The sequence below is a fragment of the Metopolophium dirhodum genome, chromosome 1 (assembly GCF_019925205.1).
Source record: "Metopolophium dirhodum isolate CAU chromosome 1, ASM1992520v1, whole genome shotgun sequence".
Lineage (NCBI taxonomy): Eukaryota > Metazoa > Arthropoda > Insecta > Hemiptera > Aphididae > Metopolophium > Metopolophium dirhodum.
In genome coordinates, this window is record NC_083560.1 from 41,557,563 (window position 1) to 41,629,651 (window position 72,089).

The following is a 72,089-nucleotide window of genomic DNA, read 5'->3' on the forward strand; positions in this document are numbered from 1 at the left end:
TGCACAGATTTTTCCAAATTTTTAGCATTAAATTCCTTAGGCTTTTGTTACTTTTTAAAAGAAATTTTTTGTATCATTAACGCTTTATTTAAATAACTGCCTAATCCATCACAGAATCAAGCAGTAGCTGCCAGTTTCATCTTAAAGATATCATTAGTTATTTGCGTCTTTTTAGTTTTTTGATAGGTTCCCCAAATTAATATTATGGTAACAAAAGTCGTGCCAGTATACTGCGTACAGTTTGTATCAATACCTATAAAAAAATTATTCCCTTCACTTGCATCTCAACTTACTTACAATAAAAACAAACAAATTATTTCAAAGCAGCCACATTTTTTAATTAACTGACTTCTACAATTTATTATTTATTAATATTATTCTCATGACATTAAAGTCACTGGATACATTGCATTTCATTGAATAAACCATTATATTATAATATAATGTTTAAAAAAAATTTTATTCAGAAATTACAATTATAAAAATAAAAGTAAAAAAAAATAGACAAGTGGATGTTGCTCTGCTGTACAGTAGGTTACAAGTGGGTCACTATAATGTATGGCGTTAAATTTGAATTCAATAATATAATATCATTGTATAAGAAAAAAGATTCTGAGCGATGACGGTCAGACAGCCTATGATATTACTAAGTATATTTGATAATATTATATTGAATAACGTAATTTACATGGAACATTGTTTTAAATATTCATCCCTAGCTATAAAAGTTGAATATTTTATAAAATTTTTACTATATAATATTTATTAAATTTTAAATGTCATAGTTAACTGTTGTCAAAAATCAAACTTTAAACTTTTAATGCTTATAAAAAAAAAATTGTGCCCATGGATTTTTAATATTTTTCAAATGTCATTGTAACAATATGTTAAGAGTCTTATATTAAATTTTTAAGTTTTTTTCACAACAAATAAATTTTTATTGACATTCATACTTTTGGTTTTACTTTTGGCCCGATAAATCAATGGTGAATGAAATACATAACCTTCTATATAATGACTTACCATTTAACAAAAAGAGAGAGACATAGAAACAGCTATACAAACAACAATTTACGAGTATGGAAATAATTATTACAATTTTTAAATAAAATATATTTTGCATTGTAAGATGTTCATTTTTACAAATAAATTATTCATAATTTGATGTGACGCTTCAAAGCACTAGAATTTAATGGGGGACATAATTTTTTCTGCAATATTATTTTATATTATACCAGTTTCAAATGAATACTAAAATATCATACAAATTGTTTTAGATCAAGTCAAAACCAATAACTTCTACATAATTATACAAAACTCTTAGGTAGATGTAAATTAGTTCATTGCATTCATTTATTTTTTTTATAGTTAGGTATATTTATTTTATAATTATTTAATAAACATACATTTTGTGATTTTTATTTTTATAGTCGACATAGAAAATCTAAGGAATTAGACAAGATTAGTGGTACGTGGCCAAAAACTAGAAGTAGCCCTGTAATTGAACATGGAACTGGGACAATACTTCATCCTCGTAAAAATAAGGAACGTTGGCCGTTATCCATACTTTTTAATAATCTTCCGTCTCGGTCATCTCAAAATATATCAAAAAATGATGTATCATCTATAGATTTCTCTGTCAGGTAAATATTTTATTTTATGCTATAAAATTATAATCTTATTAAAATAAAGTATATTTGAAACTATTTCCTTACTTTATTTAAATAGATCTGGTAAAGTTGGTAAAGATGTAATGGACTATTATGTTAAAAAGATAACTGGTAAATACAAATATAGCATTACTGATAGTAATGCTGGAAATACCCTTGCAGCAAGACCTACATCACATAATATGTTTAGACCACCATCATCTAATGTTCTCATTCCACGATATAGTAGATATTCACAATCATATCCTACCCCTAGGCCGGAATCAATGTTAAATTGTTTTGAAACTCCTCACAGTCATGTTTCTCAAGTAAATTAAAATATATATGAAATAAATATCATATACATTTACTTGTTAGTTGTTATTAATCTAGATAATGTATCTTTATACAGTTTCATCACAGTCGCTCTCCATCCCTTGATATGCTCTATAATAGACATAAAAATAGATCACCTCATCGCTTAATGACTAATAATAGCTATCGTGGTGAAGATATGCTGAAATCTTATCATGGTTATAAAGTTGGTACATTTCCTAGAAGGAGTGAAACTCCGCGGTTTGGGTATGTTTGTAATTTTTTCTTTTTAAGTGTAAATTTTTATTTTGAAGTATGTGTTATTTCTGTCTTACAACCTTAAAAAATAGCATTTTTGTGTTTAGTAAAACTAATTTTGTCTTGTTAGGTTGAATCAGTCTTATACATTTATATTAAAGATAGAAACATAAAATTTGTTCTGCTAAATGAAAATTTAGTATTTGTATTATTTTGTACTCAGTAAATAAAAAATAAAAATGCTTAGATTTTTGAGATCAAAATGTTTTCTGATAGAAAAGTGAATTGAGTTGGTACTTTTGGGAGGACAAAATACAAAATATTAAGTAGTTTTAGAAACTGTCAAGAAAAACAAAGAAAAAGTGAAAAAATAGTAATTTTTACGCAAAACAAAGTTTTGAAAAAATCGATTTAATTTTTTTGTGTAACTCAAAAACTAATAGCTGTAGACATTTAAAAATTGTCATTAAATATTTATTTACCTAGCATTTTTAATGAATAGTAACATCTACGAAATATTTTGACTCTTTTTAAGCTAGTTATAGCATTAAGAAATTCTTTTGAAATTATTCTCGTTAAAAACTTATTCACTTAGTAAAAACCTAGACACTTTAATGCAAGGTTCCGTATGAGTTTCCTTTATGTAAGTTCGAAAATATTAAAGATACATGAACACGATTATTTTGTATATGCATTCAAGTTCATATGTTGACAAAATTTATCAAATTTTCAATAAATTTCATATTTTTCCTTTCATATCTTACATTAAAAATATTGATAGAAGATTTTCCACAAAATTTCCTACGTTAAGCAAAAAAAAAAATTTACTGGAAAGAAGCATTCATTTTTATATGTGCATTAGGATTTAAAATTTTTATGATATTTGATTTTCATCGGTAAATTAACGAATTTCATCTATACATTTTTGATATTTTGTTGTAGTTCAAAACGAATAACGTTTGACTCTTCAAATTATCACCAAATATTAAAAATACCATTTACCGTACAAGGTAGTATTTTCAAACAATTTTGAATATTTGAGCTATAACCATGAGAAATTTTTGAAATTATTTTATAGTTAGAAATTCATAAAAGTTTTTCTTTTCATAGCTAAAATTTTATTTTAATAGAAGATTTGATATAAGTTTTTCTACCCATAACAAAAAAAAGTTTACTTAAACAAAACATTCATTTTTTATGAGTGCTTGAATTTATAATTTTTACACTATTTGATATTCGGTGGTAAATTTTAGAATTCCCATTAATCGATTTTTGATATTTTGTTGTTTTAAGATAACAAATAACCTTGAACTCTTAAAATATTCACTAATTATTAATTATACTTGAATTTTCCATATATGGTATAATTTGTAATCTATTTTTAACTATTTATAGCCATAATAATTTTTTCAAATAATTTTTCAGTTAGAAATTAATAATAGTTTTTTTTTTCATGGCTATCATTAGAAATTTTAATTGAAGGTTCCCAGCACGTTTTTCTACATAATTCAAAAAGAAAAAGTATTCTAGGCTGACCATTGTCACCGCTTAGAATCGTTTTTTGTATGCAATAATTTATCATTAAATTAAAATATAACACATCCATTACAACATGCTCAACAACTATTTTACAGCAGAACGGTACCTACTTTTCCACCTTTTTTTTTTATAAATATATAAATTTAAATTTACACTTTATAGTCAGTTTTGCTGCCTACACTTGTATTATAAAAAAATTTTAAATTTGATTAATTTTTTTAGAAAAATTCAAAATAGCCAATGTTTGTATATGTGGTTATAAGAACAATTTTGATGCTAAAAACATTATTCTAAGTCAAGTAGTTTATATTTTAGAATTTTTTAAATATCAATAGTTTTTTGAATAAATTAATTTAGAACATAATTACATTTTTTTAAATATTGTTTTTGGGAATTTCTTGACATGATAATATTTCTTAAATTACAGTAAAACCTCAATAATTCAAATCGGTTGGGGGTGAAAAAAAATTTGAATTATCGAACATTTTAGTTATAGAAAAAGTTGTACTTACTTATTGAATTGGAGGGGCGAAGTTATTCCTTTTAATTATTGAAAATTTAACTTATATCTGTTAGAGTTATCGAGGTTTCACTGTACTTATTAGCAATATAATTTTCACAATTGTTGTCATATGGTTTAGTAGCAAAAAAAATTTTTCAGGTCTTTTTGTTACAACCTATATTAAAATTGAATTTTGATCAAAAATTTTATTAGTTATCAGTATTTAAGGTTATAACAGTTTACTAATAAACGACTTGTTCTAACATTGATTTTTATAGATTGAAATACTTTGAATAATATTTTCTTCATAATATGAAATGTATATTATTCAAAAGAGTAAAAACTAAAAAATTAGTTCAACTATAATCTTTTCCCACAAAATATTGATTTTAAAACTACTTATAATAATGTAAAAAAAATTTTTCAAAAACATTAGTGATTTCTGAAATATTGAGTGTTTTAAATTGAATGGATCTTCCCTGTATACTTATTAGTTATTATAAACTTTATATACTTATTTGCTTTTTAACATCAAATTATAATATCAATGAAATATTTTATTAGATACCTAATATTATGTTTTGAAACTTAAAAAAATTATTTGTATTATAGAGAATTTCATTAGAGCAGAGCAAAATAAATTTGGTTCTCAAAAATATTGTTTTAAACAGAAAATGTTGTTAAATGGAAGTTTGTTGTATGGAAATTTCACTGTATTCAAAGTATTTTTTTTTTTTATTAAATGATATAAGTTTTTGAAAATATTAATATTACTGTAAGGGTGGATATTTATTAAAATATTCTGTTTTGTTAAGTACCATTTGATAAATAAAATTGTATAATTTTAATATAATAATAATAAATATGAATCAACGTATTACTTATTTTACTTAGAAGCACTTCCAACCCAAGCGTGACTAATAAAAGTAGTGGTGGTGCTGTTGGTATATCGACTGGGAGTATTAATAGATCTATAAGTAGTGAAAGGGATAGCCCAATACTTACTTTTAAAGTTGAAGTTCTTAATCCTGGACAAATATCTATGCCTGCCAACAAGCGACAAACTGTATATGATTGGGCATCAAAGTTAGTATTAAAACTAAATTATTAACAGTCTTAATACTATTAAAATAAATATTTTAGATATTTCAAAAGACCACTACTAAGAGGTGTTCAAAATGGTCCATTGTCTGGCGAGTTGAGACGGATCAGTATAGAGAAATCAGGCGAACCTCTAGGAATTAAGATATTTTGTGTTGACAGTAGTGGAGTTTTTGTATCTTCTGTTACTAATGAACATAGTGTGGCTTACAAAGTAGGTATTCAAGTCGGAGATCAGCTATTAGAAGTTTGTGGAATAAACATGAGATGTGCAACATATCAGTTTGCCGAAAATATTTTACAGCAGTGTGGAAACTCAGTTATCATGCTAGTACAATACAGCCCAGATGGTATGTCTTAATTAATCCATTAATAGTTTTGTATAAATAAATGTTAACTAAGTTATGTTTTTAGAATACCAAGAGTTACAACGCACCAAAAGTTCAACAAGCAGCGGTTCAGAAACTCCAACACCATGCAGTTCACCTACTGTTAAAAGAAAGTCTACATATGCTTCAGTTATAGCTCATGGCATGGCTACATTAACTCGACGAAAGAGTGATCGAAATACAGATAGTAGAAGTTTAATAGCATATGAGCCACACTATTTTATCATGGAGACAAAGAAGTGTAGTAACTTAGGAATAAGCCTAGTTGGCGGAAATGCTGTTGGAATATTTGTACAAAGTGTTAACTTAAATTCATTGGCTTATAACGCAGGTTTACGGTACGGCAACTTTAAATTTGTCTAAACTTTTAATTTGTTTAATTAATCTTAAGAATAAATTTATAGTTTATTTACAAATATTTTTTTCTACACAGAACTGGTGATTGTATACTTGAATGTAATGGAACAGATTTAAGAGAAGCGACTGCTGAAGAAGCAGCTTTTGAATTAGCCAAGCCAACTGAAAAAGTCACAGTTCTAGCACAATATTTAATTGATAGTAAGTAGTAAAATTATTTAAAAATGATTATTAAATGTTTCTAAACGAAAAAATATGTATTTAATCATTGGTTTATTATAATAGAATACAATGAAATAAAGGATAAACCTGGTGATAGCTTTTATATCCGAGCACTGTTTGATCGTACAATTGAATTAAATGAAGCTGGTAGTAATTCTTCTCAGCTACAATTTCGTAAAGATGATATTCTGTATGTAGATAACACAATGTATAATGGTGTTCCGGGCAATTGGCGAGCGTGGTTAGTTGATCACAATGGTTATAGACAACAAGTTGGCATTATACCCAGTAAATACAAGTAATTATATTTTAAATTTAAGTGTTATAACATTTTTCAATACAATGATTCATTGCTAAGTTTAATTTTTTATGTTTAGAGTTGAAGAAGAACTTGCAATTAGATGTAGCGGAGAAAAATTAGAAGGTGATGCAAAACGCAGTTTTTTTAAACGTGAAAATCATCAACGCAGTAGTTCCAAAGAATTGGCTTGTTTTTCAAATATAAACCTGGGTTGGTATAGTAGTGATTCTGGTAATTTACACGATGATGCCACTGTGATGCCTTCTTACCAAAGAATTATCGGGTTAAATTGTAAGTGTAATTTTATAAACAAAAATAACTGTGTATTACATGTATCTTGTATTTATTCTAGCTGAACCAAGCATTTTAACCACCGACTTAATTAAGTTGAAATCCACTGAGCAAGTGAAATTAGATAATGACTCTCGGCCTTCTCATGATAAAATGTCTGATAAAGCAGTAAAAGACATGTATGAACATGCATTGAAGCTTGGACCAGAACATCGACATTACATTTCAGGTTTCTATTGAGAGTATAATATATAATATTTCGTGAACTATACATATTAAACTATTATTGTAGCCGCCATACCATACATGTGTACACAAATCAAAGCTGCCGACGATTTAGAACAAAGTGAAACATTTTCGGTGTCTTCTCCAACTCCACTTTGATAAAACAAGTGTTTTATAAATCATTGTTCCGTCCAAAACAATTAAGTTTTTTTATTATCATTATTATTATTATTATTATATCTATTATACTACTTTGGGGGTAACCTTCAAGTTTTTTATTGACAAATGTTTTGTGAACCATGGTGACATTAACTGTTAATTTATGGTCTGATTCCATAATTTGTTTTTGAACTTCATTTGCAATAAACGTTAAATTTAGTTATGCTCAACAAACGTTTGTAAATATAGCATTATAATTAAATGGTTTATCAAACATTTTACTAGAAAAACAACAATAGTAATAATTTTAAGCAATCGAGTAGTGATTTTAAATATATTACATAATTTATGTAATTAATGTAATTTACTTTTTTAAAAAATCGTGTGAAATTAAATATTGTAAATGAGATTATATGTCTTAAATGTATAACAAAATATTTGTAAACCATACAACATAATAAATTGTAAAAGATTTCTGTCTAAAAGAGTTGATCTTGATGGATCTGCGGCTTCGTGAGATAATTAATAAACGTATTGGTTTATCAGTATTACGTCTTGTTTATACATATTTTCTATTATTTATTTACAAGATAGGGACAACTAGGCATGCGGGCCGACGTGGGCGAGATTGCTCGTACTTCGACAACACTCCGGTAGGACCCTAATTAGCAGTGTTGGGTAAATTACTTTTAAAAAGTAATGAAATTACGTTACTCGTTACATCAAATATATTTATTTAAATTACCTAAAATTATTTTTATTACGTTACATTACTTTTTCATTAATAAAGTAGTGCGTTACAAATAACGTTAATTTTTTATAATTTTTTTTTTAACCATATTCAATTTATATGATTCAATTATTATGTATATATTTTACAATCATAAACCTAGTGATAATAGACCTATATTAGTATTATGTACAAATGTACAATTATATCACACTTACATTTGTGTTTCGTAACAATACATCTTTTATTGTCTATCTTTGGTCTACATGTATCTATTACCTATACGATTACACATAGATTTTTACACTATTTTGTATTATTGACGATTAACAGGTTACAACAATTCGAGTGTAAATCAGAAATTTTTTTCCAGTACATATACTTTCTATTGATAAATGTACAAGGCTTTTAGAGCAATATAATATATTATTATAACATGTATTAGTTTAAAGTTATACGAGTTTTCTAATTTCAGTCTTGTCAACGGTCGACGGCTGTTTCACCAACTTCTTACAATGTGCTATCGGGTTAGGTGGAAAATTGCAAAGTTATATTTCTTAAATTGTTATATAAATAATGTACAAAAAGTCCACACAGAAATATTCCGTCTGTTTTGAACGTCGCGTCGATGCAGCTTTAAAACAATTTAAAATCGTCGAATACATGCCAGTCGATATACTTGCCGGTGCCCATCGTAATCTCCTATGGCAATAAAATCGTCTCAGTCATATTTAAGTCGTGCCTCTATTGTAAGTGACCTCACACATGCTATCAACAGTGCCACTCTCGCTTTTTTCAACACTTTATAATAAGTAAGGATTTAGGAATAATAACTTACGAGTAACGTATTATCTATTACATTTTCATATTTTTGACTGAGCAAGTTTTTTATCGACAATAATTTTAAAAACCTACCTATTTAAATAGTTTTAAAAGATTAGCAGTATTTCAAAAACTGTATGGTGCATGGCAGTGCCATAGTTTATCGGTGGGCGGAGGGCTAAAATATTTGCTAGGACTACCTACCGGATTTTTACGATATATTAAGTTGGTTCATTCTATCATATTTAAGAATATTGAATTCTAAAACTCCCATAGTATTTTCTCTGCTTTGCCACCAGTGAAGTTACAACATTACATTTTTTATTCTTTATCGTCAATTCAAGCTTGTGTTTTAAAAATAAAAATATATTTCAATACCTGTCTAAAACGTTTTTCATTTTATTTTCAATTTACTCATATAGATAAGAAATATAGGTATAAACTAATATAAATTACTATTATAGTATGTAAATTCGTTTAAATTTGAACATAAGATAAAACTGTATTTTAAATTTTTTATATTTTTTGGTAATAGAATAACATTTTTATGTTGTTCCTAGTTTTAAATTTTCAATCTTTAGCTATACAAATTGAACATTTTATAAGCTTTTAACGCAAAATCATTTTTAAATTTTCAATATTATTGATATGTAACTGTTGTCAAAGATCGAACTTTAAAATTTAAATGCATATAAAAAAAATTTTTGCCCATGTATTTTTAATATTTTTTAAATGCTATTGTGACAATATATCAGAAGCCTTGTATTAAATTTTCACGCTTTTTGACACAACAAATAGGGGAGACCGGGTATGGTTGTCACAATTTTGATATAATTGACATTTATGGAAAAAAAAAAAACTAAAAAAATTGTTATAATTTGAATTTTTCATTTATGTATATTATATCAAATATAAATATTATAGGTAAGTACATCCGTTATTTGGTAGCAAATAACAATTTTGTATAACTCGTGATCTCGATGGAGCTTAAAATCGTTTTTTCCGTTTGTATCTTTTTAATTTAGATTCGATCTTCCACGGTATTAGATTTGTTGGCATACCTACTAGGTATCAGTGGCTTGGACAGAATTTTCACACAAAAGTAGTCAAGTGGGCACCGATCTGCTGTACAGTAGGAGTCTATAGAGGTGTCTCTGTAACGACCAACGGGTGTTTTAAATTTTAATTCAATGATACAAAATAATTGTATACGAAAAATGATTCTGAGCCAAAACGCGGACGGACTGTCAGCTTATAGGATATAATATTAGGCACCTTCTGAGTTTATTTTATGATGTTATTTTGATAAAAGTAATTTTTTTTACCATTCTTCGCCTTTTTGTTTGGACAACATAATTCACGATGCTCTGGCTTATAAGACCACGATATAACCAATATGACTCACTGACTGTATATTTCCAGTCAAATTAAATTTTTTATGAGCGTTTGAAATTCATATTTTTACAACATTTGATATTCACTTGGTATCTCATGTAACGATTTTCTTATTTTGTTGTAATTAAAAAACATATGACTGTAGATACTTGAAAATTTCACTGAATGTTTGTATTAGCATTTTCTATACACGATAACATTTTTAAAATAATTTGACTCTTTTTGAGCCGTTTACGGACATTGTTAGTTTTAAATTTTTTTAGTTTTTTTTCTATAAATATCAATTAAATTTTATTTGTTGGGTAAAAAAGCGTGGAAATTTTATATAAGTCTCCTGATATATCGTTCTAATAGCAGTTGAAAAATATTAATAAGCTGTGTCAGCAAACAACGACCCGTATCACCGAATTATAATCCTTATCAATTCCTCAAAATTTCAAGTTTTAACTGAAAATGAACGTAGTCACAGGCGTGACTTGTATAATTTTTACGACATTGACTCTGAAGTCTGTACTCACTCTCAGAAAGTTACACCAATAGATGGTTATAATTTTATATTGATTTTATTTGAAAACAAATGTATAATACTCTAATCTTGTAAATCAATTGTGAGAGTTCAACCTTCTTGGGGCCTATTTTCCACTCAACACATAATGGAACACTTAGGCATTGATCCATGGCCCGCACTACGTGTTATCCCTAGAGATAATTCAGTGGAGACCATAGGTTTTGTACATGTTAGTTAAATTGAATTAACTAGAAAAATAATAATAGATAGAATATAAAGGCGATACTCTAAAGTCTAAGTTATATTAATAAAAGAAGAAGATTGAGTTTTTGAGTTTTAGGTAATCATTGGTTTTATATTTTACATGTGGGTTTAGTAAATAATAATTTTGGGCAAAACAATATAATAATAATAATTAATAATACATTTTGTCTAACCGAAATGCGAATAATACAGATACATTTAAAACAAATTATATAATTGATAATCAATATTGTCAGGTATAATAATTTTTCGTGTGACACATGGCAGGTGTATGCGTAAAGGAATTTTAATAATTTTTAAAAGGATGTCGCAAGACAGTTAATGCAAATAAATTTTATGGGGGACCACAACGTAGTTTTGGGTGATGGAAAAAGGTCACATGGCAAATATAATTTAAATTTAAGGAAATTATAATAATTTTAATCGTCGCAAGACGTAATTTTTTCTGTGGGTAATATAATAATTTTAATCGTACAATTAACGGCCTGTGGGGCCCTGGGTGCTATATAGACTTCACAGCACTCGAACCACAGGGTCACTGCGTAGGTGTACCGAAGGCATCTTTTTTATTTTCTTAGCCCATCAGGCTTATTATTAAATAAATACTTAATACATACATAAAGCCATGGAAATTGAGTACGTACTTTGAGCGTTTTTGTGTATAAATTCCGATTACTCACTTGTTATAGTACATTGTGACAACAGCGGTGCCAGTTAAAAAAATGAATATACTTATTGGAAATTAATATGTATTTATTTAAGTTCGATTATTTTAATTCAAAATACCCGTTTCTTTTCGACTGTCGTTAAATGGAGACGTCTGCGATCCTATTATAAATTAAATGTACATAGGTACCTAATACAGTATACACTATACATATTAGTTTTAGACTAAATGTAATAATGGTGCTGGGGAATGTTAGTACTATCGGTGAAATAATCTGTTACCAGCTGAATATGATATCATATAAAATAAGTGAGTGAATAATTTGACTCCTTGTTGCAATTTTGAATTAGATGACCATCAACGTTTTCCAAAAAATGATCTATTAAATAATATACAGTACATTTTCAAAAACGGAAGTCTTCAGAAGTTGTATTTAGTAGTACAAAAAAATCTCAAGAGTAGTATGTATTTTTTTTCGAAAAAGGCTACATGGATTTCGTTAGAATGTTGTACCTAGAGAATTCCTTTGATGAAAGAATCAATAGAACTATTTTGTTGATTATAACTACCGAGGTGAATATATAGCACGTTATATTTTTGAACAAACAACATGATTTTTTTATAAGGACAATTATTTTCTTGATTAAATCCAATAATAAAATGTAATATTAAATTATAATTTTAAGTTTTAACATAAAGTATAAACAAACAAAATATAATAACATTTTTAAGAATCCAGCCCGAGCTAAGTTCCGTTACCCGGTGTTAATCCATTTTTAAATGTAAAAACGGTATGGCGAGCATGCTTGGCGAATCAGAGATATTATCTATTTATTAGTGCGTTAAAATTAAGATACAAACCCGATCGGTTAAAAAAAAATAATTATAATAATGACATTGTCCCCTTGGATACGATCGGAACACATCAGAACACATAATAATATATAATTATATTATTTGGTGACGCATTAAAAAATATCCACCAAATAGTTTATAGTAAAATGGAGAGATTTCAAAAACAAAAATCGCGTTGGAACTAAACTGCATTTGTTCCAATATACCTACTTCAGTGATGTTATATATTATTATTTATTATTATAAACTCTATGCTGTATATAAAATTGATATTATACTGTGTTGGCTATTACATAAAAATAAGCAAAATATTATGTGTAATATATTAATACCACCAGTACCTACTGCTGGCTACAATTAATATTATTATTATTATAACAGGAAGCAGGTGAACATATTGTTTATTGTTGTCAACAATTGTGCCTTACACTGTATGCACTGTGTAAATGTTTAATCGAATAGAATGAGTTTATTTATATTGTAATATATTTTGACAGTGAATTGTTTTAATATTTTTATCCAATAACTTTTTGAAGTTTGGTATTTCATTATTTTTCCTCAACTTAAAATAGCTGCCAACACAGTACTTGGCGGACTAAGTTTCACGCGTGAAGTGATATTCCGTCAACCAAAGATGTGGCTGCAGGTTGTAGTTATGCTAATGTTATAGTTGTAGTTTGTTTCTGTTTTACTTGCGTTAGTATTACTTATAAATAGGTAGGTATTTAATATAGGGTAATTATAAATAGGTACCTATGCAGACTCTACAAAATGTAAAACATTTTAGACATTATAATATTAGGTCTATATAAAATGTAGGTACTTTAAATATTTGATAAGATTTTGACTCATTAGGGTTACCTAATTATTTTTTAATTACAACAAAAACATCAAAATATATATTAAGAACTGGTATTGTGTAAATATTAACGTTATACTGTTGTTTTTTGTTGCCTTGTTGTTACCTATTAATTATTATTTGAAATAGTTAAATAACTTATATTTATAAATATTTTAACCTTGTTTTAAAATTATATTTCTTAGCTATAAAAATTGAACAGTATATACATTTTTAAATACAAAATAATTTGATAATGTTCGCGATAATGATGAATTTTGTCAAAAATTGAATTTAAAATGCTTATAAAAAAAATTGTGCCTTTAATCTTTACATGTTCATTACTTTTCAACTTTTAATATGAAATGACTTATGGCTTATGGGTAACTTTTCAAGTTTTTTTGTTCAGCAAAAAAAATTATTTAACGACAATAAATGAAAAAAAAAATCGAAAACGAGGTTTTATTGTTGTAATTATTTATCGTTTGTGTGCATTGGTTTTTACTGACGTCTACAATTTTGATGGCACGCAAATAATTTCCAGATTCCTAATGTGGACCTTCAAAATTATTAATTGGTGACCCCTATATATTATATAATATTATATACAAACTACTTAAAACTTAAAACTTCTGGTCCGAGTGTATATTTTTTTTGATAGGTACTAAAGTTCAAAAAAATGGATATATTTTAAATATTACAATATTAGCATAGCTTTATTGATTTATTTTTCTTAATTAACCAGCTACCAGCAGTATACTTTGATTTGTTGGACTTTTTTAGTATCCTTTTTTGATACATTTTATATTTGTTAATTATTATAATACATAATATTTGTATATTTCAAATTTTTAATAGATCTATATATTTTGGGTTTTTTAAAATGTTAAGCAATGAAAAATACCTAATAACCATTAACCGGTACACATTTGATTATTAGTTAATGATCAACATAAATTAACATAATTAATTTTCTTTTTTTTTTTGCATACATACCGTCACACTCTGTACAGTAGATACGTTTTAAGAATATACATAGTTATTAATTTGAATGTTTACATGGGTTTCTAAACATTAAAATTGGTTTTAACTATGATTCTAACTATTTTATTTCTACATTCTTAATAAATGGTTTAACTGTTTAAGTCTTGCTAATACCAAATAACATAACGTAGTCCAATTTATTTTTACTATATTTCTGAAACCTTAATTTTCTAAAGTATCTATATTAAATCCTTTCAAAATCACCTTTCAAATATGACAATCAAGTTTCTTAAATATTTGATTTTATCGATGTGGCAACGATCAACAAATGATTCAATTTACACTAATCTGTGTGAACCATTATATATTTTACTACTCAGTACTCTTGCTATATTAAGGATTGTAATATTTTATACAATTTGTTAATACGTCAAATGTTACATATAATACATTTGGCAAAAACTGATAAATATATAAACATATAATATACAATTTAACATGGTTGGTATTAGAGTTCAATTTATGGTGACCTGGTGAAGCGCGGTGATTGAACGCAGTCACTAATATAGTAATGTGTGTAGCGGTCGAGGAGGCTCCTAGATGGGTGACCCCCAGGGTTCTTTCTGACGATCTATCTGCCTCACATAAAAAAAGCATACCAACCGTGGCCCCCACACAAACCGAATGGGGTTGCTGAGTGTCAAAAAAACGAAGTTCGTTCTATGATTTATTTTTGAACCTCTCGCGTGACATAGTGGATTGCAAGTAAAATAATGGTTTGGAATATTGTCCACAGTAAAAACCAGCTAATAACCATGCAGTTTGGAGTAAAAATGGAGAAAATATGATACCTTCTAGTTATTTACCAAAGGACTTTGGCTGCGACGAAAATAGTGTTTGCACCTTTTTATCTGCTATAGTCAGTCAGCTATGTCAAAAAAAAATATAAAACACTATATTTTGTTTCTTTAAATTAATAGTATTCGTTATAAATGTAGTAAAATGTATAATAGTATAATAAGTTGAGACTATATAAATCTAAATTGACAATAACAATGAACACATTTTTAAATTATTAAAAAAATAATCGTCTAGTTTAAATCGTGATGAAATGTAGGTTGTTGTTGTAATTTGTAAAATAATTTAAATCGGTGGTGGGTTGTTCGGGTGATGCCCGATGTAATTCTAATACTATTATTCAGGCAGTATCCTTTATAATATAAATATCGATATACTTCAGAGTTTATATTTTAGGATCAGATTATCAAAACACAATACAACGAGTCAACGCGACTACTAACTGTCCTTATAATTCTCTTGTGTTTTGGTAACATAACCAATATATTTTGTATTATAATATATTTTATTTTAAACATCTTTATCTAGATATTATTTTAGTTATCTATTCCCAACACTGGAATCATTTCGTCTAAACATTTGAAATTCATTTTTTTACGATGGATATTCAACCGTTGGTTAATAATTTCTCCTCTAACGATTTTTGACATTTTGTTGTAATTCAAAAATTAACTATAAATAGATACTTTAATTTTTCGGCAAATGATTATAATAAAATATTATAATATTGTCTAAAGGTACCTACATAATAAAATTGTTGCATTTTTTTCTAATTTCAATTTCTTATACGCAACTACCAAATCTAATAAAAAAGTACACAAATAAATAACTCATAAAAATGTAAAAATTATTTAAACATTTTTACTGTGGATATTCTTTCTGTATTTTTCTAATAATTCAGACTATTCATTTGTCGACGACTGACTGTTATTTTTCTTCTGACCCATTTTAGCATAAACTTACAATGTATGGTGTTAAGCAAAACTGTATAAACTGTAACTGAACAGACACACACACAAACATAATTTGTAATTAGAGAGTAAAAAAAACAATTTTGGTCTCTGAGATATCGAAATCACCTTTATGCACACAAGGTATGTACTGTAGCCCCGGTCAAATTTGATTGCACTGGGTGGTAATTATCAATGTTTTTGTGTGACTTCTTCATTATTTATAAATTTATAATACACCTATATTGTAATTACTGGTTAAAAACACCGACGTCAACACCTGTAAAGTATATATCAGCACGTCATTATTTATAGCATTGATAATAATCGTGTAAGAATGCAAGAATTTTTTACCTCGCTGTCATCCACTTCTTGTACTTCAGTTGTCGAGATTGGATATCAGTAGTATAATATAAATTACAAATGATTATTTATAATACTATGAATACACAACATTTAATAATAAACTGTGCACTATTATTATTAAATTATTTCCTATAACTGGCTCTCACTTTAATATCATGATTAAAAATCAATTTAATTCAATCAGTATTTACATGACTAAACTTACTTCGGACTAGGTTATCAACCAGTCGGCTTAGTGAAAACCAAATGGACTGACTTAAAATAAATACTTACAATATCGGCCACTAAGCGAAAAAAAACATAATATTCTCTCTAAATCAAAAAAAGGAAAACAAATTAATAAATACATCAGACATTATATTATGTTGTAATATTTTATGTTTTTCCATTTTTGTTATTGTCATTGTTCAACATTAATATAACAAAATATTATTATATCGCTGTTTAATAGACTTGATCATAACATCGCATATATTTGTCTTTCCATGTTTGAGATAATACGGAACCATATATTTTGTATAGATACTACCTAAGACCTAACCAAAGGTAACTAATTATGTGACATTGTGACAAGTATTCATGTTTCATATTATGGAAATTTAAATACAGCAGTCTCAATAACTCTATTTGGTGTGTAAGCATAAAGACAATTTTGGTGAAATAAGAACTAACTTATATTTTTTGGTTTGGAAAAAATATGTTATAATATTAGTCTTCACGGAATCGCTGGCTTTTTATGACTGTATAACAAAATGTATACATCGACCAGCGATTGTGTTGTAATGATCGCTTTAACTCAATAACTACGCAACGTACGAACTTGAAATTGGGAATATTCTTCTCATATTTTGTTCTTCTCGTATTTCACCGTGCAATAAGAAAGGATTTGCCGAACTTCGCTTTTTAAAGAGGTTATTTTACATTGAAGTTTACATTGGAAATTTTTATTTTTATTTATTAATAGTTCCCATTAGTCAGATAGTCAATAGTCAATAGTAGAAATTATTTGTGTTTATTTATTATCGGTTGCCATTGGTTTTTTGGTCAGATCAAGTACAATTTCAACTTGCATCAAATCGAATGATTGAAAATTGCCTACCAAGGTGATTGGTGAAAGAGTTTCCCTTTGTCCGCGATCCGACGTAGTCGGATTGCCTACTAGGGTGGCTGAGTTGCACTTTGCAGGCTGCAGCATGTTACACCCAAAAGTAGTTGAACAATCATAATTTTTTTAAGATTTACGTTTTTTTATGGGTAATGAAGTGCTATAAAAATTAATTTATCATTAATACCGCTAGAAACATTTCAATACGTTTTCATTAACCGTTTTTTATATTCACTTGCCGATCACATTAAACGATAAAATTTAAATAAAAAATTATACATATCATCGTCCGAAAACAAAATAAACAACCAATCACGGACGAAGCTGTGACGGGTCGGCTAGTAAGTATATAAAAAAAAGCGGGTAAGTGGACCTGCTGTACAGTTGGTTACAAGTGGGACAATGTATAATGGGTTGTATTAAACTTGAATTCAATGATATAATATCACTAGCTGATCCCGCTGGCACTTCGTTGACCGTTAAATGTACCAATTCTATATGACTCAAACTTTGTTCAATTCGTTATTTAATATTCAGTGTATGGTGTATGGTGTTCAAAATTTATCTTAACTTTTCTGTTGCCCGGAATAAAAATTCTGATTCACAGCAGTATATTATCAGGTAGGCAATCTACCTGCGGTAGATCGCGGACCCCGTGCTGTTTGTACGTAAGTGTATGATTTAACTCTAAAGTATCAAAATTGTACAAAGTTTGTCATTTTTACTTAATTCCACCTTCGGAGGATTAATATGATCAATTAATACAAAAGCCTAACGCAACCGTACTAAAATCCGATGAATAAAAAAAAACAAATTTAACACTTTTTAAATTAGCCTATCTTCTTCCCAGAGGTCTAATCTACACACAAATATTCATTTTTATCTATACTATAAAATGATAGCGTTTGTTTGTATGTTCGGGATAAACTTCGAAACTATTGAACCGATTTCGAAAATTCTTTCACCAATACAAAGCCACATTCTTTGTGAGTGTCATAGGCTAGTTTACCCCCGGTAGGTGCTCAAACAGGAATTTTTAGATTTACGATAGAAATTTTATCACGTATTGGCAGTGAATAATTATAATCGTTAATTACTCCACTAAAACGTAACATTTCTGAAAATCCTTTCTTATTGCACGGTGAAAATATGAGAAGAACCTCTATTCCAAATTTCAAGTCCGTACGTTGAGTAGTTTTTGAGATACAGCGAACAGTGAGTCAGTGGTATTTGGATTTTATATGTATAGATAACTAATTATTGACTAACATTATCGGACTTTATTTATGCCTAAAACCTGCTCCGTGGTATCCTCTTTCATTTAAAAAAAAACTGCATGACAATTGGATAAGAAGTTTCAAAGCCAAACTGTAACAAAGATTTCCTCTTTTGCTTGATTTCAGTTATATATATATAGATCGTATAAGAAAAACGATTCTGAGCGGAGACGGTTTTTCAGTCTGGATTTTTAAAATTTTTATTTTTTATTATAGCCTGTAAGTTGAACTAATAGTATAATATTATAATTTTTTATTCGTTGCTACGGTGATCGACAAATCGTTAGAAATTATAAAATCCCATTTTAAGCGGTTTTTCGTAATTTGTCAGTAGTTTTTCCCGTGGTATTAAATAACTATTGAGAAAATCGAAAAATGACCTCTTTAAAGTACCATATTGATCCAATTTGCTAAAAGATAAGGTACTTTATGTTGAAATCGAAGCACTCCATCTGGTAGAAATTTCGTATACAGGATATAAATAAATAAATACCATTGTAAAACCACTAGCTTCCTCGCTCCGCTCAAAATCTAAAATGTAAAATACATTATGCTTATATGGCTAAAATATCCTAATGTATAGTGTATTCTTAATACTACAGCCAAGGGTTCCCAACACCCCGAAGGTCAGATAAAAGTTCATTATCTATTGAAAAGTTTAACTATCCTAGGCAATGCACTTTCATGGTTTGGTCTGGTTACCTCTTCATAAAGTCTATCTTATACTGTTTCCTCTATAGAACTACTTGTCTCATAAAATTCTTAATTTAAAATATAAATTTATGATTATTAATAGACCCATACTAATGATGACAGTTCTACTAAATCAACAGTATTTTCATTGTGACTATTGAACTTGTTAAGCGCTGACATTAAGAACATGATGCATGATATTATATCATGCCTTTATTCTACGTAAAAGAAGAGACAAAGTGTAAGAACAGTCTTATAGCGTATTCAAACACTCATTAGTAGGTATAGTTAAACAATGCTAATAACTTTCTAAATTTGATGACTGACTTTTTAAAATCTTACATAATATAATGAAACCGAAGATGTAACAAGAATAAGATAAAGCAGTCTGGTCTGTCTATTTTAAATAAGAATAATTTGGTCGTGCAATTCTTGTTGTCTGACTCACTCCTGTGATCGTTCGAAGCCAAATGCTATTATAAATTAATTATCATTAAAATTATAACTCATAAGTAAGTCGTATTTAAATATAACTATAGGCTCACCGTTCGCGATTCGGTACAGGACTCGAGTAGATTGTCTTTCCTATTATGATAATAATACTATAAGTACATTTTTTTATCATAATTCTGAATAGAATACCTACCTTGTATAGAGGTCTGTGATAACTTACGGGTAAAATGTTCCGAACACCATTTTGTCTTATTTCCTAAATTAGTTCAAACCTTCAGCCAGCCGCTGGATGTATAATACAAAAGATTGCCAATTTTCACAAATGAAGTTAAAATAGTAATTATTTCCCATGACGAATTTTGAACAGAGAATGTTTCAGAGAGCAGTGAATATCTAATAAATATAAACAAAAACATATATCGATAGTAACCATATGTCCATTACATTATTTATATTATACCTATTTTAAATTTAGAGAAATACGATAAGATTTGTACTTTATTTAAGACAAATTATTGTCTTCCATTTTTTTAGTTAAACAATTATATTAGTTAAAATTGCACGGAAAAAAATAATTTGGTTATAGTAAATAGTTGGAAATATTTTGGTTGCCCTAACAATACACAAGATTACAACAACTAAGACTTTAGGTTGAGAATACTAAAAGTAAATAGTTGGCATTTTTGGCATTTTCAATATAATTAACGGTATTTGCAACTATTTTTTATAGTTCGTAAAATATTTAACAATAATGAAGGGTTCGATTGACACTTTTAAAATTATTAGAGTCCAACAATTCGTACTACTAAAGTATACGGTTCAATTAACAATAAAATAATGTTATCATTTATTTCAACAACAACTATATGGTTAAAAATATTGAAATTAAATTGATAAAAATAGTTATAAATATAAAATTAATTATAAAAATCCTATGGGTAAATCCCATCTCGTGTCATCAATTCATGGGTGGGTGGAGACGGGGTGAAACAATTATTATTATGTTGCGATACTGGATAATAACTAAGTTCTTACAGAAATACCAAAAATTATTGTTGTCATGTTGTAGTTGTTGTAGAATCTAGCTGCGTAGTCACCAGTCTATGCACTCATGCACACGGTACACACTACACACCGCTATTATATTTGTAGGTTGTAAATATTATAACTTGTAAATGTGTGATTGACTTGAAACCTGCACCATTAGATTACACACGTCCCCGTCTACCATCCCTGCTATTTACAAGTAAAAATACCTAAAACCCAGTTGTCACCGAGCGGACGGCATAAGTAGAGGTACCCCTGTAGAGGCCTGTGATAACTTACGGGTAAAATGTTCTGAACACCATTTTGTCTTATTTCATCAATTAATTCTAAACCTTGAGCCAGCTGCCGGATGAATGATACGATAGATCGGTAAAGCAACATTGAGCATAAAACGATTGAGCATATACCTTTTTAGCAACACAATTGAGCATAGAATATTTTATGCGGTGTTGCCACATTCACGTGTCCGAAATTTTTTAATTTATTATTTTCACGTATTATTACTCCAATTATTATGATACCAGACGAGAGCTGCGAGCTTTTTATTCCTCTAAATAGGTACCTTCGCAGAACATTTCCTATGAATATCTAGCGTGGAGTATTAAGATTTATAAACGTTCCTAAATTATACAGGTTTTATAAGGAATTTAGTGTTCTACAAAAACTGTTCGATTTGAAAATACTTATTAGTTATTACTATATTTAGAATTTACATTAGAATATAACATTATTTTTCTGAAAATTAAATAAAATCAAAGTATTTACTTTGCACGAATTTGTACCTTTATCAATCATTATAGCTATATTTTGGCATTAAAAAACGGTTTATTTTTATAATACAATTATTTTATAAGTTCTTATTGGACATGTATTTTAGCAAAACCATATTTCGGCCGACAATATTATAGGGTGCACATGGTTTGCGCACATTTACTAAAATTACAACTCATTTGCGCACATTTTTACAACTCGTTTGCGCACAGATTATTTCTAGTGTAACCACTGGTTTGCGCACACATTTCCCTTCCCACTTTTACAGACTTAGGACTGTCAGTGAATATTTTAACTTCACTGGTGTGGTTAAAAATGTATTTTTGGTGTGTTGTGTTAAAGAATATGTACAATTAATTTTTATTTTAGCGGTCATCTATTTATGTTTAAAAGCGGTTGCCCATTTGTTCCAAGTAATTCAATTGATCAATTTCATTATTTGAATATTTTGTCCACAAATTGTTCATGTACTCAATTTTTTGTAATATTTCTTTCCGGCGATAGTTATTAATATTCATTTTTATTGAATTCAGTTTAAGATCAGTTTCTGATTGAATGTTTAAAATAACATCTATTACTTGGTATACGTGTGGATGAGGGTTATAGAATTGATTATTAAAATGCCTATGGAATGCTTCAGCTCCGTTCGTTGTTCTGGGTAAATCATCTGGTTTTCCTGCCCACAGGGATGTATTGAAATTTGAATTAGGTGATATATATGATGAAAAAACATAATCAGAGAAGTATAATCCATCAGGTGGAGCAATAGCTATTAAATTTGAAAATGCTATTTCTATTTCATCGGGTGGCAAGTACGGCAAACCAAAAAAATATTTAAGCCATTTACCTACATCTGAATTATTATTTTTATATTCCCGTAATAATTTACTACTTTTTTGTATTCGACGAAACCAAGATTGAGCTAAATGAAATGTGCAGCATACAATTTTACACTGTGGAAAGACATTTAAAATTGAGTTATGAGCTGATTTTTCAAAATCAACATGAAATTCTTTAATAATAAGTTGCCGATCGAGAATGTGAGTACAAAGATTTTGAAGTGTTTCCCACATAGTTGTGTATGTTGACGTATGTTTATCTTCTAAAAAACAAAATACTACTGGTACGTAAAAATAATTTTGATAAATATGAATGGTATACAGCTGTGTAAATAATTTTGGGCAATAAGAAAATGTTCCATCTCCAAATACATGTGGAGCATCACATAAAGCACTCAAATTTGTTGAGCATGTAAACAATACTACACTATTATCATCACTGAAATACATAAATTGTTCATCTTTAAATTTAACTTGGAATTCTTTCAGCTGTAATACAGCCTCGTTAACAGTCTTTGGGAGTTTTGGGAAATGTTTTTTTCTAGTTGCATACATTGAATTTCGTAACAAATGCATGTCACCATGATTTAAATTATAATCTGATTTTAATAATAATTCTCGTCTAATAATTTTACTTGGTTGTGTATGCATTTCTTCAACGGCTTTTCTTTTAACAGAACTACGGATAATATCTTTATGTACTGCGTTCTCAGAATATTCACTGTGATTATGTTCGTTTTTATGATTAATAATACTTGTACACTGAGGATTTAATGTAGCAATTGCCTTACATTTTTTATTGGTACATCGAAATGAAAAATTCCCACATTTTAATTTTCTGTACTTCGAAAACTTAAAATTGTTAATATAAACACATATTTTACCGCGACGCGTATAGTATATATTTGTTATTTCGTAATCCATATTTCTGTAAGGGCTATACGAGAGAATTGTCGAAACTAAAACTAAAAATTTGTGTTTGCGATTTCAAAACGATAGTACCAGTTTATTGATGGGTCATAAATACTGATAAAGTTTATCGAAGTAATATTGCCGATTACAGACCATTATCTGCGTCTAAAAACCAATTATACTTAATATCACTGTTGGCACGTGTGTTGTGTAAAGCTGTGTTGTAGGTATATAATAATATTATGTACAAAATATAATCATGGCTATACCATATTATTGTATATAATATGTTGTGCGCAATCGAGTGGTTCCTTCTACAATATGTTGTGCGCAAACGAGTTACAGGTTTTAGCAGGGAAATTTTAAAATGTGCGCAAACTAGTTGTAGCCAATATTATAGCCGACAATATTACATTATTATTCCCTACCACATAATTATAAGGGGCAAGGGCTCAAAAGTTAACGTACTAAAAAGATACTTTTTAGCACCAATTATATGTAATTAAAAAGTCAAAATATGCACTAAAAATTGGGAAATATACAAAATAAAACACCTTTTTTATCATAGGTTATATGTATAATAGTAAAATGTGATAATATATTATACGGTAAATATAAGGTGATCAAGGCTCAGGAATATGTTACAGTATATTCCTTTACTAAAAAAATAAGCCACTACAATATACTAGCATTTCCGATTAATTTATAATAATTAAAATTCTTTAATTTTAGACATTATCGATGAACAGATATAAAAAATTCAAAAAAATTTAGTTTATATAGTATTTATACATTGATATAAGCATGTTCAAAATTCTGTTCTTATTTCCATAATTAATAGGATATATAATATGAGAATAAACCTAAAATAACAAACAAATAGAACTTAAAATTCAAAATAAGTAAAATAGCACTAAAATCTTTAAATACGTATGTAAAAATTAGCAAAATAAAATTTCGTATACTACATCAGGGAAGTGTGAAACAAAATTGTATCTAACTTTGGATGTTTTAAGACTTACTAAAAAATATATGCATTTGCTAGAACTTCTGAGCCCTGAAACTTATAATTTTAAATGTTATATATTAGTATTTATTACAAAGAAAATTCTAGTATCAAGTTAAAGTATTTACTACAATAAATTGTTGAATTCTTTGAAGTTTTAGGTTTTTATTTGTTGTAAAGTATACACTGCAGGGCATCCTGTACCCCAAAATTATTATTGTTGTACAAAAAGAGCCTATATGACGACACTGACCAGCCCCACTACGAAGAAAAAGTACGAAGCTCTGTCGCCGACCGATCGGCTTTCCTTTTACTGACCGCTGGGCGCTAACCACAAAGACGTATTTGTTGTGTCAAGTCCCATCGATACTGCCAAGCATCACACCGTACACGAAAATCCTCGTGGCCGCTGTTCTAACTTTATGGTGGACCATATATTCAACCAATTGTCTACCACAGCTATGATGAGCTAACAAAGCAATGATGGGCCCTCAGCGGGCAAGGCGATCAAACACAACAACGTACAACATCTCAAAACATCGGTCGTCGTGGTCTAAAAGCATTGTAACATATTAATTGTCCCTATGTCCCCCCCTTTTTGAAGCACGTATCTTAGGCGTCGCAAGACGCGGGTCCCTATTTGTTCCTCTTTTTCCTTTTTTAATTCCGACTTTCACAAGTCACCTGTTGCTGTGGTGATTATTAATTTTATCAAAATATGCTTTGCACATTCTCACCCCGGTAACCCTGCGAGACCAGTCACGACGAATGTGTCTGCCTTCTCCCGTGGGCCGAGAACTCGAGATGCGAAATGTGGGTCTTATTATTTTATACTTTTAAAGCATATGGTCATAAGATGTTAAGTTGAATTGTTAAAATAATTTGTTATGAACAAAAAAGAATAATTTGAAAATGATAAAATTTGAAAAATTGAAACTCAAAGCACAAATTGTGAAATAAATAAGGTACTCGGAAAAATTAGTAGTCTTATTTTGTATTGTTATTACTTACTATTAATACGCTGACTGGTAAGTTGAATTAATATTATAAAATTACAATGAAATAACTTAAGTTATTCTTGGTTATTTAATATGAAATGTTGTCACTTTACAGCTGTACAACCACCTATTTCTTGTAGAATTACAAAATAACTAAAATCATTATTTTTATTTTTATTAGTTTCTATGGTGATAAACAAAGCGTTAGAAATTAAAATCCCATTTTTAGCGGTTTTTCGTAATGTTTCGGTAGTTTTTTTCTTGGTATTAAATAACTATTAAGAAAATCGAAAAATGACTTCTTTAAAGTACCATCTTGATCCAATTTCCTAAAAGACAAGGCACTTTATGTTGAAATCAAATCATTTCTACTGGTAGAAATTTTGTTTAGAGGATAAAAAATAAATAAATAAATAAAAACACCATCGAAAAACACTAGCTTCCTCACTCCGCTCAGAATCTAAAAAAAATTGTTTATAATCTATAAACCTTGAGTATATGGTATATCGTGGTAAAATGTGTCTTTGAAAATAGCTGCAGCTGCAGCTGATGCCGACATGCTGTCCTATAGATTGCCCACATCACGTCATATTTTCTCTGTATTGTGCGTCCCTGCTTGTACAGTGAGTACAACACTGTCGTAGAGTGTTGACGAGAGGACGTGAATTACCGTGCTTCTGAGAACACTGTAGTAACCATTTTACTTGCTTTACTATGGTAGTGCCGCACCTGCGACGGTCGTCCGATGTATGTCTACAAGCAAATAATCCATGGTATTTGCTACATGCCCATCACGTTAGTTGTGGAGGGGATATACACTATACCGTACACGTAACACTACGGCACGTCTCACCATCGACAAATTACGGCCACCATTGACCATTTGGAACGTTCTGTGATTTTATTTTACGTTTTTCGCCTTTATCCAGTCGTCGGAACTCACCACCAAGGTACGTAATTCTATCATTTCGGCCAGTGCCCTGCGGTATTTGCGAGAGCGTTACCTTTTCCGGGCGGCTGATCGTCCGAATCGATCGGATGAAAATTTTTAATTATAACACGCCACCTTTCGTGTGTTTTGGTAGATGCCTGTTCCCGCGCAAGCCAAAATCGTCAAGAAGGGAAACTCGGAGCCTGACCAGTTTGAGCTGTCCGTCGCCCAGGCCCTGCTCGAGTTGCAGAACAAAAGCGACTTGAAGGCCCAACTCCGTGAGCTATACATCACCAAAGCCAAGGAGATCGAGGTGTTCGGCAAAAAGGTAAGCTACCGATCACTAAGTGTCGGACGAAGGTATTTACTTGGGGGCGCTGTGAAAAAAATACTCACCTCCCCGTTTTTGTGTTTCACGGTATATTTTCTTTTGACGTCCATCGAATTTTTGCCTACACGTCGACACAATTGGCAGTTAAATTTTAAATTGTGCTCATCTGATGATAGGTATAAGTAAACATCGTGTTGCAAACTGTGGATCTGACCATAATATTATGTTTGTCATGTTCTACAGTTAGAATACGTATGTTATAATTTAGTGTAAGTTCATTTTCCTGAAATACATTTTTTAAATTTTAATTATATACCTATTAATTATCTTTCTATAAAGTCAGAAAAATGTAGGGTTAACTTAAATTTAAAAAACTTATGATACTTACCAGTATAATGAAATATCCCTATTTTGACAAGTATTTTCGCATTGTTGAAAACGTTCAGCTCTTCTGATCATTATAATGACGTTTTATCTTTAAGAGGATATTCCACAGGCATTCGTTGTCTTCGTCTTACAAGTGCGTAATACACTAAATTTACGCTCAGCTAATCACATTTAACTCTATTAGTTTAAAAATTATAGTGAATCGTATGAAACTTGATGGTAAGAACATTATCGGTGTTTATATGTGGGTTTGTACGATAATTTAGTTTTTAACTAAGTTAAGAGCATTTGTAATTTATGCCATATTATATACGCTAAACTTTCTAAAAATTGAACTATCGTAAAAAAAAGCCCTTAGGTACATACACGGACACTGTTCTTACCATCACGTTTCATAACCAGCTATCTATTTTTTACACATCATCAAATGCGTTGTGTTCTTTTGTACTCGTCCACAATGGTCCACACTGATGACATATTAAAGTATTGGTCTTTGATAACTGTTGTATATAATATATACTAGTCTTTATCTACTATAACCACACATATAATTTGTATAAAATTAAATTTTTAATTGATTATAACTTCATTATTTCTCTACATTTTTATATTTTTTTAGAGCGTCATTGTCTATGTGCCCATGCCGCAACGAGCTAAATTCCAAAAAATTCAACCTCGCTTAGTTAGAGAACTAGAGAAGAAGTTTAGTGGCAAGCATGTTGTGTTTATTGGTGATCGAAGAATATTACCAAAACCAACTAGGAAAACAAGGTCACAGAGCAATCAAAAGCGTCCAAGAAGGTATATTTGACATAAAAAAAAAGTATTATGTATTCTAGTCTGCGTGTTACTAATGTATATTTAATTGATACATATAGCGTCTAAGCGGACATAAATTAAAAAATGTTTTCAATTCTTGTATTACAAATAATAATACAAAATGTATTATTATTAATATTATTATTATTTCAACATAACAATATTATATAAGTATTATTGTTAAATTGTGCTATTAATTGTTTTATTGGAGTATTAACATCAAATTAATATTTTCCAGTCGAACTTTAACTTGGGTCTACGATGCAATCCTTGAGGATTTAGTCTTTCCAGCAGAAATCATTGGTAAACGTATCAGGGTGAAATTAGACGGAAAACAAATTATGAAAGTTCATTTAGACAAAACTCAACAAAACAATATTGAGTACAAGGTAATTAATTTGTTGTATACTTATTTACAAATTACCAAATAGAACATTTTGAAAAAAATTATTTCTTTGTTTTTATAAAATCATATGTTTTTACTTTTAAATTAATAAATTAATAAATCATAATAAAGATAAAATAGGTAACTCCTCAATATATATTACTCATCTATATTTTTTTTTTTTTGTTAGCATTGTTGTCTATGAAAACTCAACAATTATAATTTATACAAAATACATTTTTATAAATTCATATATCATAATTTTAATCAGTATCTTTTTTCAAATACATTGATAATCATTTAATGACATATAATGTATCAACTAATTATATACTTACTTACTTACCATACATAATATTTTAATTTAAAAAATGGAGATTGTATTTATTTTTATAATAAATTGTTCCATTATTTAAACTTTATGCAGAGTGCAAATAGTTTGAATTCTTAAATACACTACAGTGCTCTTTACAGTTTTCCATAATTGTCGAGTTCTATCCATGTGCTATATTCTTTTGATTAGAAATGATTTTTATATCCTTCTAACTCTTTGGAAGATATTATCCATTTTAAACCTACATTTCAAAATATACAGAAGAATAAAATTACTTTAAATTATGTTAAGATGCACTACATCGGTCTTTACAGTTTTCCATTATTATCAAGTTATATCCTTGTGCTCTATTAAATGATTAGGAATGATTATTTTTTATCCTCTTAGCCTTAAGATGATTTTATCTATTTTTAACCTACACTTTATTAAAACATGCAAAGTCAAAGATGCACTACATCCCTCTTTACAGTTCTACATAACTGTTAAGTTCTAGCCATGTGTTATACTAAAGTAGTTTTATATATTTTCTATGTTTACTATGATCAGTAGTTGAAATAATTAATTTACAAATCACATTGAAAAAATATATTATCTCAATATTCGTTCAACTAGTCATTGATCCTTATTCTTTAATATCTTAATAAAGGTAAACAGTTAAATATATTTCATTATGTCTGTGTGTTACTAATGTATGATTAAAATTGATACAATTAGCGTCCAACCAGACAAATATTAAAATATGTTAATGTATTGTAAATATATTAGTGAATATTTTATTGATTTTTTAGTCTATTGATGTTGCATTAAGTATTTCTCTAGAAATTCTAATAAAAATTTCCTTGCTCAAACCGGTGTGAAAAAACCTACTAATTGGTAGTTTATACCATATTATTAACGTGGTTCGTTATCCTAGTGCGGGATAATTTAATACCAATTTAGTCTAACAAATTTATGGATAAAAATATATTCATCTTTCACTCACATAATATTTTTCTGAATAACATTATCTTGTTTTATTTTTACAGGTGAATACTTTTGCATCTGTATATCGAAAGCTGACCGGCAGGGATGTGGCTTTTGAGTTTCCAGAACCATACTTGCAAACTTGGCCCAATAAAAACATTTTAGTTTAATTTTCTGATAATTTTTTTTCTTCATAATATATTAATGATAACTACTGCAATAGTATTGTCTATGAATCGTAAATGACTACATAACTGCTTAAATTAAATCTGGGTTACTAATACATAAACATTTCATTATTGACTAAGTATTCAATATAATTATTAAAAAACATCCATATTAATACATTATTTGCTCAAATAAAGTTTTGGTTTTAATTATTATTTATATTCACTTAGTACATGACAATTTATTGACTGTTGTAATTTATTAACAGTCTATAATCTGTTGGAATAAAATTATACCTCTTCTCTTCTACTGAAAAATCAAAAAACTTTCTAGGTAATTAAATGGTTAAAATGTTGAATCATTTTTAGCTAAAAGAGTACCTACATTTAATTAAAAGGACGTATTGTCTTACTAACGCATAATATACAAAAATGTATGTCTGGTAGCTCCATTTGTGTGTTGTTAGCTTGAATATTGGAATGAATAGACTTTTTATCAAACTTAAATGTATGAACATTATCTGAGTTCTCTTGTTGGTTTTTACATTATTATTTTTAAATGAACTATAAGATTTAATATAATGAAATTAATTAAAAATGCTCACAATTCACTTAAAAAACGACTGAACACTGATAATGTTCTTACATACCTATTTCAAATTTGATAATACATTATTAGTCAATTTATTCTAATATTCAAGCAAACAACTCAAAATATAAACTGCTGGACGTACATCTTGGTATATTATGCTTAGTAAGGTAGAGACAACAATTGCAGTATGACATCCACATCTTAAGGGATTGCTGCCTACATTTCCTCATCCGATATAATAAAATCGAATTTTGAACGAGTAGGTAATTAATTAGTTATAAATGTATATCTTATGTATAGCTACATATTGTGTAATGTCCTAAATCATATTGTTATAATTCGAATATAAGAATAATTAGTAATTACTAATTATTACAGTGTTGAGACTTTTAGATAAAAAGATAATAATATAATATACTACCTAGGTATATTGGTTTTTAATATTATCGTTGTCTATCTAACTAAATAAATGTGAAATGAAAATCTCTCTACCGACTAAACTCTGGAACTACTTTCACATCATCTTGATTTTTTTTTTTAAACGAAATAGTATATTACGGAGAAAGATCTTATGAAAGAACATTTTAAGAAAAGCCACCAGAAAAGTAGGAAATCTGGATTTAAAAAATACCATTGTGGCGCCATCTATCCAGAAAAAAATCAACCATATAATAAAATAAAAAATTAGTTTATTGTTGCAGATTCAAATAATAATAGCGTATATTTATTGGGTTATTATTGGTTAATCGGACATGTTTGTTGATTAATTTTGTATTATTATTTTTTGTCAATATATGTATAAATTAATGTTTGTGTGTAGATTAGACCTCTAGGAAGAAGATAGGCCAATTTAAAAAGGGTAAAATTTGGTTTTTTTTATTCATCGGATTTTAATACGGTCAGGTTAGGTTAATTGATTATATTAATCCACAGTAGGTGAAATTAAGTAAAAACGACAAACTTGGTATAAATTTGATACTTTAGAGTTAAATCATACACTTAAGTATAAACAGCACGGGGTCCACGATCTACCGCAGGTAGATTGCCTACCTGATAATATACTGCTGCGTATCAGAATTTTTATTCCGGGCAACAGAAAAGTTAAGATACATTTTGAACACCATACACTGAATATTAGATAACGAATTGAACAAAGTTTGAGTCATATTGAGTGTTACCTACATATAACGGGCAACGGAGTGCACGGGATGAGCTAGTATTATATAAAAAAGCCAGTCCTTCATTCATCACTACATCTTAAAAACTACATAGTTATCCAATGTACGAATTTTAAATTCGGAATAGTGGTTCCTCTAATGATAAATTAGACTATGGCCTTATATGGAGTGTTAAATTAGGTTCAGTTAGGAAATATTACAAATTTTTAATTACTCTTTTTAAATATAACGTTTTTAGGAATTTGGGGGATAATATCAAAAATGTAGGAAAGTCAGTTTCAAGTAGACTTGACGACAAATTAAAATCGGTTTTCAGAATTATTATCACTTCATTAGGTCAATTAGGTTCATTAGGTACATTTGACAAAGAACATGTCTAAAACCCTATGTCACGCGTGTGTTAAACAAAAACAGAAAATCATCGGGTGGAATCCTCTTAATTCGATTTGAACCCGAGAATACATGTGTTGTGCTGATTGGATAATTGCGGATCAATTTTATTGGCGTCTATAAATGTTGTGAAGCACTCTCTTATTCTTGAACTAAACCAGTAAAACTTAACTACAAAAGCGACGGGAATTCGGTCACTTACCAGCTATATAATAGGTAGTATATACACAGAGCTTCACTTGAAAGTTGCAAAACATATAAGAAGAAAATACTTAGGGGTGGCCATCGAAAAGAGATCCGTTTTCGTATGTTTTTATTCATCTTAATTATTGTTAAAGTATGATTTAATAATAAATAGTAACTATTTGCTACTTACTATAATAGCTGGCTTTTTATACTGGCCACAATATAAACTAGAAAAATTACAAATTACGATATTATATTACTATTAGGCATTTATATATTGTAGGTAACAAATTATCATTTGAAATCCGTTACCGTGAAACCGGGTTACTTGGGACTTACTATCTTTTTTACCATTATAAATGTATTCATGCAGTATACACACTAATACAAACAACGTGACTACCTACTTACAGCCGTATAAATGGCAAGTAATGATTAATTATTTAATTAAGTAACAATGTTATATTATCAAAAGCTCTAAAATATAAGCGAATCAGGTTTAAGTAATGTGTATATGCTAGTTGAACTTTTAACTATGAAGTAGATTTATATATTAATTGAACGGTGAATATATTGTAAATAAAATTTAACCGTTGTTATCACCTTAAAGTAATTTGTACGCGATAAGGTCTGGAGGTAAATACATTAAACCGATTTTAGGGCAACTTGGGACATGCCTATCCCATGCTTTACTACTATCCCAAGTTAAACCTAATTTCAGTAATGTTGCTTTAAATTCAATAAAACAACACATTTAATAATATCAATTTTTTTTTAATTGTTTAAAAACCATCTCAAGATACTTCTTATAGGTCTAATATTTATTGTATATACAATTAATACGATACTGTCCCAAGTAACACATGGAAAAAAAATGTAGTTGATAGAGCTGTTTAAATGGTTAGGCCAACCATAATCTCAGGTTAATATAGTGACACAATAAATGTATGGTTGGGAGTACTAAAATGAATTAGTTGAATCAATGTAGTTGGAACAACCATAAAATAATAGTTGGAATAATAGCATAATCCTATAAAATAAACAGTATAATCAACCATAATGAATAGTTGAAATTACTATTTTGTATGGTTAAATAATTGAAAAAAATATTTAAAAAAACATATCCCGGAAGATTGGCCCTCCTCGGGACCTACCGGCAAGCCCTATTCGTTCGAAGTCATACGCCGAAGAGCTACCTACCTAACACTGAATTGAAAAATTTGTGCAAAAGAGAGCTATTTAAACAAATGGTTTTTTTAGTAACTGAATTTTTAAATTGTATTATAATTATTTGAATTTAGAATTTTTATTGTAATTTGTATTATAATATTTTATATGTAAACAAATAAGGATGTATAATTAGTATAATATAATATTATTGAAAACCATTACCCGTAGAGTACTAATAATCAAGGCTGGGCATTAACGAGTTAAAAAGTTAAAGTTAAGTTAAAAAGTTAATTTTATTTTAACTTTTTAACTTAACTAGTTATTTTTGTTTTTTCATTAACTTAACTGTTAACTTATTAAATTTCTTTCTTAATCAACGTGAAATTAACGAGTAAATTTTTCATTTTAAGAAATAAGTTAAGGTAATTTATTTTGTTTTTAATTTTATAATATTTCACTATTTCAGTCTATTTCGTTTTCATGTCCAAAAATATGTATCATAAATTGTTTAAAGTTAAAAATTGATATCATTCGAATCTAACTTATATGGAAATACTGTATGAAGTATTAACACTATATCCTATAATTTAGTTTTGGGTTGGAAAAAAATTAAGTACGCTAGCGTTATATAAACAAATTAACTTTTTTTTAATTTATTAAAAAGTGTGTATTAATTTTTAACTTAACTGAGTTAACCTAGAGTTACATTAACTTTTAACTTTTAACTTTTTGTTATTGATGCATATTAACTTAACTTAACTGAGTTAAATAAAATCATTAACTTGCCCAGCCTTGCTATTAATCGATTTATCCTTTATTACTCTTTTTTTTCTCTTATATTATTACGTTGTTTTAATATCTAATTATTATGTATTATCCGATATGTCAAAACTAATATTCTGGAGTTCACTACAGTGGTGGATCCAGGGCTTAATTTAGGGGTGGAGGGGGGCATGGGGAGAAAAAATTCAAATAGTACAAAAATTGGCTACAAAATTGGCTAAACACAATGTAAAACATAGGGAAACTATGACGATTGGGAGGAGGGGGTAAATGCCCCCTTTGCCCCCCCTCCCTAGATCCACTACTGGTCCACTAGGCCAATGCTTCTGAAAACATAAATATTGTCAAATTATTGTAATTGTTTTAATGTTTTTTGCGAGTTATTAATTTTTTTTAACGTTTTAGATTGAGTTTTGTTTACGTACGTTGCGACAGCCAATAGTTAGCATGCAATTAGCATGAATTTGCATGACTAAAATTAAAATTTGCATGGTATTGGTTTAACTGCAAAACTCAAAATTTAATGGGCCGGGCTGGAGCAATGTTGCGCCAGCCCGGCCCAATAGAAAAAATATACTTATCGACTTTATATATATGCCAATATTTAGCACGCCATTAGCATGAATTCGCACGACAGTCACCGGAATTCGCACGACATTTTTTAATGGCTACAAAACCGTTTTGTCGATTTTACCGTTGTGCCAGCCCGGCCCATTAGAGAAATTTTGCGATTTTTGCGAAAGTGATACCGCCAATATTTAGCACGTCATTAGCATGTATTCGCACGACAGTCACCGGAATTCGCACGACATTTTTTAATGGCTAAAAAATCGTTTTGGCGATTTTACCGTTGCGCCAGCCCGGCCCATTAGAGAAATTTTGCGATTTTTGCAAAAGTGATACCGCCAATATTTAGCACGCCATTAGCATGAATTCGCACGACAGTCACTGGAATTCGCACGACATTTTTTAATGGCTAAAAAACCGTTTTGGCGATTTTACCGTTGTGCCAGCCCGGCCCATTAGAGAAATTTTGCGATTTTTGCGAAAGTGATACCGCCAATATTTAGCACGTCATTAGCATGTATTCGCACGACAGTCACCGGAATTCGCACGACATTTTTTAATGGCTAAAAAATCGTTTTGGCGATTTTACCGTTGCGCCAGCCCGGCCCATTAGAGAAATTTTGCGATTTTTGCAAAAGTGATACCGCCAATATTTAGCAGGCCATTAGCATGAATTCGCACGACAGTCACTGGAATTCGCACGACATTTTTTAATGGCTAAAAAACCGTTTTGGCGATTTTACCGTTTGCTGCCATAAAAACAATAGTTAATTTTATACTGATCACTGATGAATAGTATAAATTAATATTATTTTATTAAAATGCAAATATTTAGCATACCGTTAAATACATATCAACATTTTTAATTTTTATACATATATTTACTACTAACTTAATTAGGTAGGTATTTAGGATAATGTAGGTAAATGTGTACATGCTACGTATTAATTAAGGGTACACCCACCGTTTGTATCATTCATAATATATAAAAAATAAATATTATTAAATATTAAACTGTTGATTAAATTAAGTAAATATTTATGTAATTTAAAACAACATTTAGTATATCTAATTCAGAATGTTTTAATAGGTGTAGCAAAATAGAAACTAGTTAAAGCGATAATAATATATAAGTTATAAGCGTAGACAAATGTGGTTCCTTCAACGTCAGTCGCCTCATGTAGTTATGTGAAGTGGTCACTGTGGTCTGTGACACTGAATAATATTTTGGATTTGTGTGCCTAACCCTAGACCCATAAACTAATGGACAGCGCTTTTCACCCAACCCTGACATCAACGCTAGGGGATCATATATGTATGTAAGTATATAACATTATAACCATATAAATGATAAAGAAAGAAAAGAGAAAGAACATAAAGTAGCGAAAGTGCCTGCATAATGAACTGTATAATATATTTTTCTACATTTTTTCTTTTTTCACTCGCTCTATATTGTACCCCTGCCCTCTCTCGAAGCTCTGTCCATTAGTATATAGGTCTATGGTTTATTCTATTAATACGCTAATCGATATTTGGATTATGTGGGCTGGGATGCTATTTCGACTGTGTACTAAATATAGTAACAGTTATTGTGGTAATAAAATTATATTTAGATATCCTAAAATATTATTTTTATAATTGACAAGAACTTGTTCTTAATTGAAATAATTGAATGATCATTCGTAATTTGTCGATTAGGCCGAGTACATGTGATTTTCATAGCAAAATATTGTTTTTTTATCACTGTAATTTGAAATTATCGTTGACTTTAAATTATCTTTTTTTTTTATTTGTTTTGATAATATTAATTGTTTTTTTTTACAATATCATCATTAAACATGGTCGGATGAAAATGTGGTGTTCCACCTGATGCTATTTTATCTTTTAAAGATAATGTGGTTAGCAAAGACGAAAAAGGTGACATGAGTAAGTATGCAAGTCAATAATAAAATGTTCTTTTGTAACTATAGTAACGTGTAAGATGCGTTTTTATATTTTTTCTTTTTTAGAAATAGCTGTTGCCACTAACCCAATATGGGCTGAAATTAGCGCTTATTTAGAAAATAACATATCTAAAAGTGCTATACATTACATTAGTATTTAAAAACCGGTATGATATTAAGGAAAAACTTAGATTTCCAATTTGTTCAAAAACTTTAACATCTAATGTTATTATTGATTCACCGAATGAAAATGGTTAGTAACATTTATTATAAAAAAATTTTTTGGCCCAACAAATAAAATTTTATTGATATTTATAAAAAAAAACCTAAAAAAATTGGAAACTGAAAATTTTCGTAAACAGCTCAAAATAAGTCAAATTATTTTGAAAATTGAATGGTGTGTAGAAAATGCTAATATAAACTTTCAGTGAAATTTTCATACATCTACAGTTATTCATTTTTGAATTAAAACAAAATAAGAAAATCCCTACATGAGAAATTGAGAGAATATCCAATGTTGAAAAAATATGAACTTCAAACACTCATAAAAATTTATTTTGACTTGCTTATAAACATTTTTTCATTGATAAAAATAGGCAAACTTATGAGGAATTTTTATAATTATTGTATTTTATATCTAATTTAGGAATAAAAAAAAGGTGGTAAGTGGATGTCACTATGCTACATAGATACTATGTACAGTAGATTACAAGTGGGTCACTGTTATGAATGGTATTAAATTCAATGATTTAACTTTTTTAACTACAAAATAATTATTAAATTTTAATTTTGATAAATTTTGTCAAAATTCAAACATTAAATGCTTAAAAAAAAATTGTGTCTATGTATTTAAAATATTTTTTAATTGCTATTGTAACAATATATCAAGAGCCTTGCATTCAATTTTCACGCTTTTTTACTCAACAAATACAATTTTATTGATATTTATAGAAAAAAAACTAAAAAAATTGAAAACTGACAATGTCCGTAAACAGCTCAAAAAGAGTCAAAATTGTACGGTGTATAGAAAATGCTAATATTAACATTCAGTAACATTTTCATGTATCTACAGTCCTTTGTTTTTTAATTACAATAAAATAAGAGAATCGTTACATGAGAAATCGAGTGAATATCAAATGTTGTAAAAATATGAATTTCAAACGCTCATAAAAATTTATTTTGACTTGCTTATAAACATTTTTTCATTGATAAAAATAGGCAAACTTATGAGGAATCTTGTATTATATTTTCAAATCTTAGATTTAAAAAGAAAAATTTTTATCAATTTCTAAATCAAAATATATTGCACATTTTCGTCATTTTTACGTATTTTGTCAAAATTTGAACTTTTATTACCTATAAAAAAAATTGTGAATACGGATTTTTAATATTTTGCATATATCAATGTAACAATGTAGTAGGAGCCTTGTAATAAATTTTCAAAACTTTTTACCCAACAATTTCACGGCGCTTTTGAAAACTACTGGGAATTTTGACCTCCCCAATGCACCAACGATATTCACTTTCCCATCGAACAAGATACTGAAGTTGCAAATCGATGCATTATTTCGACTAATCATCGTGTACACAGACACAAAAAAAAAATTTTAAAAAAAACATACATCATTGTAAAATCAATACATTCATCGCTCCGCTCAGAATCTAAAATACGTAATCATAACATAAACTAATAGTGATAGCTTTAAATTGCAATCGGGCTTCTTTGATGACAACTTTTAAGTTGAACCAATTATTTCATATAGTACTAATTAGAAAAAAATTTTAGATGAATGTTTGGAATTGAGCCAACACAGCACGGAAGCAGCTAGGATGGCGCAAATAAAATTATCAGATATTCCTCAAGTGTTAACTCTTGTAGTATAACATAAGAGCTTCGTGGAGTGATAAGTTTTCGTCAAGGTGTACGTCAATTTTTACGACTCCAAGTAACAATTTTGTCTAGATTTTACTGTAAAATTAAACTTTAAAGTACCAATTAGATACGTTTAATATTAAAAAATATTTAATATTTATTTATTAAAATATAATTTTGATGACTGATCGGAAACAGGTAGTATTTACTTCTATACATAATCGATCTAAACATGAAAAGTTGTCGATTTCACGAAGTAGAAACGGTAAATAATATACTTTGTGTCCACAAAAACACTTACACCATAATACTTAAAACAGCCATTATAAATAGCCATAAAAAAAAAAATAAAAATACCTATTTAAAAAAACGAACAATTTTACGCTCAGCAGATCACGTTCGTTCTAAAAATTAGACTGAATTAACCTAACCTCTTTTAAAATTTAAAGGTAAGATTATTATCTAGGCTGTATCCAAGAAAAATAGATTTATCCCGAAATAATTAGACTTAGCATTACACAATCTATTATAAAAATTAAAGATAACAATATTATCTAGGGAATGAATGACATATCCATTTAGCTTTTTATTCATTTTTAACAGAAATACGAACGTTTTAAGTTGACAAAAACTACAACTTTTTAATCTTTGATAACTACTGTTTCAGTTATTTAATCTAAAAATGGATATGGCATTACTTCGATAATATTAAAATCTTTAATTTTTATAATTTGGTCTATTTCTCTAAAAACACTCTAAACCTCTTTTTTGGCCATTTTTCGTGAACATGTTTTTTGTTGTCGAATTGTATTTTTCATTCGTAATGTGCTACCACCTATGGACGGTGGCGACGTCGACGGTTACTTCTCCCACCACTACCACAAATAGCGGATTCTGTCGCATCGCACGTACACTTGGTCTATTTTCAACTAATCGGCAATTAACATTTTCCAAATTCAAATTTTACAATAATATATTATTGTAACAAGATACAAATAGTCATAAATCTGAATTCATAATAAAAATATTATTTGTATTATTATTATTATTTTGATGTTCGAAGTAAATAAAAATATCATTGATGGCTCATCATCAGTTATCGGAAGGGGTTTTATAAAAAAAATTAAACGTATGTGCAATATACTTAATATTATATGTGCCAAAATATTTTTTAAATTGTATTCATATCTATACAACTATAATACATAATATAGTAAAAAATACTAAAGGGGGTTGAACACCGCCCAAAACCCCCGGTGTATACGCCACTAAGTGTACATTAAGTGTCACACAAATTCTCTACATTGTTTACAGTATAATTACTATAATTATAATGTATATTAATAATAAACTATTAGGACATGATGATATTATGGTACTTTAACATGGTACCTTACTATTTTAGTTATACGACTATCCGACTATGCATCTAGTATATAAACATATTAGTATATTATTACTGTATATTTCTACTATTTGAAAAAGTTATCTCATCGCCAGTCAAAATTATGAACCGTTAAAGTGAACACTATATTAATTGTGGACGAGTAGTCGACACCGTCGATATTACCAGGGTAATGTCGCTAAACTTTCCCGAAGGAACAAATCACTGATGCGACGAAATATGTTTTGTTAAACATGATTTTTATAAAAACATTTTGGTGACTATACCTATTGTAATATATCTCGATCTTATTAATCTCAATTTTATAGCTAAGGATTGACAATTTAAAACAAGGTTTCTATAATTCTACTATACTAAAGTCCATACTTTTACTTTGATCATGGTAAATAATATGATTTTTATTTTATTCATATCATGTTTGTGTCTAAAAGAGTCAAGTATTTACCCTAGCTAGAAGCGGTATAGAAACGTATATATTATATTGGTATATGGCTTTGTGCACTAAGCATATCGTATGAATGACAGGGTCGGCTCAAAGTTTGGTGAGCTAGATGTGCATGAAGTTGGCCCCCCTCCCCAAAAGCCCACCAAGCCCCCCCAAACCTTCTTGCAAACATAACAATTTCGTAGTTTCATTTCATGTATTATATTCTTAAAAAACAAGAAATATAACACATAATAATTTTTTATACTATACATTTGTTTGTATAATATTTTACATAATATTTTATACGAAAATTAAAATTATAAGTTGGAACACTCCGAACACTGTCCTATAGTGATTTGTTTTATCGTCCGTCGAATGAAACAAAATATATAAAATTATATTAATTTGGAAAAACCAATACTGTCACAATCAATACTTATTATTTAAGGAAACTAGATGTCTATTCAATACATTAGATAGTTTATATGTTCATTTTTCTTATCCCACAAAAAAATCAACGACTCATCGACACGCAAAAAAAGTTGGGGCTCAAAATTAAAACAATTGGTAGAATGAGCGATACAAGATGGAATTGTCGGTACAAAAATTGTGATGCTATTTTAGACTGTTACCAAGCGATTATTCATGTCTTGCAAGAAGAAATAGAAAATGAGAACGACAAAGATGTTAATGAAGCTATAGGTAATATATAAAAAATGTTACACATATTTATTTACTATAATATTTTAAACAATCTTAATCCAACTTTTACATTTCAATAGGAATACTTACTAACTTGCAAAAAGGTTCTTTCATTGTAAATTTGTTTGTTATACGCCAAGTACTTAGTACCATTAATATTCTAAGTAATATGATGCAGGATAAAAATGCCACCTTAGGAAAATCAAGTGTGATAGTAAATAGTATTATAACAAGCTTTCAAAGTTCTCGAACAGCCAAATCTTTTATTGATATTTGGCAGTCAATAAAAAAATTTGCAGATGACAATAATATTTTAATAGATATTCCTTCTCCCCACCATCAAACATACAGCAATCAAACATTATCTTCGCCTGCACTCCAATATGGAACATCACTCAAACCCCCTCATCGCTCAACTTCACACCAACGCTCTTCCAGACAACCCAGCCAGACGCCTCAAACGTGAATGGCCCAGAGATCTTCTCAACGCACATTAAACTCAACGTGTTTATTACTATCTCTCCCTAAATTACCACCCACGTAGGAATTTCTAATGTGAAACTCCTACTCATTGTCTTTTTCTCACTGCCTCATTTTATATTCTTTCATTCAAATTTACTTATTGTACCATTTTAGTATAGATTGTAAATTTTCACAAATAAACGACATTTAAAAAATAAAAAAAAAAAGATATTCCTCACCAAGCGCGAGGTTTGTTATCTAATTTGTAATTTAATTACCTAATTATTTATATATTACATTATATTAATATTAGTTAAAAAAAAATATCCATATTCCATTTAGATTCAAAGAGAAAGAGAGCCGAATAATCTTAATGATTTTATAGTAACTACTACAACAAGTGCAATATATGAACCAATTGAGTCTAACAAATCTGTTGAAGATTATTATAGAACAAACATTTATTATAAGATATTAGACTCCATTATAGAAAATTTGAAAAGAAGATTTTCCCCAGAGAGTTTAAGTTTAGCTATTTCTGTTGACAAATTTATGCAACTTAATTATGAAGGAAGTTTGGTGTTTATTGATTATTATAAGGTAACATTTATTATATTTGTATATCCCCTCCCTTAAAAATGACCATTTTTAGTTTGAGTGATATAAAATAACTATATAGCCATATAGCCCATATAGGTATTATACAACTTATGACTTTTCATTTTTTTCATAATTTTAAAAATAAAATATAAAATATAAATCAACTTAATAATATTATTTTTATATTTTTGAAGTAGATTTAAACATATAAAATAACATAAATTCAAAAATTATATTTAATTATTTTATATTTTAGGATTTATTGGATATTAACAAACTAAATATTAAATCAGAAATGGCTGTTGCTAGAAATTGCATAAATAAAATCAACAACGATTTTAACATTGACGATTTGAAAACAACAATAAAAAAAGAAATTTTTCCAAATATTTACAAAATGTTACAAGTAGCACTTACTTTACCAGTCAGCTCTGCAACATGTGAGCGATCTTTTTCGGCTATGTGAAGAATAAAGACGTGGGTAAGAACTTCTATGCATCAAGAACGCTTTACAAACCTTTATATTCTTCACATAGAGAAGGATGTAACAAAAAATATTGATACTGAATGCAGAGCCGTATTGCAGTTTGGAGGCGCCCCTGGCGAATCACGGCATTTGCGCCCCCCATCCCCCCCCAAAAAAAATTAAAAATTTGCATTAGTTTAACAATACATAGTATATTTCAAGTAATAACTAATAACCTTTAATAATTTATATTAATGTATTTATATTACTTAAATAGATACATAAACAATTACTACATTATAAAAACGATAGAAATCTTTTTCAAAAGGTTTGTTTTACAATTGTGTTTAACAGTTTTAAATTAATTTTAATTTTATAATTTTTATACGTTATTACAAAGGTATTTTTCTTGATTTAATTGAAGCAATAATTTGTTGACGGTTTTATTTTAAGAAAGAATATTATAATAATGCGATAAAGAATAAGTCGATAATACATTAATACGACTAGCCCGATTGCCGTCATCACAATACGATAATACTATTGTCTATCTTAAGAATTACGTAGTTCACCGTTTAATAGAAGTCAAATAACATTTTGCTATCTGAATAACAGAATTTACAGAAAACGTATATTTTGGATACGTACAGTAGTTAATAATTATACATACATCTATTTTATGAGAATATGATTCGCATATCAATATTAAATCGTACATAAAAATATTATACAAACCGGTCGAAATGCATGCATTTCCACCACAGGCATCAAAATAAATAATTTTTATAAAATAAAAATAGAGCGAGGCTCTTCTATAGTAAGTCATTAAAATAAATATACAATTTTCAAATATTACTTGAAAAATATTACATAAGTAGTATTGAAATTTGCGCCCCTCTTAGAACTCTAAGAATTGCGCCCCTGGCCCATGCCCTCTTGCCCTGCTCTGAATACGGCCCTGACTGAATGTATTTTAAACGAATTTTCCAAATCCTCAAGGATGATGGTTTTAAAATAAAGCATTTATTGTAATAAGATATATTCAACAAGACTGTTATTTTATAGTATTTTTTTTCCTTAAACAGTACCTATACTATATTATTATATATGTTATAAAATATTATTAAATTTCAAGTATAAAAAAAACAATTGGACAGTAATTTTATATTTCTGTTCAGTTGTTCAGTAAAATTTATGAGAAAAATCGTAGCCCCCCCCAACTTTTTCAATGGATTTCCGCCTATGCTACCGACTTCGGACTTGTGTCAATATTTAGCGACCTTTTAGCAACTTTTAGCAACTTTTAGCAACCAACGTTAAAAAATTTGCAACCTAATACTTTGTGACCAAAATCAGCATAGTAAAACTCGGGGGCCAACTTCACGCAGCCCCCCGACTTTTTCCTACCGACTTCGGACTTGTGCCAATATTTAGCAACCTTTTAGCAACTAACTTGAAACAATTTGCAACCTCTTTTTTTACTTACTTCATCAGGAAACAAATTCAGGGGTCTAGCCTTATGCATATGTCCTACTATTTTTTATTTATTAAATATATTAGCATGAACGTTTTTTAATTTGGATTCAAGTTTAGATATTTATAATTATTTTGTTGTTGCAGCATAATAATATAATATATACTATGTTTTGTTTCCAAACTTCTAAATGAATGCATTTACTACTGATCTTATACTTTGACAGTGCCCCTAATTATTTAACCCATCATTATACAATTATACATTCAAATAAATGTAAACTAATAATCGTGTGATTAATATCAATAAAAATAAAATAAATTATAGTAAATAATAATGATAATGCCTTATAATATTTTGCGACATAGTGCACAACAAAATTCAATATATCACTTAACATACGAAACACTATATAATAAACAGTTAACATAGGTATCGATTAGATTACTTAGGGGGCAGTTCGCGGTCTTTATTTTAAAGTGACTTGTTATAAAGTATGAATTTTTCCGTGGTGCTGTCGCAGTGCTTTCATGAGCCGTACGGGTCCGCTCACCTTAATATTAAATAAATAAAACACGTTGGTTATAGATGTATTAACTTTTGAAAGTTTATAGTCTATACCAGCGGTCACAAACACGCGGCCCGCAGGCCACATGCGGCGGCAAATCTTTTCGATGTGGCCCACAATAGTTCAACAAGTTTGTAATAATATATCTTATTATTTACCGGTACAAATTTTAGTTTTTATTTAAACATCAATAATTATTAATATTATATTATTTGACATTCGTTATGTTTTATTTGTACGTCCCTCGTTAGTAATCAATCGCTAATTACCGATAAGATACACACTAAAAAAAAAAAATCGCATTATGTGATTTGTAACTATTTGTGTTAAGTTTAGGTATAGTGTAATAATTACTTAGTCTTCGTCTTACGCTGCCGTGCTGCTAAAATTACAATAGTAATGTCAAAACCACCACTGTGAGCAAGTCTTATTGCTAAATTAATTAATTTATACCAACAAAAATAATTTTACTATTCATTATTATGTATGTGAAATTAACCCCACCCCCCCTCACCAATGTCATCAAGTCAATTACTTCGAGAAAGTAAGTACCTATTGGAAAAATAATATGAGTTTTACATAGGCAATACAATATTGCATAATAAGTAATAACACATTATATTTTTGCCACACTGTGCGTACCCTGGTAGACCGGAAAATCAAATCACATTATTTCTTACTGGACTGGTTGATTCCTGCCGCTGACCGACAGCAACATGTTGCGGTCGGGCGCGATTCTAATCGGCGGGATGTGTAAACAAAAGACATTATATCATCATACGACACATAGTCTGTTTTGGTGGTTGCGAATTGAGTTTTGATTAATTTATTTTATTCATTTCGGACGTATCAATATTATAATATTGGTTTAGTACATTGGTCATTTGCTTGCCCCGTTTGGGAAATGGACAAAAAAAAAGGTAAATTATCGTTGATCGTTCATAAATTATATACGTTTAATAAACCTAGAAGTAAGAAAATAATTAAGAAATGATTACAAGGATTAATTTAAATTTTATAATCAATAATAGGTACAATGTACGATTTTTATTAAAATGTTTATAGGTAAGGTTAAAAACAAAGGCTTAGTTTATATATTAATATTCGAACTATCTACTATATACAAATTATTATTACGCATTACCTCTTACTGTTTTTGACGATTATAGTGATGATAGTGGTTGGGATTTTATAGCACTTAATATTGCGTAAATATGAAAAATTTATTTTTTAATTTCAGTTTTCTGAATCTTGAAATAAATTTGAAACTTATTTTGCCATTACTTAATCATTTTATAAGTAATATGGTAATGCCTTTAAAATCCTAACCTACTCAAAAAATAATCTATGATGTTGACAAAAATCTTAAAGATTGTTTTTAGATGGATCAGAAAAATTAATAGGGTAGATTGAAGTTAGACCCACGTAAGTAATAAAATATACCAAGTGCTAAATCCGAATATCCAATTCGCGACAAATTAACACTTCTTTGGTACCGTATTTTGGAATTCAGTCCTGTAGGTACCTTAATTTAAAATTATTTCAAAAATTACATTTTTCTTATTATTTAGTAATTTAAATTTTACAATTAAATAACAATTAACAATAATTGCCATAATATTGATAATATCTAAATCACAAATTCTTATTGGGAATTTATTTTAAATATACCTATTTATTTCAAGTATACAACATTGTGTTTATTTTAATTGAGAAAAAAGAAATGTTACTTTGAGGTCAAATGTAATGTTAGTTATCAAATGGTTAGAAATAATTTGTATAACAAATATCACATATTTATATTTTAATACTTAAAAAAGAAAAATAAACTATAAAACCCTTACGTTCTCCTCACGGCTTTTTAAAATGTTAATTTCAAAAAATTCTTTCTTAGTGCACTTTTACGTGAGAGTACGTAGGTACCATGAACATTTCAAGTCACCAGCTATCATAGTTTAGGCTCTTCGATGACCAGCCAGTCGGTTAAAAATTTTTCCCAAAACTTCCAATTTTGAGTAAATTTTTTTTAAAATTTTCTTTCCATAAAAACACTATTTGGACTATTACAAACATTTTTTTTAAATGAATGAACCAAATCGATCCAGCTGTTTTTAAGCGGTGCGATTACGAACGAACTACATTTCATTTTTAGATTCTGGCAGAGCGATGAGTGTATATTGATTTTATAACGATATGTGTTTTTATTATTTTATTTTTAAATTTTTTATTTAATATTTATTTTTGTGTCTGTCACCACAGTTTGGGGCAGTAAAACTGCTTCGATTTTCTTCAATAGTATCTTGTTCGATGGGAAAGTGAATGTAGTTGGTGCATACTACATTCAGGAGGCTTAAATTCCCAATGGTTTTAAAAATGTACGGGAAAAACAACATAAAAATTAAGAGAAACCTGGAATTTTTACACATCTAAAAATGTTGATACTAAAAAGTAATTTCGATTTTTTGAGGAATTCGCCCTTTCAACAAAACACTGTCGTATTAATCGTATTATATATGAAAGCATTTAAAACGTTCCCCGAGACCTAGATGGATGGGTAAGTCAAAACTGTTATTTATACTAAATATTGCATACAACAAAATAAAAAATTGGCTTCTTTTTTATATTATAATATAATATAGATTGATCTAATAATAAATCTATATGTAACAAAAATAAAATATTTAGATACCTACGTAATAAAATAATAAAGATAGTATTTCTAGCATATGGCTATAGATGATACAAGCCACACGCTAATTATAGGGGTATAGGGATTTGTGGTACCTATCCAATTTAGCATTTAGACGAATAGATATCAAAAAACTATTTTTCACTTAAAAATATTCCGCAGTTGTAGATTAGGAACCAATATTACACAATTTATTTATATATTTATTATTCATTTATAATTTTCCATTGCGTACTCTAAAACATCGTTTTACTTTTTTATAGTCGTTGTAAAAATATAGTCACTCTCTAACATAAGCCAGTAAGGGCTATTACCCCCTGAACCACCTCTTAAACACGAATTTGAGGTACCTACTTTATTAGTTAATTTATTATATTCATTAATTATCTTGTATAATATCTTGATATCATATAATAATAAGATTACCTATATGAATAATGTATGAATCATGAATGTAAGATAAATATTTGTAAGTCAAAGTTAATAACCAATATTTTAGATTCTGAGTGGAGCAAGATGGTACCTTCGAGAGGTAAAATTTGAAAATTCCCAGTACTTTTCTTAATAACAATCGCGTAAAAAAAAAAAAAATGAAAAACGGGAATTTCCTACCAGTTTTTGACAAAGTTGTTATTGTTTTTTTTTAGGTAGTAACGGAAATTTGCATATTATTTTTAATGAGAAATTCATAGAAATGTCTTTTTATATTTAACATTTAAAAAATGTTATAAAATATTATAAAACTAGTTGATCCTGCGCACATTATAGCCCGTAAAAATGACAACTCTTTTAAAAAAATTGTGATTTTTCAACTCTTTTTGGGTGCAAGTATGTAACTCGTGGCAGTAAGTGCACCTCAACCACCTTGGTGGACGATGTGCGAAAATTTCATTTTGATGAAAGCTTATCGATTTTTTTCAAAAACTTAATTTGTGTAAAAATCTTGTTTTTCCCTGCGCTTTTGAAAACTATTAAGAATTTTTTACTTTTGGCTCCCAAAAGTACCAACTAGATTCACTTTCCTATTAGAAAAGATACGGTTGTAGAAAACCTAAGTATTTTTACTGTCCTAAAAGGTGACGACGGACACAAAAAAAATACAAAATACAAAAATAAAAAACATCATCGTAAAATCAATACATTCATCGCTTTGCTCAGAATCTAAAATGTAATACAAAATTCCTCATAGCATTACGCGCGTGAATTGTAAACAATTTACGCTCATTTGTATGACATAATGTCTGCATAACTTATTATTGCCCTTTTTGTCAATCCTATCGATGGACCTGATACCGTGATAAGACTCTTGACAACTGATTTTAATTCGTTAATTTGTCTACTTGAGATCGATCAGGACACATTTTAAGATACCTATTTAATGTAATATCCAAATAGGTAATCAACATTTCAAATTTTGTAAACTTTAAATATTCAAACAAAATTGATAGCAGTTTAGAAACACATTTTTAACAAAGTGGACTGAACGATCTTAAATAGACTTATCAAATTATGAATATAATTCAAATCAGATTTCAGAAGTATTTTCGCGTAATCAAGTCCATTGGTATATGATTGACAGAAGGTTTATACATTTTGGTTGAATTAATTGTCCATTTGCAATCTTTTTAAATAATTTTTTGATATTTTGCTGTAATTCAATAACAAATAACCGTAGATAGATACTTTACATTTTCACCAAATGCTTATATTAGCATTTTCTGTCCATAAACGGTACCTATCTACAGTGTTCTAAATATTTTGTCACATTTTTAGCAACATAGACAGTAGATACTTATAGACATTTTAAATTTTCATTTTTTTTTAATTAACCATTTTTTGTCTATAAAACATTTTTTGTTTGTTCAAAAAGCTTTAAAATGTATTACAAAGTTTCTCATATAAGTTGTTTTTATAGCAATTTATAAATACTAAAGATACATAGGCATGCAATTTTTAACAGTAGAAAAGGGGTGTTCTCTGCAGTGGCACAAAATTCATCAAACTGAACAACAAATTCAACTACAAAAACACAAAGCACAACTACATAAAATACAATATAATTCCAATCACAACAACCAACACAAATAAAACCATAACAACACCCTACACTACCTCAACCACAACAATAATATCCAGCACTATATTCCAAACTTCAAAGAGCACACATAAACCTATCCAGGAAACAACTCGTATCTATATACTCATAGGTCATAAACAATGACAAAAAAAAAAATAAAAAAAAAATGTGTTGAAAATCAAAAAAAATTTTGGTGAGGCGGATTTGTGGTTAGGCGGACGTTAAGACTGCTCCGGTGCGCGGCCGGTGACCGACCACGTAGTGCACAGTGGAGCAATTATTATGATTATAGATATACGATATATCCAAAGCATGTAGCAAAGGATGAAGAACACTAATCTGGCTTGTAGCCAGAGGTCTGCCGTACGGCTGGTCTGACGCCGCCTACTACGAGCGCCTCACGGTATTCGATACGAGTTCGGTTGTATATATACATCGCACATCGATCCTGGTAATAGCTGGTTAGAGCCAGCCACCGATATACTGTCTATAGTCGTGGAGACGGCAGCGCCCTCTGGTAGTGGCATACAGTCACCACTGGCCTTCTCGACCAAACATCACACACACCTCAGTAGAGCGTAATGCCTTACCGCAGGGGCGCAATTTCAATGAAATGCTGGGGGTGCTGAAGCCCTTCTATTTTTTTTTGTCATATTATCATATTATGTAGACGATAAATACAAGCAAATAACAATTCGAAAACATTGGTCACTAGTATAAATAGAATTATTAACTATCAATGATAAAATTATAACAGCGGCAATAGTGGATTGGGGTTTGTCCATAGAAACATAGAGTATTCTGAATAATATATTTTGTCACACTGCAAATATGTCCAGCGATGCGTTTCCGCCGAATTACTGTACGAACGGGTGTTATCGACACCGCTACGGTATTTACAAATAATCTAAATTTAAAATGTTCACTATGATTTTATGTTTTTATTCCGCGTCTTACGTATTACACGTCTATACTCTACATGCACAAACGTTTCATCAGAATATCACTTGATTAGTTTTTTAAATAATAATATTATTTATAAATATAAATAAAAAATAACATAATAAAAACTGTTTTTTTTTATACATAATGACCATTGAAAATGTAAATTAACATGAAAAAATTTGGGATGCTAAGTACAACCCAACCCCCCACCACAAATTGCGCATATGCCTTACCGTGGACAAAAAATCGTACATATATTGATCTTGAATATTTCTCAAATACTATTATAACTACTTATGAGGAACCTTGTGTTGAATTTTCAATCATTTTACCAACGAATAATATATTTTTTTTGACATTTACAGAATAAAAAACTAAAAATTATTAGTTTAAAATGTCTATAAATAACTCAAAACGACTGAATATTTTGAAAAATTTATTATGTATAAAAAATGATAAAAAAAACATATTTTGTTGAAATTGCCAAGAGTTATTACTTATGAGTTTTGAATTACAAAAAAATAGGAAATTGTATTACATTTTCAAAGCTTATATATAAATAGAAAAATGTTCATGAATTTCCTACTCAAAACAATTTGTCAATATTCGTGATTTTTAAAAAATTTGTAAAATTTTTGCGCTAATAAAAAAATTATTGTGAAATAACGTACAATTTTTTTTTTTTAGTTTCCACTAACATTAGCTTATGAGGAACGTTGTTAAACGTTTACAAATTCAAGTTTTTCGACATACCGAAAAACTTTGTAACTACAATAGTTAAAAAAAACTAATAAAACTCAAAAATATTCTAATGAATAGCTCAAAAAGTGTCACAATATTTCGAGAATGTTATGGTGCATAGAAATTGCTAATAATATAAACATTCAATGAAAATAACATCTACATTCAGTTATTTTTTTAGTTACATTATAAATAAAATCAATTTTTTTAAAAATTGAGTTTGCAGCTTTTCCTTAATTTTTGTTTGTTTTTACTGGCGCTTTTGTAAACAATAGGGAACTTTTGACCTTTGACCCCCAAAGTACAAACTAAATTCACTTTTTTGCCAAAAAAGACGCTTTTGAAAAAATAGAAGCATTTTTTCTGTCCCAAAAGGTGATAACAGATACAAAAAAAAAACATCATTGTAATAACAATATCTTCATTACTCAGCTCAGAATATAAAATTTTAAATTTATTTTCAAAATTAGATTAGGTCTATAAAATGCTTAGGTACCTATATGAACTGATGCAAGGCGCAACTATTACTTATAATGTTTAATCTGTAGACTGTATTCCAAATAAATGTAACTACTATGTAAGCAATGACGATCTTGCTACTATTCGAAGCGATATAATAAACTTAATGCCTATGATTTTAAATGAAGTTGCTTATGTGTGCAATGACTTAGAACATAGTTTTTTTTCTTGATATACAGCTTACTGACTCTTTTCAATTTTATTGTACACTACTACTTAAGAATACGTATTTAAGTATAAAGCAAAGAATTGTTGAGAAAAAACTATTATTTACTGTTATGAGTATACCTACTGAATATAAGCTGTATTTCTTTAACTTGAATGCAATAGTTGATTTAAATTATATAAAACACTTTTTATTGAACATTCAGAAAAAAACTAAAATTGATAAAATAAATATATGTTTTATCTTAAGTTAATCATCTGTGTTACAACCAATAATAAGACTATAATTAATGCTAATGAGATATAAAATGTGGTGGCCTATTAACAACTATTCAACTAAACACACAGACGTCAATGTAACTTGTTGACAATATTTCCATGGATCAGGTGTTGATGTTGGGTTGTACACTTCAATAGTATAAACAAATTCTTCAGATTTCTTTGTTTCTCCGTCAATCAAATACATTAAACAATGTGATTCAACTACTCCTATTAAAAAATTGTATTCAAAATTAATATTTTTTTTTACAGAGATAAATAATTAAAAACAATTATTATTATTAAATTCACCATGTATCGAGAAATATATTAGCAATAAAATACTATGCTCTTTCATTAGTCTACAGGAAATATTGATCCATCACTGATAGCATACATAACAACATCCAAAATTCTATATAAACACTTTCATGATAATATACAGACTGTTCTTCAACTAGGTAGTTTATGTGTGGAATCATAACGTTCCACAGACATCAAATGTTTTAATAAACCTCCTATCTAAAAAATTTAATGTTTTACAAATTTAAAGAAAAAATTTTATGTTTATTTACCTCTTATAAACGATGATTAAGTATGCCCACACGCAAATCACTTTAGTAGTCATACTAGTTATTTTTGAACAGTGACATCAAAAACCTCTACACTGAATCGTATTTGGAATAGCGAAATGCTGAACTGACTTCTGTAAAAGAAATTGTAAAGCTTCTAATACAAAATCAATAACAAAATCAATAATAATAATAATAAACAAAATATAAATTAAAATTCAAAATTCATAGTGAAGGAATATTTAAAAAAATAACATTTACATTTAGAATTTTTTTCAGAAGTGTTTCTTGAACACTTTTTACTAAATTAATACTCGATTAAACATTGAGTGTTGATACTGATAGTGGCAAAAGTAATTAATATTGGCAATACATTTTTCTCCAATTAAAACAAGGGTTACCCATTTAATAACACATTCAAAGGCCTACAACAATAAATAAATATCATTAAAATAAAATATAAAAAAATATACCAAATTGAAGCAGTTTTTTGAGAAACCCTACTTGTCTAACCATTGTGTATTGTGATTATAATGATCCCCATTACACCCATTCACTTATTTATGTTATTTTATACTTCTACACTTTAAGGTGTAACTATAAAATTACATATAAAATTATGGTTATTGATGAATGCTTCAGAACTTGAGAGAACTCCGTACAATTATGTAAGTTGGCAAATGATTTTATAGAAAGATAATTTGAAGTATCCGCTTGTGTTAGTATAATCTCTGCACATATACCACTTGTGTAGTCCAACTATTAGCGATTTTCAGCCGGTTACAAACCTTGAGAAGGTAATAATAATTAATTTAAATAATTTTGATAGGAGTCTATAACAATTCAAATAATTATTTATATCTGTAAATTTTCATTGGTGACCATAATTTTGCCAGTATAAATATATAACCTAAAAATATAAGTAAAACGGTGGAATCTAACTCATATCAACAAGATTTCAATTGTTGCTTTTTTCAAAACTGATAACAAAAATATGGACTAGCTGCTACGAAAACATTATTTTCAGACTTAATAATATTGATTCACGCTCAGTTACCAATCGAATAAAGCATGTATCTTCATTTCTAAAACAAAAATAATATTATTATGTTACTAAAATTTAATTTACAAGCAAATAAAATCACTTTCAAAATAGGTACTTACTCAGATTGTGAGTCTTCAAGTAGTTGTCTAACAGAGTGAGGGTGGATTGAGAATATAATATTTATTCATTCAGATCCTTTGATTTCTAAAAAAATTAAAAAATGATAATTCATTAGTTTTTTAACATTATTAATTTATGAATAAGTAAACTGTACTATTAAAAAGTAAGTAACCTAATGTATATTTAATTAAGACTAAATTTTGGATGAGAAAATAAATTATGAATATCATTGATATAGTTTGTAGAAAGCCCTTGGGTATATGTGATATATTTTGTAAAATAGAATTTAAAAAAAAAACTTTTAAACATAAATTCAACACAAATTTAATTCCAAAAATAATAAGAATATAACTTATGTATAGAAATAGTTAGGTATTTGTTTTATTTACATTATATTGTTATTTGCCTTACCTATTTGTTTTTATTATGACAATTTAAATTGTATACAACATTGGTATTATTTACATTGCATATTAAAGGTAATATTTCTTGTTCAAATCTCATTAAATTATAATAAAAATAAAAAAAAACAAATATTTGGTAGGTACCTATATAAGATAATTTATTTGTTTTTAATTTAGTTGCTTATTTATACACCTAATGTATTTATTACATAAGTAATACATAAGTAACATTATTATATTTTAATTTTAAACAGACAGTAATATTCAATACATATTAATTAAGTTGTTAAAAAATTAATTAAGTGCAAGTATAATAATATTATAATTATATATCAGTAACAAAACTTTGTTTTGTTATAGACTGATGGCACAAAACAATATAGAAGTGTCATTCAGAACCTGGTCACGTTCTTGTTAACTTATGATCTGATGTCTATACGACTGAAGAACATGGAAACCAACCGGCGCACCATACTGAGTTTATACGTCTGTTTACTTAAGTTACGGAAACATTTACTATTTTCGTGTCATTATAGTTTTAGTGTTAAAGTCACTTGATTTGCGCAATTTAAACAGAGTCCTAACCCTAGCTTATATGCAACTAATTTATTCCGACTCCAGTTTATAGGTACTTTTAATGAACAAATTGTTTGAATAAAAATATACACATTTTGTTTTTCTTTAATATACAAAATAAAATACAAATAAAAATACTTACTCAGAGTATCTCAATAATTGACGATGTTAATTACTGACAAGGTTATGTTGAACAAAAAAGCAACGGCATTATTTATTTCTAAGGTAACTGAATTAAATTAATTTTAAAAAAAAACAAGAAGTGTGGTGAGCATAGTAAAAAAAGTCTCTAACAAACAGAATTTATAAACAGACATTGAATATTGATAATTTTATAATGTTATCACAAACGTAATACTGCAGCCAATGAGAGCTCGCAATGTCAATTTACGGTATGTGCCTTGTATACTACCGTAGGTAACTCCCATAAACGTATTGCTTTATAGGTCTATGGTAACTTCGTAACTGGCCATTTTCAGTTTGGCGCCATTTCTGTGTTTTACAAACTTGCCCCTCGAAGTCGATAGTTTATATACGAATGGGCTGCCGAGTGGTACACCGGGCGCCAGCTTTACTAGTACAATTAGAAAGGTAAAAAAATATTTAGATTTGTAAATGATTAAAATAATTTTGTTTTTTTTTTCTATAATGTAAACAATAGTTTTGTAATTTCTTATGGATATTGACTAACTAACATATATTCTAGTCATAAACACATTTTATTTTACTTGAATAATAAATATATTTTAATTAATAGTTTAGTAATAATTTAAATCATATTATACATAATTTATAAAAATGTCGATGCGCAAATGTCATCTCTAACAAAATCTATGGGAAAACACCAAATGCCTATTTTAACAATAGCGTATGCGCGAACGTCCCACGTCAAATGATAGCCAATACTTGAATTAGGAATTATGACTTATGAGTATAGGATTTCAACCCAACGATTTAAAAACTGCGTTCCAAATGCAAAATGATTTGACACAAAACCGTGGGGACGAATTCCTAAATTTTCAATAATTTATTAACTGTATGTAATTTATTACAATATGATTAAACTGTAACGTGCCCCAGTCAATGAATAGAAGGCTATTATTATTATTAATGTTACGCGGTGCGTACTATACACGATTACGTATACACTTTGATCTACTGCCTAGAAAGGTGTTATATTTTAGGTATTTGGGTAAATAGTCACAGCTCGCTACAAAACCAAAAATAATTAATATTAACAAAATTACATATTTATTAAACTTGATAATGAATAGTGTACCTAATATGAATATTTAAAAAACTGATATAATATATAATATTATAATAATTACATTGATACAGACCTATGGTGGTATTGATTTATAAGTGAATAATAGCTAAAAAGAAAAGGTGGGTAAGTGGATGTCGCTCTGCTGTACAGTAGGTTACAAATGAGTCACTGTAATAGATGGTGTTAAATTTGAATTCAATGATTTAAAATCATTGTATAGGAAAAACGATTCTGAGCGAAAACGGTCAGTCAGCCTATGATATTACCAAGTAACCTATCATTGATGATATTATTGTGAATAAAGTAATTTATATATAACCTATTTACGTGGAGCCTTATTTTCAATTTTCAATCTTTAGCTATAAAAGTTGAACATTTTATAAATTTTTAACTAGGTACTGAATAATTTCTAAATTTTCAATAAATTTGATAAATTTTGTCAACATTTTAACTTTAAATGCTCATAAAAAAAAATCGTGACTATATATTTTTAATATTTTTCAACTGCTATTGTAACATTATATATAACCTATTTACGTGGAGCCTTGCATTAAATTTTCACTTTTTTTTACCCAACAAATAAAAAAAAAACTAAAAAAATTGAAAACTGACATTGTTTGTAAACAGCTCAAAAAGAGTCAAAATATTTTCAAAATTGTGTGGTGTATAGAAAATGAAAATATAAACATTCAGTAAAATTTTCATGCATCTACAGTTATTCGTTTTTGAATAACAACAAAATAGCAAAATCGTTACATGAGAAATCGAGTGAATATCAAATGTTGTAAAAATATAAATTTCAAACGCTCATAAAAATTTAATTTGACTTTCTTGTAGACATTTTTTTTTTGATAAAGGTAGACAAACTTATGGATAATCTTATATTACATTTTCAAATCTTAGATTTAAAAAGAAAAATTTTTATGAATTCTCAACTCAAAATAATTTGCTAATTTTCGTGATTTTTCCATATTTTCTCAATATTTAAACTTTAAATGCTTATAAATAAAAACTGTGACTAAGGATTTTTAATTTTTTTCTTCTGCCTTTGAAACAATAACCTAGGAGCCTTCTATAAAATTTTCAAGCTTTATTACTCAACACATAAAATTTTATTGATATTTATAGAAAACAAAACAAAAGAAATGGAAATTGACAATGTCCGTAAACAGCTCAAAATAAATCAAAATATTTGGAAAATGTTATGGTGTATAGGAAATGCAATTATAAAAATTCAGTCAAAATGTCATGTCCCACGGTTATTTGTTTTAGAGTTACACCAAAAACCAAAATCGATTTTCTCAAAAACAGATTTTGCGTAAAAAATCCCGTTTTTTCTTAATTTTTCTTTTGTTTTTCACGTCGCTTTTAAAAATTACTGGGAAACTTTTACTTTTGACCGCCCAAAGTACCAACTAGATTCACTTTCCTATCAGAAAAGTTACAGTTGAAGAAAATCCAAGCACTTTTACTGTCCTAAAAGGTGATGACAGACACAAAAATAAAAAAAAAATAAAAAAAAAACACACATCATTGTAAAATCAATACATTCATCGCTTCGCTCAGAATCTAAAAAATTAGTAGTACCAAATTAATGTATTGGAATAAAAATTCAATGTAGACCTACGCCAAAAATTCTCTTTTGTGTTTTCATTTTACCCATTTCCAACTTATTTTTTATTTCAAAGGCACAGTTTCAATTTTTGAAGTAGCAATGGAAACATGGATAGGGGTGCAACCAGTTTTTTATTTAACTGTTGTAGTTGTTCTCGTGATTTTATCTGCTGTAATTTCTTATAATATTTTCTGTTGTATAATAAAATATTTAAAAAAAAAGTTGGAAAATATAAATTAAATGAACATTTTTTAATTATTTATTATTACCACCAACATGGTGTATATGATTTTTCTCGTCTTTACGTATTGTCTCCATCGGTTCATTATATTTGCATGTCATCGTTGTCTATATACTACGTCTGTGTGCACTTTTTGTTTTTGTTGTTTGTCTACATTTGCTGTCGTGTTTTTGTCTGAGGAAGTTCATTGCAACGCCGTGAATGTGCCTGCACATATAATTTTTAATTAAATTCTAATTAACTTACAAAAGAATCACGTTTGCAATTATGTAGGATTTCTATATGACGTATTAAAATATCTTTGCTGTTAAACTTTCGATTGCCTACATTCATTGCATTCCTACAAATTTAAAACAAATCAATTTATATGAAGAAAAAAAATAAACTAGAAGTTATAACTCAAATACATACGAATTTATTTCAACTTATTTATTATTTTTTTGGTGGTGAGTCGATTTATGTCGGCTCAAATTATATTTTTAGGTAAAATTTAAATCACATTGTTTGCAAACAAAATACATTTTATACAATTCAATATACAATTAATAATATACGTATATTACTTACACATATTTTTAACAATTTGATGACAATTATATACTCACAACAAAATATATACCTGCAGTCAGTGTTGGGCAAATTATAATCTGATTAGTGATTAATGTTCAATTTTATAATCGTTAATCGCTATAATAATTAATGTAATCGTTAATCACAATTAAAAATAATTTCAAATGATTAAAGTAATAATTTAATCATAGTATTGATTACGATTACAAAATATATTAATTTGTAATCACGATTAATCTTTATAATTTTTATTCTTTATAATCTTTATAATTTTTATAATTATTGTATTTTATATCTAATTTAGGAATAAAAAAAAGGTGGTAAGTGGATGTCACTATGCTGTACAGTAGATTACAAGTGGGTCACTGTTATGAATGGTATTAAATTTAATGATTTAACTTTTTTAACTACAAAATAATTATTAAATTTTAATTTTGATAAATTTTGTCAAAATTCAAACATTAAATGCTTAAAAAAAAATTGTGTCTATGTATTTAAAATATTTTTTAATTGCTATTGTAACAATATATCAAGAGCCTTGCATTCAATTTTCACGCTTTTTTACTCAACAAATACAATTTTATTGATATTTATAGAAAAAAAACTAAAAAAATTGAAAACTGACAATGTCCGTAAACAGCTCAAAAAGAGTCAAAATTGTACGGTGTATAGAAAATGCTAATATTAACATTCAGTAACATTTTCATGTATCTACAGTCCTTTGTTTTTTAATTACAATAAAATAAGAGAATCGTTACATGAGAAATCGAGTGAATATCAAATGTTGTAAAAATATGAATTTCAAACGCTCAAAAAAATTTAATTTGACTTGCTTATAAAACATTTTTAATTGATAAAAATAGGCAAACTTATGAGGAATCTTGTATTACATTTTCAAATCTTAGATTAAAAAATAAAATTTTTATCAATTTCTAAATCAAAATATATTGCACATTTTCGTCATTTTTACGTATTTTGTCAAAATTTGAACTTTGATTACCTATAAAAAAAATTGTGACTACGGATTTTTAATATTTTTCATACATCAATGTAACAATGTAGTAGGAGCCTTGTATTAAATTTTTAAAATTTTGTTTCACATTACACACATGTTCACTTAACCTGGGTAATAGTTTAGTTATTAATAATGTTTATTTGTGTATATTATTATGCATGATTCAACAATTGGTACATACCAAATATTAATACCTGAACAACATGTACAACTAAATTACCTATATAATCAACTATGGCTACCTACTTAGAAAACACTTAAGTAGGTATTTCCTAAGAAATAAAAAAACTGTATACATAATACCTAATAATAATAACAATAATAATTCTGTATTGTGCTTCTAAAAAACAGACAAATAGGAAATCTCAAATATAAATTCTTCATTGAAAAAAGCACATAAGTTTAGTGGAACCCTCAACTCTCAAGTGGTTTCCGCGGAATCTTAGTGTCCCACAGAACACAGTTTAAGAAACACTGCTTTACAGTATTTGTGTATCACCAATTACATTATTGACGAATAAATATTCAGAGACGACGCCTAATCAATAAAATAAAATAAAATGATAAAAAATATTTCTACCATTTGGGAAAAAAATAACAAGATTAATATATAGTTACCTTGAGTTGATTATTTTTATACCGACAAGTTATTGTAATTAATGGTTTAAAATAGAAAAAAATAAGATATAAAACATTGAATCATATAATAAAAAAGTTCATAATATTGTAAATTACCAAAATGTATTGATGGGGTTTTATGGTATTGTAATTATATTAATCATCGATTGCTAGGAGTAAAACGGAAAAAATCGCAAAATTTCTCTAATGGGCCGGGCTGGCGCAACGGTAAAATCGCCAAAACGGTTTTTTAGCCATTATAAAATGTCGTGCGAATTCCGGTGACTGTCGTGCGAATTCATGCTAATAACGTGCTAAATATTGGCATATATATAAAGTCGATAAGTATATTTTTTCTATTGGGCCGGGCTGGCGCAACATTGCTCCAGCCCGGCCCATTAAATTTTGAGTTTTGCAGTTAAACCAATACCATGCAAATTTTAATTTTAGTCGTGCAAATGCATACTAATTGCATGCTAAATATTGGTGCAAAAATTTTCCAATATTTCGAAATGGGCCGTGCTGTCGCAACGTACGTGTTTTGTTTTATTTGGTCGCGTTGGGTAGGCAATTTCTCTTAGTTTTAGCCCCTGTGAATACATTTGAATAATATATAGGTATAATGATAACGGCGTATTCAAAATATAATTTTCCACTGGGACTTAAAATATTATTGAAAAAAAAAACTGATGTTAAATTTCTAATTGTACGTAATCTGAGCAAAATATTGGGAGGGGGGTCATCAACCCCAACCTTACAAAAGTACTGCGTTTGGTAGTCAGTTGTACTATATTTGTACTAAATTGTATGGTTGATAAAACGTTACGCCAACTGAAAATTATCTAACTATTTACTATAACCAATTTTTTTTTTCCCATGCATCCTTTGGAGTACCGAAATTTTTTTTAAAAAAATTCAATTTTAAGTATTAGTTAATAACGAATGAGGCAATACACATATTTTACTTTCTTAGTCATTTCTTCATCAGACCAATAGTTTTCCGTCGAGCTCAAAATGAAAATGAAAAATGTCCCAATAGTAGCCCGGTTTTACGGGGGTCTGATATGTTTACCCGACACTCGAATGCCTGACACCTAATTGAGGTGATTGGCCCGACACTACTTTTATCCGACAATACTTTTGCATGGCAATATTTTTGCCCAACACTACTTTTGCCTGAAAATACGTTTGCCCGACAGTACATTATGCAAGGCTGGGCATTAACAAGAAGTTAAAATTAAGTTAAAACGTTAAGTACATTTTAATTAAATTAATTAACTCGTTACTTTTTTTTCAAGATAACATGTTAACTTCAAGTTAATTTTATTTCAAAAGTATCCAAATTAAGTTAATTTTTGTCCGAAGAATAATGCAAATTTTTTAATGGGTTTTTACTTTGAAGTATCATGTTAAATTTCCCCCGTAATTTTCGCGAGTGTAAAGAAAAACTATCTAATAAACCATATTATGTGTCTGGAATTTTTTATTTTTGCAAATTACCAAATTTTAACTTTACACTAAGTTAAGTTCCTTTTTTTTCAAAGTTAACTCTTAACTTAATGAGTTAACGAAAAAAAATACGAGTAATTTTTAACTTAACTTAACTTTATTATTTTAAAATAACTTAACTTAACGAGTTAAAAAAAAAATTGTTAACTTGACATTTTGCATATTTTTACTGTAGGTACGTGTAACTAGTATAATGTATCTTTTTTATTTTTATTATTTTATTATTATAGCTTTTTAAACAGACGATATTATTGTTCTGCGTGAAAGTATTGAAGTTAATAAAACTATATAAAGTAAAAATGTTATCGATATACTAAACTGCTATTTGCAATACGATTTTTTTCCCCAAATAAACCGATAGGTTATAGACAGACAGTAGAATTGTAGGTATAAACGACTGACGATCGTTTGATAGTTTTGTGCAATACGCTTATAGTTCAGTACGGTTGATAGTTCATTTCATAATTTCATAAAGAAAAAGACGAATGAACTGTATAATGATATAATCAGATAATCTAGTAACCTACTATCTGAGACCGAAATGACAGCATTGAAGTGTTATCGAAGTATTAATCTACTAATAATAGCGTACAGATAAAAATAAAATGGAAAAATACGATAACAACGCCGGTCACCAACAACAGACTGTTAACATAGGGGCATAGTTTCACTGCTTCAGCGGCTCATTGCTAAACAGTCACGAATCCGAAATCACCAACATTTTTCATTGAAAGTTATTTTCCATACTTAAAAGTTCAAGTTAAAAATGTCGGATAGTAAAAATTGCTTGAGTGGATTTCAAAAAAGAAAAAAAAGAGGGAAATTCAAGAACAGACGTGAAAATTACCGAAAATCAATAACTTTTTTTTCAACAATCCCAGCTGTTGTTTCTAGAATAGGTAAGTAGAAATAATTTAATAACTGAAGCGATAATACCTAAAAAGAAATGGATGGTACTTTTAATACATTATTTATTTATATATTTATAATTTATATATAATGACTAGTACAGTGGAATTATGTGGTATTGATAATGAATAGTAATTATCACTTCCATTTCAGTAAACTGATTAGAAACAGTTGTTACAACTTACAAGTGTATAAGTATAAGTTACCATTAAATACATTACCTAATTTTTTCCTTTTGGCAATTTATAATTTTATCGACCACCCCAAATTTTGTTCACAATAATAAGCATAAACAACTTTAATTAGGGCCGCTTCATTAAAAGTGACACTGGGGCCCCAGTTTGCCTAGTTGCGCCACTGGACACGCCTGCACAAATAATGCAAGTTGAAACTAATGCTGTTCTTAACATAAGTCAACCATCGTTGCTGAATAATCATGCTTTACGTCAAATTATAAAAGAGTACGTAAAAAAGATATCCAAATAGGTTTTCTAAATATTGAAATTGTATTTGACTATGATCATACCTAGTTTATTATTTCTATGATTAATCAATAGTTAGGTTAACTGTTTAAGTCTTGCTAATACCAAGTAACATAACATACCTAGTCCAATATATTTTTACTATATTTCTGAAACTTTAATTTTATAAAATATATAAATAAATATAACCTAACCTATCTATATTAAATCCTTTCAAAATCACCTTTTAAATACGACAATCAATAGTTACGTAAATATTTGATTTTATCGATGTGGCAACACATGATTCAGTAATCTGTACCTATATACCTACCATTATATATTTTACTACTATCAGAACTCTTGCTATATTAAGGATTGTAATATTGTATACAATTTGTTAATACGTCAAATGTTACATTTGGCAAAAAATGATAAATATATAAACATATAATATACAATTTAACGTGGTTGGTATTAGAGTTCATTTTATGGTGACCTGGTGAAGCGCGGTGATTGGACGCAGTCACTAATATAGTAATCTGTGCAGCAGTCGAGCATGCTCCCAAATGGGTGACCACCAGGGTTCTTTGTGACGATATATCTGCCATCACACTTCTAGTTACTCAAAGACTTCAATTGGCTGCGATGAAAATAGTGTTTGCATCTTTTTATCTGCTAGTCAGAAATTTCAACAAAAAAAATAAAACACTATATGTTTCTTTAAATTAATAGTATTCGTTATAAATGTAGTAAAATGTATAATAGTATAATAATTTGAGATTTGTTTTTAGTAAAATTAATTCAACCAACTAGTGTTTGACACATTGATTATTAGGTAGGTACATTGTATATATTATTATTTATTTATTTATTAATATACAAAACGGGCTTGCGCTTAAAATAAAAATATAATACACGAGGACGGGGGATGGAGTGGCTGAGTGGACTAAGGCGTCGGTTGCGACGCACATCGGCGCTGGTTCGATACCTCGGTCGCGGGTGGCATTTTTCTTCGGGCAAGTCACGATGTCCGGAGAACAAGTGCCGCCATCCTCCATCCGGGCATAGCAAATACTCACGGGTGCCCAAATCAAAAATTCTGCAAAAAAAACACACACGTGTAAGTAAATCTACAGTACCGCAGGCTAATGACCTAGTAATTGAAGCCTTAACCCTAATAAAAAAAAAAAGTAGATGAGTACCTACATATTATTATGATAAAAAAGGTGGATAAGTGGATGTCACTCTGCTGTACAGTAGGTTACAAGCGGGTCACTGTATTGGATGGCGTTAAATTTGAATTCAATGATATAATATCATTGTATAAGAAAAACGATTCTGAGCGAAAACGGTCAGTCAGCCTATGATTTTACCAAGTATATTTGATGATATTATTGTGAATAAAGTAATTTATATATAACCTATTTACGTGGAGATTTGTTTTAAATTTTCAATCCTTAGCCATAAAAGTTAAAAAAATTTACAAATTTTTAACCACAAAATAATTAATAAATTATAAATTTGATAAATGTTGTCAAAATTTGAACTTTAAATGCTTATAAAAAAAAATTATGCCTATGTATTTTTTATATTTTTCAACTGCTATTAGAACGATATATCAGGAGCCTTATATTAAATTTTCACGCTTTTTTACCCAACACATAAAAATGTATTGATATTTATAGAAAAAAAAACTAAAAAAATTGAAAACTGACAATGTCCGTAAACAGCTCAAAAAGAGTCAAAATATTTTCAACATTTTACGGTGTATAGAAAATGCTAATATAAACATTCAGTGAAATTTTCAAGTATCTACGATCATTCGTTTTTTAATTACAATAAAATAAGAAAATTGTTACATGAGAAATCGAGTGAATATCAAATGTTGTAAAAATATAAATTTCAGACGCTCATAAAAATTTAATTTAAATTTCTTGTGGATATTTTTTTTTTTGATAAAGGTAGACAAACTTATGAGTAATCTTATATTACATTTTCAAATCTTAGATTTAAAAATGAAAATTTTTATGAATTCTCAATTCAAAATAATTTGCTAATTTTCGTGATTTTTCCGTATTTTGTCAACATTTGAACTTTAAATGCTTATAAATAAAAACTGTGACTAAGGATTTTTAATTTTTTTCATCTGCCTTTGAAACAATAACCTAGGAGCCTTCTATTAAATTGTCAAGCTTTTTTACTCAACAGGTAAAATTTTATTGATATTTATGGAAAAAAAAACTAAAAAAAATGGAAATTGACAATGTCCATAAATAGCTCAAAATAAGTCAAAATACTTGCAAAATGTTATGGTGTATAGGAAATGCAATTATAAACATTCAGTCAACATTTCATGTCCCTACGGTCATTTGTTTTAGAGTTACACCAAAAACCAAAATCGATTTTCTCAAAAACAGATTTTGTGTAAAAATTCCCGTTTTTCCTTAATTTTTCTTTTGTTTTTCACGTCGCTTGTGAAAACTACTGGGAAATTTTTACTTTTGACCCCCCAAAGTACCAACTAGATTCACTTTCCTATCAGAAAAGTTACTGTTGAAGAAAATCCAAGCACTTTTACTGTCCTAAAAGGTGATGACAGACACAAAAATAAAAAAATAAATAAAAAAATAAAAAAAAAACACACACACCATTGTAAAATCAATACATTCATCGCTTCGCTCAGAATCTAAAATAACAAATAACAAATAACAATACAATAACAACTAACCAAATATGTATAAGCTTGTTATTGAGAGTTTATTTACAACAGAATTTATCATTTTTATTTAATTAAAGGTTAGTTGTTAGGTATATATTACCATTTATAGTACTCTCCTCATTCCTGTTATCTAAGACTACTACCTACCTAAGTTATAAAACGAGAAAAAAAATTACTTCAAGTAGGTATATTTTAATTTTTTAATTTTTATACGGTATATACAATCTGTTCCTTTAGGAACAATAAGAATATAATATCGATGGCTTAATTCAAAAATGTTGTATGTAAAAGATAATGAATTTTACAGTAGAGCCAATTAAATGATTTTAATTTTGTATGTATCACTGAAGAGATTATGCAATAATTAAACCAAATTGAATAGTTGTGATGCACTGCTTATTTACCCTATAAATAGTATATAAGAACTATTTATGAGTAGAAGACATTTTAAAGATAAATAAATAAAAACTGTACTTAACACATTTATTTAACACACACCCAATATGGCGGGAAAAAATTCATAGACGGTAAAAATGTTGTAAGTGCTCACTTAACACATTATTGCAAAACTGTTATTAGTACACAATTATAGGAATTAACACATTTTAGAAATAACAATACTTATTTGTAGTACTTATCACATAATAGTCCCCTATGGCCCTATCTATTGACTTAAATATGTACAATATCACTTACCACATATTTGCAAACATACAATTACCTATTACTATTCTTATACTATTATGCACTTGACTCATTTTCGTCAAAAAATGTACTTACAACATTTTTGAATTAAGCCATCGATATGTTAATAGAAAAAATATATAATATACATGAATACTTGATGAGAGGAGTCACCCAGTGGAAACACTACCCTTATTACTTGTAACTTGATGAAACTATAGTTATATGGCATTTAAAAATAACTATAGTTATTAGTTAGGACAGTTAGGTACATTACAAATTCACAAACCACATTTAAAGAATATAAAAATCATAAAACAAAATATTCTTTGAATATAATATAAAGTCACACAATAAAATAAATAAGTATTAATTCTTATAAAATGATATACATATTAATAAAATTAAAATTTATCTAATTAACGATTAATTTTCTCCTGGGCTTTTTTTTCCTGTGACGGGTTTATTTTTCCAAATACTCCTAGATCACACGTGCGATACTTCGAAAGTCAATGACATGAAATCGTTGCTTTCATTCTTCCAATCTCCTAAATAGAAATATGAGTCTTATACTATTATTAAAGGCAAACTGCAATAATTAGTATTCACTAGGCACTTTTATATTAAACGTATAGTAACCCATAGAAAATTCCCGTATTCTTATTATTAATACATTGATTAAATTAATTTAATATATTTTTAACCAATGGTAATAATTATCGTGTTTGAATCGCCTCAATATTATTTGATTATTAATAATTTAATTATTAATTTAAATTCAATAATTTATTTATTACTTCATCTAGAAATTCCATAGAACAAAATTCCCGAGACTGAACACACAATAATCATCATTATTAGACACAAATAATATTAATTCAACGTACCGGCTAACCGTATTAATAATAACAATATATAAAAATGATATAAAATATATTAAGCTGACAAACCGTCTCTGTCTTATTTTTTTAAACATACCTATTTATTTTATTTGAGATAGTTACCTATAACCTATACATAACAACTACCTATATAATATTTTGTAATCCCAATAGCAACGAAAACGTGTTTATAATTTTCGATATTTTAACAAAAACTGCAGTTCAATCTGGAAATCTTTATTTTGGTATATAATGTAGGTATACATAATATAACGTCTGATGTATTTATTAATTTGTTTTCCTTTTTTTGATTTAGAGAGAATATTATGTTTTTTTTTCGCTTAGTGGCCGATATTGCCAGTCAGGCCATTTGGTTTTCACTAAGCTGACTGGTTGATAACATTGTCCGAAGTAAGTTTAGTAATGTAAATACTGATTGAATTAATTGATTTTTAATCATAATATGAAAGTGAGAGCCAGTTAGTGGAAATAATTTAATAATAATAAATAATAATGCACAGTTTATTATTAAATGTTGTGTATTCATAGTATTATAAATAATCATTTGTCATTTATATTATACTACTGAGATCCAATCTCGACAACTGAAGTACAAGAAGTGGATGACAGCGAGGTACAAAATTCTTGCATTCTTACACGATTATTATCAATGCTATAAATAATGACGTGCTTATAATGTACTTTTCAGGTGTTGACGTCGGTTTTTTTTTAACCAGTAATTACAATATAGGTGTATTATAATTTTATAAATAATGAAGAAATTACACAAAAACATTGATAATTACCACCCAGTGCAATCAAATTTGGCCGGGGCTACAGTACATACCCTGTGTGCATAAAGGTGATTTCGATATCTCAGAGACCAAAATTGTTTTTTTTTACTCTCTAATTACAAATTATGTTTGTGTGTGTGTCTGTTCAGTTACAGTTTATACAGTTTTGCTTAACACCATACATTGTAAGTTTATGCTAAAATGGGTCAGAAGAAAAATAACAGTCAGTCGTCGACAAATGAATAGTCTGAATTATTAGAAAAATACAGAAAGAATATCCACAGTAAAAATGTTTGGAACAAATGCAGTTTAGTTCCCACGCGATTTTTTCGATTTTTTTTTTTCCAAAATGTGCACTGAATATAAAAGTCCAATTCCAAAATTCTTACATTTTTTTTACTTAAAAAGTTATACCAAAAAAATTATAAAACAGTCAATTTTTTAAAAATACGTGATATTCTCGATAAAAACATCGAAAAAACTTTTTGATTTTTTTTAAAAATTGTATTTTTTATGATGGATGGAAATATGCAAATAGATTTTAATTATCGTATTAGCTGTTTAAAAACTCGTAAATTGAAACCAACATTTACACAATATCACAGCTCGATATCCCAATATCCCTCGGCAGTGACTGCGCATGTATCTGCACTCGTTGCTCCGCTCCGCAAATCGAAAATATCACCCGACTTGTTATGCAAAACTACCTCATGTAGGTTGTCACACTGCTCACAGATATATTAATCTACATTTTTCATCAAAATTACTTTAGAGAATATTATAACAAGATAAAATTACATAATTAATAAGAGGCGACAATCCAATACGAAAACTTAGGAAAGCAAAATGCGTGCGTAAATACGTAAAATCGTAAACTTTGAAAAGATATAACTTCCAAAATAATCATTTGCGAGAATTTTTTAATTAGACTTTAGATATGCCAAATGTTTAAATAATGTTTACATATTTATAAGGTACAAATATTTTTATTTATTTGTGTACTTTTTTATTAGATTTGGTAGTTGAGTATAAGAATTTGAAATTAGAAAAAAATGCAACAATTATTAATTCTTATAGTTACTGTATACTGTATCTGAACCCTGCGTATCCAATCTCGACTACTGCAGCTGAAGAAGAAGTGGATGACAGCTAGGTACAAAATTCTTATGCTGATCAGTTTTCTGTCAACTTATATAATTATTGTTTATTTATTTTAAATTGTTATTGACATGATAAATGTGGAAAGCTATTGAGTTATATAGAACAATACACGAATACTCTTAGACGATTAAAGGTACTAATTTTTTACAATTTTATAAAAATATGTTTTGTACTTAAAATAACATAAAAAAACAAAAAAACATATGAGTATAATTTATTTTAAAATAATAAAACGTATATTATGCATTTAAAATATATTAAGAAAACAGTAGTTGAGGACAAATACAAATACTTTGAATGTATATAATTTTTATATAATTTCAAGAACTTTTTTGTTTTCACTCAAAACTGATTGTAAAAAGAATTTTTTTAATGTATATAATTATAATTAACTATCGATACTGATAATGTTAGTATATTTTATATCTGTTAAAATAATTCCAGCACAACCAGTGCCGCAATTAGAACATGCTGGGGGTGCACTACTTAGCGTAATATGTGGCTGAGATACGATTGAGCCAAATTGTCGGCGTATCAAAGGAAATTGGAATACAAAAGAAAACGTTGCCGTTTTCCATTTTAAACTATATATCATACAAAATAACACATATCAAAAAAATAACAAAATAATAATAAGAATAATAGTTTTGGTTATAATAAAATCAAAATATGGCACGAATTAAAAAAATACTGCTTGGTTTATAAGTCAACAATACTATAGAGCAGCGGTTCTCAACCTTTTTATAGTCACGTACCACCTACATAATTTGAAAATTTTTATGTACCACCTGACCATTTTTTTGCTTATTAATAGTGTATACGTTTATGTTATATGTATAGAATTTTATTTCATTAGGAATTACAAAATTAGATAATATAAAATAAATATATATATAATAAACTAATAAAGTATTTAATGCACAAAAAGAAATTAAATATGTAAAATTATTATAATTATAATCGTTTACTTTTTACTTCAATGAGACGATTGGTGTGGTTTTGAACGGACGATGACGTCATTATCGGGCTCCAAATTGGTAATTTTAAGTCTTAAATCATTTTCTACGTTTAATCTACTTCTATATTTATTTTTTGTCTACAATAAGTGAGAAAATGTATTTTCGCACAGACATGTTGATACAAAAAGGATTAGAAACTGTAAAACTTGTGTGGGCAATGCCGAGTATTCTTGTTTCACGTCCAGCCAAAAATTAGTGATATTTTTGATTTGGAAAGCGGTTTTTAGAGTAGAGTCACTGGTTAAGTCAATAAATAAAGTTTATCGATTTGTATTATATTAAAGAGGATATCGTTATCTTAATTGCTAGATTACAAACGACCTCCACACCATCAAATAAACATTAAATAAACCAAATAATATTTAATGTTAATAATGAATCATTCCAATTTTTTTTTTTATAAAGGTGGATTTTCTTCACATACCACCTAAGAGGTTTCCGCGTACCACAGGTTGAGAACCGCTGATATAAAGTATAGGTGATCGAACACTGATATTATTTCTATAATAATTTTGGAATTGAATCTTAATTTATTGTCTTATGTTTTCCTCCAATTTAAAATTTTTAAAACGTCGGAAATTTATTGCTCCGGAACTAATTTGTTAATAGATAACATTATCGATAAAGCTGTGCTCAGCTCACTGCTCGGTGGCTCGCGTCTGGTATCATAATAATTGGTGTAAAAATACAAGAAAATAATAAATTACAAAATACCTCGTGAATGTAGCAAAATCGCATAAAATATTCTATGCTCAATCGTGTTGCTAAAAAGGTATATGCTCAATCGTGCTTTACCAAGTATATGTGATAAAAGACTTAAAAATAACATGGCAGACGTGATTAAGAAGTCACCCACTAGTGACTCTTTTTTTGAAGCAATTTTTAATCTAAAAAATATTTTCACAAGTTATGATATTTACTGCATTATGTCTACATTTTAGCATTATTATTTAATATTTTAAAATACTACAGTTAGGATGATCTCCAGAAAAATCCTCCTCAAAATAAAAACCAATATAAATATAAAGTTTTCATCATCGAAAAACGATATTCACAGTCACTGATTCAGTTATTTAAGGTTTTAGCTAGGTAAGTACATCATATCATTCAGTAATAATTAGAACTATTACATTTTTTTCTTATACCCATGTAAATTATTTGTTTAATGGTTTGCACAATGCACAGTATTTTTTTTAGTACTTAATACCTATACTGTTCGATAGTAATACTTTTATTAAGTAAAAATATAAATAATTACTTAAGTTTCAATGCCAATATCATTTTCACCTGATATCTGCCTATACATATAATAGTATAATATAGGTAAATATAGTTATCTATCCAGATAATATTATATAGTTATATTTATATTGCAGCTATTTAAGTAATTTATTTTACTAATAGTAAAACATCGCATTATAAAACTAGATTGTACGTTTCAAATATAATAATTTAAGTAAAAGCTATAAGTATCACTACGAATAATGTTTTTGAATTATAACGGAATAATGAATATCGTTAATCTTCGTCTAATTTCGTCTAAGTTTCAACTTAAAATTACTATAAAAAAACTGTGCTTATGTATTTTTTAGATTTTTAGATTCTGAGCGAAGCGATGAATGTATTGATTTTACAATGATGTGTGTTTTTTTTTTTTATTTTTTTTTTTATTTTTGTGTCTGTCATCACCTTTTAGGACAGTAAAAGTGCTTGGATTTTCTTCAACAGTATTTTTTCTGATAGCAAAGTGAATCTAGTTG

The 72,089-nt window shown here is 28.2% G+C and overlaps 2 protein-coding genes, 2 long non-coding RNA genes and 1 pseudogene across 7 annotated transcripts in view; 3 read left to right on the forward strand and 2 right to left on the reverse strand.

The window, feature by feature from the left end:
- Positions 1–7,810, forward strand: part of LOC132934825 (disks large homolog 5-like) — a 13,815-nt gene extending 6,005 nt beyond the window's left edge. For 2 of the 4 annotated variants that reach the window (XM_061001204.1, XM_061001205.1), the window contains exons 10-20: positions 1,431–1,643; positions 1,729–1,978; positions 2,062–2,231; positions 5,158–5,349; positions 5,407–5,714; positions 5,779–6,091; positions 6,187–6,311; positions 6,396–6,630; positions 6,710–6,924; positions 6,986–7,153; positions 7,217–7,810. In XM_061001204.1, the coding sequence (XP_060857187.1) occupies positions 1,431–1,643; positions 1,729–1,978; positions 2,062–2,231; positions 5,158–5,349; positions 5,407–5,714; positions 5,779–6,091; positions 6,187–6,311; positions 6,396–6,630; positions 6,710–6,924; positions 6,986–7,153; positions 7,217–7,308 (2,281 nt within the window). In that variant the 3' untranslated portion in view covers positions 7,309–7,810. The remainder of the gene's footprint in view (positions 1–1,430; positions 1,644–1,728; positions 1,979–2,061; positions 2,232–5,157; positions 5,350–5,406; positions 5,715–5,778; positions 6,092–6,186; positions 6,312–6,395; positions 6,631–6,709; positions 6,925–6,985; positions 7,154–7,216) is intronic. The other 2 variants (XM_061001206.1, XM_061001207.1) reach the window with 2 other exon arrangements.
- An 18,741-nt stretch (positions 7,811–26,551) lies between these two features.
- LOC132935176 (small ribosomal subunit protein eS7-like) lies at positions 26,552–30,096 on the forward strand. The gene is made up of 5 exons (XM_061001647.1): positions 26,552–26,596; positions 26,732–26,905; positions 27,915–28,096; positions 28,353–28,503; positions 29,859–30,096. Exons 2-5 carry the CDS (start codon positions 26,732–26,734, stop codon positions 29,964–29,966), a joined length of 615 nt encoding a protein of 204 aa, XP_060857630.1. The 5' UTR covers positions 26,552–26,596; the 3' UTR covers positions 29,967–30,096.
- A 10,953-nt stretch (positions 30,097–41,049) lies between these two features.
- Positions 41,050–43,725, forward strand: LOC132938756 (zinc finger MYM-type protein 1-like; annotated as a pseudogene).
- An 8,410-nt stretch (positions 43,726–52,135) lies between these two features.
- Positions 52,136–52,847, reverse strand: LOC132937441 (uncharacterized). The gene is made up of 3 exons (XR_009663674.1): positions 52,719–52,847; positions 52,456–52,665; positions 52,136–52,374 (listed from the first exon to the last, which is right to left on the reverse strand). It is a non-coding gene; the product is annotated as an uncharacterized LOC132937441 (long non-coding RNA).
- A 787-nt stretch (positions 52,848–53,634) lies between these two features.
- Positions 53,635–55,123, reverse strand: LOC132937442 (uncharacterized). Its single transcript, XR_009663675.1, has 3 exons — positions 55,003–55,123; positions 53,880–53,964; positions 53,635–53,800 (listed from the first exon to the last, which is right to left on the reverse strand). It is a non-coding gene; the product is annotated as an uncharacterized LOC132937442 (long non-coding RNA).
- Positions 55,124–72,089: the final 16,966 nt, after the last annotated feature.

What these genes read in the sequence shown, in the direction of transcription:
- LOC132935176 (XM_061001647.1), top strand. Translation starts at nt 26,732, where the DNA reads ATGCCTGTTCCCGCGCAAGCCAAAATCGTCAAGAAGGGAAACTCGGAG. An exon ending in AATCAAAAGCGTCCAAGAAG is followed by an intron (nt 28,097 to 28,352) that starts GTATATTTGACA and finishes AATATTTTCCAG; the next exon opens with TCGAACTTTAACTTGGGTCT. An exon ending in AAAACAATATTGAGTACAAG is followed by an intron (nt 28,504 to 29,858) that starts GTAATTAATTTG and finishes TTATTTTTACAG; the next exon opens with GTGAATACTTTTGCATCTGT.